Source organism: Chlorocebus sabaeus, chromosome 23 (genome assembly GCF_047675955.1).
Source record: "Chlorocebus sabaeus isolate Y175 chromosome 23, mChlSab1.0.hap1, whole genome shotgun sequence".
Lineage (NCBI taxonomy): Eukaryota > Metazoa > Chordata > Mammalia > Primates > Cercopithecidae > Chlorocebus > Chlorocebus sabaeus.
This window is the reverse complement of record NC_132926.1, coordinates 23,711,813-23,783,901: the sequence shown is the minus strand read 5'-3', so window position 1 is coordinate 23,783,901 and position 72,089 is coordinate 23,711,813. Positions and strand designations below refer to the sequence as shown.

General features: G+C 40.5%; 1 long non-coding RNA gene across 1 annotated transcript; it reads right to left on the bottom strand.

Moving 5' to 3' along the window:
- Positions 1 to 20,201: 20,201 nt before the first annotated feature.
- On the bottom strand, positions 20,202 to 62,267 carry LOC103244887 (uncharacterized). Its single transcript, XR_501776.3, has 3 exons — positions 62,137 to 62,267; positions 25,506 to 25,624; positions 20,202 to 22,502 (listed from the first exon to the last, which is right to left on the bottom strand). It is a non-coding gene; the product is annotated as an uncharacterized lncRNA (long non-coding RNA).
- Positions 62,268 to 72,089: the final 9,822 nt, after the last annotated feature.

Below are 72,089 nucleotides of genomic sequence, written 5' to 3'. Positions count from 1 at the left end.
ATTGTTGGAATAACAAAGATGAAAACAGTTACTCCCTTCCTGAAGAAATTTATGGTGGAGTGAGGGTATAATAGTTAGCTAGTCAAGGTGATAGTGTTTGTCAGACACCAGAGTCTCTAAGATAATTGATGAAATGAATCTTTTTCATGCAGATTAAATATCTTACAATCTTCTGCCTCAGAACTTTCTTTATGCTTCTAACATTCTCAGCAAACCTTTTCATGGTGGAAAGTAAAAGGGCAAGATCAGCCCAGCTCCAGTTCAAGGGATTGCAAATTCTGACTCAGTAAAGCAAGACTTGATGAGGTATTCCTTGCACACAGCAACCCCCCACTGAGCATATAACCTTTCCTGTACCAAATAATGAATCCACATATATGTGCTGGTCTGATGAAGGCAGCATATCTTATTGTCCTAACCTCCACAAAAGACACAAGGGTGTGTCTTCCATTGGCCCCATCTCTAAATCACCTCTAACCCAGAAGTCCCAGCCTGTCCCCGGGCAGAGGTCGGGGGGAAGGGGCTCCTGTTATCTGGCTTTGCTGATACGCCAAGCTAATGGCATGAAGCTCTCTTGGCCTTCCAGAATGGAAGAAACAGAACACCAATTTAAATCATGAAAAAAGTCAGTGAATCTATCATCATTAATCTTGCTGTCAGTTTTAATTTTGGGGACATTACCTCACTCAACACCAGTTGAAAAGAGCTGCCAAAACCGATGATGTCATCATCACTAGCCGCGTCTGACCCTGCCTGCTGATTCTCAGAGCTTGGAGCAAGTTAATAAATCCCCTGGCGGTTGGACACACAGTGGAGTTTTATTACAATGAAGGTATAACCCATGATGTTGTTTCAATTAAATGGCCTGAGAAAATACTTTCTTGTGTTTAACAAAACTGTAAAACATAATTATCCTCATGCAATTGGGTCTGTTCATTGTGCTGACGTGATGATTATATATCCTCTTCCCCACCTCTCTCTCATACAAACACAGACGCACACACACACACACACACACACATCTCAGAGAGGAGAGGAAGGAATTTCAAACGTGGATCTAAAGACAGCTGAAGATTCTGCATATATATCTTTTGTAGGTCACCACCTCATTGGTTGCTGCATATCTGCATAACAACACTGAAGCATCCAGGCACTTTCTGTGTAAAAGGCAGTTGAGGGAAGTTGGGGCTTGGCATCTGAGCAGAACCTTGACTCTCTTCAAAAGGGGGCTGACACACTGGAGGAACCCTGGAGACCAGCAGCTGGCTCACACAAAACTCGGACCGCATTGCTCTTCAAATATTTATGAATAATTTCCTTCAACGTGTTTGCTAACTGTTAGGGATATTAGTTTTTGCTGGTCTTCTTACTCATGGCCCATCTGAAGTCCCCTGGCCTGACCCTCCTGTGAAGTCATCCTGCTGAATGGGCGCCACCGGGTCGGGGCATTGCCATAGTGTCAGCCCACGGGGCCATAAACACAGGCTTTGCTGGATCCCTGCCCCTTCAACTGGGGGAGGCTGGGTGGTAAGGTGAGAAGGCACCTTCCTTCCAGCCCATTTTCTCTAAAGCAGCAAGTTTCGAGAACATCACACTTGGTATATGGCATAGAAGAGGAATGTCCCCAAACACAACTTTGGGGTGATTGTCTCCTATCCTAAGTGCCATGTGTATGGTATTACTGCATGAATGTATACATGGACACACACACACACACACACACACACACACACACACATATATTTTTAAGTTTTCAAGCAAAATGAGTATTAGTAAGTATCAGAAACCTGGCCTAAGTCCCCACGAGTCCCCTCCCTCTGACTTATTCCAAGTGATTCCTCCTAAACTCTTTCCCCCCCATCCCAGTGAGCTTTCCTAAATGGCCTTCATCTGTCATGCCAAATGGTACACTTGGCTTTGCACAGAGCACAAATAAGGATGCACGAAGCCCCTCAAGCTCGTTTTTCATGCCCATCTCAAAGAGGAACTGATCCTAGATCTCTAAGGGTAAGTGAACAGTACACAAATTCACTGTCCCTTTAGCCCTCCCAGGTGGAGGCCCTTTGAGGTTCTTCATGATTTCTTTAATGGTCTAATATAAAGTATATCCATGCACAAGATACATTACCTGAAGTAAAAATCTGTAACTGCATCCTGTTAACAGTTCCTGCTGTTTATGCAGTATTATCTTGACGTACTTGTTAAACCTCAATAAATATGCTTTTAATAACCATATAGTATTTAACATATAATAACTGTCTTATTAGCTCTAAATTAAATCCTTGCTCATGACACTTAATTTAAAGTGTGACCAGTGTTTCTCTGGCTAAGAAAGGATTTGAAACACCCATGGTGAGGACACTTCTTTTGGAGAGAAAAGAATGTATAAAAATCATGTGCTTTCAAAGAAAGGAACAATAGATACTGAGGCTTAGGAGGGTGGAGGGTGGGAGGAGGGTAAGGACTGAAAAACTGTCTACTGGGTATTTGCTTATTACCTAGTGACAAAATAACCTGGAACCAAGCTTGTCCAACCTGCAGCCTGCAGGCTGCATGTCGCCCAGGACAGATTTGAATGTGGCCCAACACAAATTCATCAGCTTTCTTAAAACATTGTGAGATTTTTTTTCAAGATTTTTTTTTTTTTTTTTGCTCATCAGTTTTCATTAGTGTTAGTGTATTTTATGTGTGACCCAAGACAATTCTTCCTCTTCCAATGTGGCCCAGGGAAGCCGAAAGAGTGGAATCTCCTGCCGCCAAATCCCTGTAACATACAACTTACCTATATAACAAACCTGGACATGCACCCCTGAAACAAAAATAAAAAAAATATATATATATATAAAATCAAAATCATGTGTTTTCATGATGTGATTAAATTGCATTGTTTTAAATTCATTACATGGGTGGTCTGAGTGAAAATAACTCACAGTGGAGTTGCAGCAATGTAGGAAATTGACTAAAGGGTCATATTCAGAGCCCAAGTATTGCAAGCATGATGCACATGGATCTTTAAGGTATGCCAAGACAAGGGTTAGGCTTATTTTATTTTATTTTATTTTATTTTTGTTCTTCATGCCCCTTTTCACTGCCCAGCATGAATGTGACAGACAGTGCTGATTCTGGATAAAATAGTAAAGAACAAAATTCAGGTTGCAAAGCACTCACTTTCTTTGTAGGTAACCCCTGCCCTTTTTATTGTTGTTTTTTTCACTTCATTCATTTTTGCCCCTTGGTTACTCAGTTTCCCACCTAGGTGCCTGAAGAAGGCTTGTAGTACATGCTGTTATGCTTCAGTACTTTTTTTTCTTAATACTTTGATAATCCTCAGTGTGTAGGGGAAATGGACTGAAAGAGGCTTGCAGAGACCTGGCTGGGAAGACAGGTGCTGCGGTTGGGTTCTAGATGATGAAAATTGCTCAGGCAGGGAAATTGCCCCAAAGAGCTTTGGAGCAGCAAGAGGCAGAGGGTGGGTGTAAGTCTCCGCCCGGGAAGCACTTACTCTATGGGGCTGGATGAAGTATGAGGAAGAGAAAATCCAAGTGAGAGGGAGAACAAGCAAGCAAGAGAGATGGAGAGGGTGAGGCCAACTGCTGGAGGAGTTAAGGGAGGCTGAGCTGATATCAGAAAGGACTCCAAGAAGCAGGTGGCACTTGACCTGACCTCATGAGTCTTAGGATGGGTAGCATTAAGCTCTGATAAATATTAAGTAGAGCTCAGTTTCTTCCAGGCAAAGACTCTGTAGTCGCCCAACAGCAGCTCTAGCCTCACTCAGAAACTTGTTAGAAAAACAAGTTCCTGGGCCCCACTCCAGATCTATGGAACCAGAGATCCTGGGATGCAATTCAGCATTCTGTGTTTTAGAAGTCCTTCAGGTGATTTAGATGCATGCATTGAAAAGGAGGGAGCAGAGAGATTGGGAGAGGAGTATTTCAGTGGACCCAGGCAAAAGATAATGGAAGCCTGATACTAGGGTGGAAATAGAACAGAGGAAATAGCTGGCAGGGACATTTCAGATATAGCACCTATAAGGAAGAAGGAGAAGTCAGGAAAAAAAAGGCATGGATTTTTTCATTTTTTGTAATGTTTTTGTGCCATCAACATAAATAGATGCCTAAATAATAAATAGTTTTGAAGAAGGTTATTTGGTTTTTCTTTCCTCACTAGTTTTTGGCAGGGGGAAGTGTTTCTACCTGTGGGTCTGCTGAGTTTGAGCTGCTTAGCAAGGTAGAAGTGTCCAGCAAACAGCACCAAAAGTGGGCTGTGGCACGGATGAGGGTCAGGCTTGGTGTTGTGGATTTATGAGTCATGCCCATCCAAGGCCTGGTGGATGAGGTCACCCGAGGAGGGAGAATGTGGTTTCTGAGACTAATAGCTTCCCTATGTATATTGATATCTATCTGAGTAATAATATTCATTTCTAGTGTAATAAAGACCCACTCAGCAGATGGTATCACATCATAAATAAGTCAAAGCAAACCCAAGACATGATCCTTGCCCTCTGAGAGGCTATAATTCATCTAGGCCCTCTTGGTTTGATCTGAGCCATATTTTCTTATTTATTGAGCACCATCTATTAGCTATGCACTATTCTAACTGCTGAGAATAAAGCAGTGAACAAAATAATCACCCCTGCCAGCATGGAGCTTATTCTCTAGCAGAGGGATGCGGACAATAAACAAAACAAACACAAACACAAAACAAATGAAATATTTATGGTGTCAGATGGTGGTAAGTGCTATAGAAAGAAATTAAGCAGGGAAGAAAAGAGGGATGCCAGATGGGAAAATTGCAACTTTAAATCAGGGGAGCTTTCTTGAGAAACTGGCAATTGAGGCTCCTGGTAATCCTTGGTTTATTGGGATGATTGATATGACTAGGGATGAAAATATAATGAGGGTAGTTCTGATCATCTCAAAGCAGAGCATGATGCAAGGCTGTGCAGGGCGTGGTGGGAGGCAGGGAGTGGAGGTCTTACCAGGAGCACTTGGGGAACATCCCACTCCCTGGGGTCTTCTATTTACGTCTGCTTTTGGAGGCATTTGATCTCTGTCGTCTTCATCTTACTACACTTCCATTTGTTAAATTTCTTCCTTTCCAAAGCTCTTTCTCATCTTATTTTTCATTTGAAAGTCACAGAACTTCTGGAAAAGTCTTAGGACTCAGGACAGGTGAGAGGCAATGGTTCCATCTTGTAGGTATCTGCTCTTAAGTGACTATGGGACACTGGTTCTGTGGCATGTTAGTTGTTACCTGAAGATAAAATTCTGTTTTCAAATATGTTTGAGAAGTACTAAGCTAAACACGTTGAATGGATTACTGACTGTAGGACTTTACAAAATGTTTAGTGTACTACTGGGCATTGCAAATGCCTAAAGAAGGAAACAGTATGCATGGTTTCCCAAACTTATTTAGCCATGGATATCCTTTGTTATGGAAAATCTCTCAAGGGATTATTGTTCCTAGGTACACACTTTGGGAAACAGCCTGCTGCATTATATGACGATGGGCAAATCATTTAGCCCTTCTGAATCTTTTTCTTCTCATCCATAAAATGAGAGAGTTGGCATGCTGCCCAAAGAATGTTAATACTGCCACAGGGCTCTGTCCCTGGCCTTGAACTTGCTCAGAATTTTATCAGTGACCTCGATGAAGAGAAAAGAGATAATTATCACATCTGGAGATGGCACAGGGTTGGCAGGGGTGGCTGATAGGTCAGATGACAGAATCAAGACTTAAACTTATCTTGACATGTTAGGATGATAGGCCAAACTATCTGCAGAAAATCTAATAAGGACGAATATATGGTTCTGCTTTTAGTTTCAGAAAATTGATTTTCAAAGTATAAGATGTGGGAGAGCAGCCTTGACAGCAGTTTATGTAAAAAAAATAAAAAAGACCTGAAGATTTTGATTTACCACAAGCCCAAGATGAGCCATCAGGCAATGTGGCTGCCCTAAAACTGAACCCAGTGAGGTTTTATTAACAGAAATGATTCTATTCTGAGGGAGCTGTGGGTTCCCCAGGGGCTGGGTCTTCTGATTACTTGCCACCTGCTGTGTTAATATCCAATATTTTTTGAGTGCACATTACATGCTTATCACTGTATCATGCATGTTATGTGTATCCTCTGATTTAGTCTCCATACTAGACATATAAGGAGTTATTACTATAATAATATCTATTGTACAGATGAGGACACCGAGGCTCAGAGATTGGTGTGGAGCCTGGATTTGAAAGCTGTAGATTGTGTCTAGAGCCTGGATTATTTTGACTTCCACCAGGATGACAAGAGATCTGGGAATCATAAGATTTGAAGAATTGAGGGAATGGCTGATGTGCTGTTTAAAAGGAAAAAAGGGCTGAAAATGAACATTATCTTCTAACATACAAAAGCTTTTCTGTTGAAGAGGAATCGACTCTTGCTGTGCCCCTTTATAGGGTGGAAGTAGAAATGGTTGTTAGAAGTCACAGGGAGACTTTTAATTTAATATAAAGAAAGACTTTCTAAAGACTAGACTGATCCAAAATGGATTGGAAAACCTCATTAAGTAGCCTTCTGTTTCTTTCTCTTTCTCTTTCGAAATATTTAGGTAGAGGTTAAACAATTATGGATGTTAGTTCTTGGTAAAATGTCAAACTACATTAATTGAGCTACTAATCAATTACTTTAGTAACTTTGTCGATCTGTTTGTCTATGATGCTCAAAAAACATTGGGATACACAAAATAATGTGACACACTCCTTGCTTTCAAACAACTTCTTATCAAGTCAGGAAGACAGATATGAAACAAATGACAAGTGATCCTGGACTTGACAATGAATTAATTTGTGAGTTCTGTCTTCATGCCTTCTTTTTACCCTAAGTATCATATACCTGTCAGGGTCAATCAAAGCTTGCGTTTTGGGTGGTCCAATGGCTACAGAAGACATACCCTTTTGACAGTCAGGGATCACCTGAAATTCAACAGTGGTCAGGGATCACCTGTAATTCAACAGACTCTGGTACAAATGGGAGAGCAAGAGAACACTGAAGATGAGGAGAAAGAGAAGGAAATGGAAGCAGAAGCATTAGCCAAAGAAGTCTAAGTGTGGGACCATGCCACCAAGAAGCTGTTTGTCCCTGATGCTTTCAAAGGCATTAATGCACACTGAAACTTAGGGAATTTCCAAGACTGATGACCCTAGTGGGAATACCATGCCAGTTATGACAGCAAAGAAGAGCACCTATACTTCCTCCAGAGAAATTCACTTGGAAAAGAAAGAATATTCAACCCAACCTCATTGGATTCTTGTTTTAAGAAGCCTCATTCAGTCTAATCCATGATGAAACAATTCCCAGAAAGAACTTTTAGAGTATAGCATTTGTGTTCAGTGTTTTACTTTTATGTTACAAATACTTGCACAATTATTTTTTTCAGGTCACTTATTTCATATTAGGCTTGGAATTTGTGTAGATTGGTGGACTTACTTAGAATAGGCTTTGCTTACTATGTCAAAGAGCCCATTGGATCCAAAGGTAGAGGTCCTTATATATAATGCAACGTTTATAATTGCAATGTGTTTAGGATACAATGGGGTGCACCAGCAAGGGGGAGACCTATGTCCTCTGAGATGGACAGGAGGTCAGAAATGGTTCATGATGAGGTGATTCTTGAAATACCAGTAGGACTTATTCACACAGACAAGAGAAGAAAGGACAACACTAGCAAAGGAAGTAATGGGTTCAACACCACAAAGCCTATGGTAGTACACCTTCCACCTCTCAAATTACTCCATGACCAGATCATCCTCTACCATCATTCTAGATAGCCATTACCTATCCAGGGTGATTTTAGGTGACTGTGCAAACTTGTGGCATCAAATAAGACTGAATCTGAAAATGAAAAAGCCATTCTTTTAAAAATTTTCTTTTAATCTTTCTGATTGCATCAAAGAAAAAAGTCTTAGATTCATGCTACTATGCACATGAATAGCCTTTTTAACAAAGAGAGGGAATATCTTCAAGTTTAGTTCCCTGTTCCTCAGTTCTCTCATCTGCAAAATGTGGACAACAATGGAAACTAGGTGATAGAGTGGTGTTAATTAAATGAAGTACTATCTATAAAGCCTTCAGAATAGTATCTGGCACATATTAAAGTCTCAGTAAGTATTTCCTATTATTATTTTTGTTTTTGTTGCTATTGTGTTCCTAGGCAAGCAACATTTATCTGTTTAGAATGTAGCAATATGGTTTTGTTTTGAATAAATTCATTTTACAGTTAATAGTTGCCCTCTACATTTTGTAACTGATACTGGTTTCTTTTAAAATTAAGAACGTGGACAAAGCCAGGCAGAATGGGAATGAACATGTTTTGGGAAATATAGCTCCAGATGATTTGTCAGGGTTTCTGTAGCTCTAAATGTCAAAGACTGTACTGATGGAGGAGGGAGGCCCAGAGAGGACAGAAACTTTACCCAAGGTCACGGGGCTCATTAGTGGCAGAGCTAGGAGCAGATCCAAGACCTCCAGATGCACAGGCTCACGTTCTTCCCTCTGGAACTTGTTCATGGTCCAAAGCCCTGGGACTCTTCTCAGCTGAGAGAGCCCTGTCTTGGCCTTGACCTGGCAAAAGGTGCACAGCCAGGGGTGCAGCCCTACAGAAAGCTCTGTTCACTCCTTCTGACTGCACTGAACCTTGAACCAAGTCCTAAAACCAACAGTTGCCTGCTATAATATTCCTACATTCTTCCTGAGCCCTAACACCACGTTCAACACTGGGAATTTGGGTGGGCCCAGAGTGCCTTTAGTATTACTGCTATAATTCAAAACATCCAAATTATTATTTTCTCCATGAGATGAAGCCAGGAGAGTGCTGTTAAGTGGAGAGAAAAGTGTTTGTTACACTAGGCGTTCCAACAAAATGTCCTCCTTTGCTATTAAATCATAGCTTTTCTAAATGAAATGATATTTTGCAAACTTTGGCAGTGACCAAAGTTTGGACATTGTGCAGGGTCCAAATTTTCTCTCTCTCCCTTTCCAATTTTGTGCTTTTTCTCCATGTGGTCCAGAGAACTACTATTTGCTGGCTTTACTTTTCTTGTATGTCTTTCCTTATGACCCAAGTTGTCTACTTTCCCCAAAGACCTCAGATAACTTGATTTTCTACCCACAACTTGTCATTTTAATAAAGAGTGAAACTGATAAATAGAGGCTAGCGACTATAACCCATTACCCAAATGGGTTGTTTCTCAGAATCCCCCTTTCTTTTGAGTTAAGCATGAATGGCTACATGGAAAGAGATGTGCTTGTTACCATGATGCCCCCAAACAGAAGATTCATGAAGGTCTATCGACATGGCAATTAAACCTGCAAAGGCTGAAGGTGATCAATAAAATCTATGAAAAATGGCTTCAACCATATGAAACCCTCTACCCGACTCTTTTGTTCAGTCCTGTTTCCTGTGTGAACTGTACTGATGGGTACCCACCCATTTCCTAATCACCTCCACTGCCACCAAGAAGCTCTTAGTGGAATTGGCATTCTCAGGTCCCATCTTCTCTTTGATTTCTTGGTCTTCACTGACGTGGCCTGAACAATTCAGGAGCGTGGCTTCCACATCCTTAGCTCCACTTTTGGAGCTCAAAGGAGAATTCAGAGCCGAGGAAACCCATTGACAGGCCTGGGGCATGCATGAGCCTACAGCTGGGCTGCTGTCCTTCTACAAGACCCGGGGGACATGGAGTAGTACTGAGACTGCAAATCAGAAAAACTCTCCCTGCAGCCTGGCTTACATTGAGGAAAATTCCTGCTGGTGCATCAAAAGGCAGGAGTCTGCTCCCCTGCTCACTGGCCACAGAGTACAGCCCATGCCTCTGCTCTCAGCGTCCTCGGGCAGTGTCTCTCAGTAGGCTTGCCTGTATCTCTCTTGGGCCCCCTTTCTTCCTTTCTTGCCAGCTCTCCTTCCTTATGCAGTTATCTAGGCCTGTAACATAACTTTGAAATGCTTGGACTGAGAGTTCAGGGCACAGAAATGGTAAATGAGAGCAACCCCATGTTTCCTGGCTTGGCCCGAGAATGGGAGCTTCTCGTTATTCAAGTATCTTGGTATTCATTCATTCATTCATTCATTCATTCATTCAACAAATATTTATTAAGAACAGTACAAAAGCACCATTCTAGGAACTAACTGCGAACAAGACAGGCAAGAATCTCAGCCCTTATGGAACTTATATTCCTGGGATCAGGTCTGGCTTCATAATTTGTGGGGCCAGTGCAAATGAAAGTGCAGAGCCTTTGTTAAAAAATAATTAAGATTTTTCATGACAGTAACAGCAGAGCATTAAGTGAGGCATGGGGGCCTTTTAAGTGTAGGGCTCAGTACAACTTGTTCAGGTTGCACACCCATGAAGCTGGCCCTGGTAGGGGTGACTGCAAAGTAAACACACGTGTCTCTGATGGATGAGCAGTCAGAAGGATGGGACCCAATACATTGACTTCCTACAGGACTGACAACAGTTGGATTGTTCTTTGATGATTCAGAAATCAAGACAGAATTTTTCTGGGTCTCGGGTCATCATTAAATATAGTTTATTGTTGTATAATTAAGGTATTGGCTTGTGAGCTCTGAGTAACAGGATGATGGGTTATGGAGAGTCAATGTGTTTGGAATAATAAATCCAAGAAAATGATACTTTTGAAGATTAAAACGAGTAGAGTTACTTCTCATGATTGCTTCCCACAACCTCCTGAAAATCCTCTAAATACTCAAACAAATAAAACTAAGCATGCTATATGAATACAAAAACTGTTACAGCTGCAGATATAAATTATTCTGGTAGTGTAGGATAACCTGTTTTAAGGGGACCCAGTGGACTACCAGTGCAGTAAATAGGGTTAGAGGTTAATTTCTCAGACAATTCGTGTAAATTCTGAATGTGATTTTGAATGCAGTGACGGCAGGTATCTGTGAACGGCTGGCTATTCCACAGGTTCCCAAATTTCAGCCCCTAAGCTTGGCCAGCCCCTTCCTTTACCCCTGTTCAAATGTCTCTTTTCCATCCAAAAGTAATGAAAAGAGGGCCAAGGATCTGACAATGAATTCTGTTAACTTCATTGTTGAAAAAAAAAATACCAAGAACATGATTCTGAGTTTCAAGCCCAACTAACAGGGAGGGAAACTCTAGTGGATGTGCTGGCATACATGTACTGGACTTTTATGAAAATTAAAAACAATCCCGTGGCCTTTGGAAATGAAAACCAATTGAGTAATAGCACTGTGTAGGAAAGATTTTGTTCTCAAGGTGAGTATTTCATAACTGGGGCTGTTCGGGGGCCCATGTGTTTCACAAGTGATGTGTGTCATCATCATAAACTAGTCTGGTGTGTAGAAAGATCACTGAATGGAAACACGGGTTTTTAGTGCTATCTCTGCTATGAAGTCAAGTTCCTAGCTCTCTCAGCTTCTCATCTGTAGAATGGGGGAGATAATAGCCCATCACTGAGAGTTATTGTGAGATTCAAATTAGCAACATAGATAAAAGTCTTTGTAAACTGCCTGTTGTTTTACAAATATTGGGTTTATTATTACTGTAATTGCCATTTTATTTATTTCTGTTTTCCAAGGTGAGCTCTTTGGGTGTTAAATGCAAAGATGGGATGAAGAGACATTGCAGGTGCAGCCCTCTGATTATTCACTTTGGGGGAAGTAGATCAAGGATATGATGTTGCCTGACAGTGATGGTTGAGGGCAGCTGAGTCCTGTCATGGAAAATGTAAAGGCCCTCCCCTTTTTCATTTCCCTCCATGAACTTCTGCCTGTAGTAATAAAGAATCCTGTGTTCATGCCTGTGTTGCTTCATTTTAGGAGCTTGACTTTTATATGAATCTTTGTCCACGTGCAGCTGCCGACTATTGTTTCTGCCTCAGCTTACCATGAAGAAAGGGAAGTGTGTGACATTAAATGATTTGCCCAGGTCACCCAGAAAGTCAGTGATGGAGTCTATGAAAGAAAGGATAAGTTGTTTTTCTTCATTCTTTACTTCAGCCACCAGAGGAAATCCCAGCAAAGTGTCCAGGATTGTTCAATAATCAGCCCTCCTTCCTTCCCATGACCAGAAGCCACAGTTATTTCCATGAGGATGTTGGTGTTTGGCTTCCTTCCTGCCCCATTTGACTGAGTTGTCTTTGCTGTAGAGCTTGCTTTTCTGTAAGGCCAACGCTGTATCAGAACCCATGAATTATAAGCAATGTTCACTGTGTGCCGAACCCTTAACACTAGGCACTGGGAGACACCATGAGGGGATCTAACACATCTACAATATAAAAATAAGCCTATGGAACAGGATTGGGGGAACCTAGAAAGACCTGCTCTGGGGAGCCATTTATACCTGGCTTTGAATCTCAGGGCAGTCACTTATCAACTCTGTAGCTTTGGGGAAGTTACGCAATCTCTCTGAGCCTTGCTTCCTTCACTTTCAAAATGGGACTTAGAGCATCTACCACAAGAGTATTCTGAGACTTCAAGGACCTATTTATACATGTATATCTAAATGTGGGCATACATGGAAAACGAGATGAGAAACAGAAGGAAAGAGAGAAAGGGAGGCTAGCACATGTTTATCACAGGTTAAGAGTGCAATAAACATCATCTTAATCTTTCTTTTCTCTAATTGGCCTACTATTAATCTCAAAAATCTTGACCTCAGGACACTTCTCAAGGGCTATCATAAAACATTGTTGTTTTTTCTGAATTCAGCACTAAGTCGTGTTCAGAGAGAACTGTTTGTTAGTTCTTAGAGGGAAGAGTTAGTTTATGACTTCTTAAAACAGGATTAATGCCTGAGACCTAGTTTGCTCCAGAAGCACTATGCTCCCATAGCACCTTGTACTCTCCCATCATAACCCAGAAGAGGGCTAGATGCTATCACTTGTTTCAATTTCTGTCTTCCCTGCCTGGCTATCAGTCCCCTGAAATCAGGGAGAGTGTCTGTCCTGTTCAATACCCACACCTAGCTTATGCCTGCCCATGCTAGCAAACCAATAAATGATTGTAGGAAAAGCTAGAAGGAGTCAAGTTGATGGGTGCAAAGTTTGAAATGGGTTATTAATACGCTGTATGCATTTCAGGTACATTTCCATCTTTTTGATATTGATGTGCATAGGACAACCTGGCTCTCAAGGTTCTTCCCATAAAAGGAACAATTTTGGTCTTGCAGAACCATTTGTTCTTTCATTTACTTAACAAAATACATTTAGCATCAACTACATGCCAAGGATTTTTCTAGGTGCTGGGATACATACAGAAGTCACCTAAAGAGACCTAAGGCGACTCTAAGAGATCACATTCTAGTGGGAGAAAGCAGGCAACACACACATATACAATATGCCCAGAGCTGTGAAGGAAGATTAAGGTAGATAACAGGGTGGGAAAATGAGAGGGGTGCTGTTTTAGATGGGATTCTCAGAGAGGCCTCAGATAAAGGGAAATTTCAGCGGAGGCCTGCAGAAGTGAGGAACTAAGCCTGTGGATATCAGAGGAAGTGGGTTTGAGATAGCAGGATTGGCCAAAGTTAACTGTCATCATTGGCTTCTACTCTGATGGTGGCTGGAAGTCATAGGGGTGAGGGAAACCTTTGGAGCCAGCATGGTGACTGTGAAGGGAGCCTCATGCTTCTCCGTGCTAACTCAAGGCAACCCTGGCTCCTCTTTCAGGCAAATGCAGGTGGATGTGCTAGTCTCTGGGCAAGAGAAACTGTTGTGGCTTTGTTTTATATCTTGGCCAATATTCATACGAGGTTTTTAATGATGGAAAATGCAAATCTGCAGGAACGATTCCCACACTACCTGAAGGCCAAACACCTCTTTACATTACCCAGGTTGCCAAAGGGCCTGGCCATGACTCCTTGGCTCTGAGTGAGTGCTGGCCAGGAAAACAGCTCTTGGGAGCCAACGAAGGCAGATGCCAGTCCCCGGCACCTCTAGTCCATCACTGATGAGGAACAGAAAAGGTATGAGGGGGCAGGGGAACATGACACTCGTCCACAGAACACACACAGCAGCAGAGAGACAGTTAATCTTCCATCTAAAAGATTTTTGAGGCTGCTTAGAGAGAGGACATATTTCCAATTTCTCCTGAGAGGAGAAACTGATGGGAAAGTTGCACCTTCAGTCAGTCCCCAGCTCACAGAGAAGAGCCTGAAAAATCACACATGAGGAGATGTGAAACAGAACAACGGAGCTGAGAGCTCCTCTGAGAAACTTGGAGGCACAGTGGCAGCTGGAAAGCCTTGTTTTCCTCAGGTTTCCAAACTTCCCTCAACGAACTTCACTATTGGTCTCCGTCTGGTGTGAAATGATTAATTCTTTCAAATGACACATGGAGCCGCCGAGACCAGGGATGACTTTTCTTCATTTTAGAACCAGCAAGAAATGAATTTCTGCCACTCCTTTCTGGTTGTTTTGTTTTGTTGCTGTTTTTAAATATGACCCTCCTCCCCATCAGTATTGATGCTGGCCGTTGAAAATGGGCAAGCGATGCTGTATTTATTTGGGGAAAGCTTGCCCTCATTTACTGTTTTTATTTTACACCCAATTGCTTTGGCCACGGGACACAGTCGTCTGCTGATCTGAAGAGCCAATAGCTGTATGTTCACTTATTCCCTAGTTCTGGAGGTGGTGCAGTGCTTGGGAAAAGTCTAGGATGGAAAGCAAGCATACTAGACTAGGGTGCTATGAGAAGGTCAACCAGGTTGAATGGCTGCTCTCTTTTGGAATTCTCTCACAGAGTCTTGGGAATTGTTCATTGATCCACGATTATGTTTACTAACTGCTGATATGTACTGGGTGTCAGGGTTATACAAATGGATAAAAATGTGATCCTCAAATTTTTTAATATAGATATATTTCTTTTATAGAGATAGGTTCTTGCTATGTTGCCCAGGCTGGTCTTGAACTCCTGGGCTCAAGTGATCTGCCCACCTTGGCCTCTCAAACCATTGTGATTATAGGCATGAGCCATGGTGTCTGGTCAATCTTCAATCTGGAGATCAGAGATTGGTAGGAGACTATAGTGAAAATAGAAAACTGAGGAAACAGTAGTGTTGTTGGTGGTTATCTGCCTGCACTTTATTTATTTTATTTTTTTTATTTGGAGACAGGGTCTTGCTCTGTCGCCCAAGCTGGAGTGCAGTGGTATGATCACAGATCACTGCAACTGCTGCCTCTCACGTTCAAGTAATCATCCTTCCTTAGCCTCCTGAGTAGATGGGGCTATAGGTATAAGCCACCACAACCAACTCATTTTTGTATTTTTTGTAAAGACAGGTTTCACCATGTTGTCCAGGCTGGTCTCAAACTCCTGAGCTCAAATGATCCACCCTCCTCAGCCTCCCAAAGTGCTAGGATTACAGGCATGAGCCATTGCAGTGGCCTGCCTGCACTTTTTTCCCTTGCTCCTTCCCTCTCTCCTTCCCTCACTTTCTTCCATCCTCTCTCCCTCCCTCATTTCCTTCCTCCCTTCCTGCCTACTTCCCCCTTCATCACACATTATTGAGCACTTAGCCTGCAGCAATTACCAATTTACAAACACATAAGACCAAATCATTACCCCCAATCCACTGGCTTTTTAGTATCAGTCAATATTGAGTGAGAAATGGTCAGCTTTAGAGGACCATTAGCTCTCAAATTGCTAGTCCTTCATTTTTCACTCCTTCAGCCACAGTCTCTAGAAACATCTCAGTGGACCGTGAATGCTTCCTTAGGGCGGGAACCCAGGTTTTCTGATTCTTCTGTACCTCCTGTCTACCTGGCACAGCATAACAGCTCACTAAGTATTGAATGAGTGAGTGAATGAATGAATAATATATTCACATCACCATCAAGTGGCTGAAAGATTTGACAATCCACTGGTAAACTGGATCTTCATAGGTGTCCAAACCAGATAATTCAAGCCACAGTTGGAAATTTACTTTGGGGTTTGAATTATGAATTATGCCGTACACATAATTCACTAAAAATATGTGGCTTTTCTGTCCAGGAGGTTCTGAGACCCATCTAGGAGTGATATTTACTCAAAGTATTTTGGCAGCTGTTTTGGAACTTCTTCCATTTCTTGAAAGCTAGGTTTCAGAAAGAGAATATTTTACTGACTCTCACAGGGAGGGTCCTGATTAGGCCCAGAGGGAGCTCAGGGATGTCCCAGGTGGAATCTACCATGCCTGCTGCCCAGGCTGACCCCATGCCCTGCTGTGACGAGTCTGGACCTTTGCATTCTGGCAGTTTGTCTGTGTCATGTGACCTGGTGTGGTGAAAATGATGGAAGCAAATTGAATGTGAAGTTAGGGGCTCTTAGGGCAAATTGTGAAACTAGCTATGTGATCATGAGCCCTGTATAGTTCCCTATTGCTGTTGTAACAAATTATAACATAGTAGCTTCAAACAGCACAAACGTATTATCTTACAATTCTGGATAGAAGGCCAAGACAAGTCTTAAGAGGCTAAAGTGAAGACATCAGCAGGGCCAGTTCCTTATGGAAGCTCCAGTAGAGAATTCATTCTTTGCCCCTTTCACTTCTAGAGGCTGCCGGCATTCCTTGGGTCTTGGCCACATCCTTCCAGTCTGCTTCTGTGCTCAGAGCACTTTCTTCTCTATCATAATCAAATCTTCCTCTGCCTCCATCCTATAGGGACCCTTGTCCTTAAGGAAGAGGATAATCTCTCCATCACAAGATCCTTAATTCAATCACATCTGCAATGTCTTTTTTTTTTGGTATAGGAGGTAACATTCATGGTTTCCAGGAAATAGGATGTAGAAGTTTTGAATGTGGGGTCATTATCTAGCCAATAACAAGCCCTTTAATCCTGATGAAACTGTCCTCATATACACATAAAATGATATGAAAATTAATAATTATTTATGCTGTGTTCTACATCACTCTTCTACTGTAAAGACTATTAAAACACACAGTTTTGGCTAGGCGTGGTGGCTCACACCTGTAACTCCAGCACTTTGGGAGGCCAAGGTGGGTGGATCACCTGAGGTCAGGAGTTCAGGACCAGCCTGGCCAACATGGTGAAATCTTGTCTCTACTAAAAATACAAAAATTAGCCAGGTGTGGTGGTGGGTACCTGTAATCACAGCTGCTCAGGAGGCTGAGGCACGAGAATCTCTTGAACCTGGGAGATGTAGGTTGCAGTGAACCGAGATCATGCCACTGCACTCCAGCCCAGGTGATAATGAGACTCTGTCTCAAAAACAACAACAACAACAACAAAAACAAAACAAAACAAAACCCCCACAGTTTATTATTGTCTCTACTACTACTACTCTACTAAAGGTAGTTGGACCCTGCTATATTTGCCAGTCAAAGCAAGTTTATGGTCCTTAAACAGGACTGTTTTAGTAAATTACCCCATTCTCATCCGGGCCTCAGTAAACTGACCTAGCAAGATTTGTCTGATTGTTATATTTTTTTAAAGGTGCAGCTGACATCCTGTAAAGTACACAAATCTTAGATACAGCTCAATGAATTTTTACATATGTTTTCTCTTGAGGAACCAGATCCGGTTATAGAAAATTACCAACACCTTAATAAGGTTTCCTCATGTCTCTTCTGGACCAGTTCCCCCCAGCTAATCACCCTCCAGTCTGGATGAAAGTACCAGAAGTTCATAATTTCTCCACTGCTGTGTAGTATTCATTGTGTGAATATGCCACAGTTTATTTGCCCACTCTATTGTTGGTGGACATTTGGGTTGTTTACAGTTTGGGGCTATCACAAATGAAGCTGTCATGAGTATTCTTGTGTATATCTTTCAGTGGACATAAGCAGTCATTTCCAACAATCAAAAAAGCCCATCATAAAGAAAGAAAATATGGAAATGTAAAGGCAATTTTACCTTTAAATATGATGTAAAAAAATGATAACACATTCCATCTGTCATAGAGTTTTATAAACACAAAAACATGAGAAGATGTTCCCAAAGATCAACTCAAATCTGGTGGAAGAATACCTGAGAAATCACAGCGAATTTCATGGCCATGATTTTATATTTGGGGCTATAGCCCTGATCAAGTGCTCTAGCTGACCCGCATCAGGTAGGACAGTGAGCACCGGCAGGAAGTGAAACAAACTCACCATGTGTCTGTCTACAAGGTGGGAGGGCACAATTCAAAGGCATCCAAGAAAGATGCTGGTTGAAGAGAAAGGGGGAGGAGTTACTGGCAGCCGAAGGCTATGGAAATGTTGAAACAATCCATGTCAGTTTATTTCTCAGAGTTTCCATCTCGCGTTGGGTTTTTCTGGGGCAGATTAAGAAGGGGAATCAATTAATGTGAATCTCATGTTACTGCAAACAGTTGGAGGTCTTAATTGGGCCAGGAGTGAGCAGGTGGTCCTTCCCCAGCCAGCCAGCCTTTCACCTGTTAGTCAAATGAGGAGAGGGCCTCTATCGCTCATTAGCAACCATTTGTCACTTCGCACAGAGCTTTGAAAGGATTTCTTTGAACTTTGTTTGGGATTGATTTTCTGCATATGCTGAGCTGTTACTGACAAACTCTGGGCAACTGTTCCTCTGTAACAAATGCATTAAAAGAAAGGGTGAGTGGATTTTAATAGCCTCCAAATTACATAGCCTAGAAGGGTGAGATTCTTTCCCAACCCCCAATTCACCTCGCAAACCCTTCACTTTCTGTCATTGCATTATAATGAATAACAAGAACTTTATTTTTCTTAAGGGAACTGTCTTAAACTTTTGATTTTTTTAACTGCCTCTGGCTCCAGACTAAAATTGATTCAAAATGATGTTTAACTACAAATGGACTTTGTACCTTGACCTTGTCTCTTACTTTACAAGGAACATTCAGGCCTTTGCATTTTCAAGGGCTGGATTGGAGCACTGCCCAGATGGTCCTAGAAACCTTCTAGCCTCTTCTGACTTCTCTTCAGGGCAAGGGGCTATGACTGGCTTGCTCAATGCGTTATATATCTCGAGTGTGCTCCACAGTGCCTAGTACAGAGAGGATGCTCAATAAATATCTCTTGAATTAGTCAATTCAAAAAATATGTATTATATTTGCCTTATGGTTTAAGGATAAAGGCATATGGTAACTTGCCATAGCCAAGGAGAATAGCTATTGTTCATTAGTTCTTCCAAAAAGTTATTGAGAGGAGCCAGTTTTATTTATGTGCTTATCTATGTGTTTGTTTAACTGAGTATAAGTGTAAAAGTTATTTGTTGTGAAAATTTTAGAAAACATACAGTTTTACAAAGTTATAATATACCCTCCCACAGAGCAGGGCCATATTTTAAAAAGCATGGGTGGTCCAACCAGAAGTAACCATCTTCACCCAGATTTCTGTCGAAGATAGACATTGAGGAACTTATAACATGAGAATTTTTATTTTATTTTATTTTTTTGAGACAGTGTCTCACTCTGTCATCCAGGCTGGAGTGCAGTGGTATAATCTTAGCTCACTGCAGGCTCTGCCTCCCAGGTTCAAGTGATTCTCCTGCCTCGGCCTCCCGAGTAGCTGGGACTACAGGTGCCCACCACCATGCCCAGCTAATTTTTGTGTTTTTAGTAGAGACGGGGTTTCACCATGTTGGCCAGGCTGGTCTCGAACTCCTAACCTCAAGTGATCCGCCCACCTTGGCCTCCCAAAGTGTTGGGATTACAGGCATGAGTTACTGCGCCAGGTTGAGAACTCCTATTTAAATCCTTTGTTTGACTCTGTCTTAAAGGAAATAACAACAATAATAATGTTGATGATGATGATGATGATGATGATGATGATAATAATAATAATAATAATAATAAATCCCTTGTTCTCTTTGTTCTTCTCTAGAACGAGAACATTTCCAGGGACTTTTTCTTTCTCTCCTCTTCTCTCTCTTCCTTCTGTCCCTCTCCCCATCCCCTCCTCTCCCCTGTCCTTCCTTTCCCTTCTCTTCCCTCTCCCTTCCCTCTCTCCCCAACAGAACCCTCATCCTCGCCCCCCCCGCCTCCCCACCCAATCCAATCTTCCTGCTGCTTCTGCTTTTCCCACCATGGGAGGATAATTCCCCTTCTGTGACTCCCAGTACATTTTCTGGAGCGAGCCTGCCTGAGCAGTTTAAGTCCTTTGTCAGGGAGCAAGGACAGATGAAGGGAGAGTTCCCCTGCCACACACACCCCACAAATTAGTAATTATCATCCCATCTCATGTAAAAAGTAAAAACCAAAAATTAAAATCACCTTTAATCTCACCATACAGACGTAACCATTTAACACTTTTTTGTGACTATGTTATAAAATACAATTTTGCATCCTACTTTCTAACTTAGCATTTTGAGTGTTTCCCCATTGAATTAAATGTTATCCAAAAACCTGACTTAAAAGGGTTGCCAATAGGTAATCTTATGCAAGCCATATTGTTTTAAACAATTCCTTCTATTGTTGGGTTGATGTGAGATTTTGATATTTTTCTTCAATTCCATGCTAGAGGGAGGGCATTAACTCTAAGCAGTAGACTTTGCCAGAAGACAGGAACCAGTGTGATGAAAGGGGGGCACTTTCATTATGGACGTAGGTCTCAACATTTACTATATGCATTTTCCTCTTGCTGGTTTGGCCTCCTGGGGGTCAGAAACTGAAGCTGTAATCAGTGGAAGCCAAGAATGTGGGCTGCCAACTCCATTCACATTAGGAAGTTCCCAAATCTCCTGGGCTGCATCTTTCTTTAGGACCTGACAGATCCAGGCATAGTGTAAATTAAATAGGATGCGCCCAGCCAGATCTTCCTATCGTTCGCATTTCTGCACACAGATCTGCAGCACCAAAGGGAATTTTACCACTGACCTCTAGTAAAAAAATAAAAACACATGTGTGTTAATGGACCTGGAATCCCCTCAACTGCTAGAATCAGAGTATGAGGAACTGGGGGCAGCGGTGGCATTTTGCAGTCCCAGTTTTATGAGTTTGGTTCACTCTACCAGATTTTTGTACTCTGTTCCTTCAGAACGGTGGAATGCGTGTAAACTCTAAAAATTGCACTGAACTTTGGGAATTGATTCAACCTCTGGACGCTAAAGAGATAAAAAATAAAATAAAAAGACGAACTAGTCAGAAGACAAGCTTCATCTCAGCATTTGATGTTCTTTCTATGCATAACTCCAGGACCATTTCTGCCTGAGCGTATCTGTAGGGGAGATAAACAATTGTCTTGGGAGCATCTGCCATGTGCTGTGCATGTCCCATTGCCGAGTAAGCACTTGCTGGTTGACACACTTGCTGGTTGACACCTTTCAGTAGGTGGAGTTTTGGGGAGCCAACACAGATCCATATGGAAGTCAAACTTGTCTGTGAGAGGCCTCCAGTGTTGGTCGTTGACCAAGATCATATTTCTAGATCACCAATGAGCACTGGTGGTTTTTGGTGCATTTTCTTTTACTCTGGCTAATGTTATGCAATTTGGTTAGGGAAAGGAGGTGTTCATTTCCTTGGTTGGCTTCCAAAGGTGGCCGTTCTGGCATGAAAATAAAAGATAAAGGTAAAAACTGACCAAAACTGGAATGGCAACAGTAATAAGTAGTCACATTGGTTTGTGTATGAGACAGGTGTGAATGCGACACTACTGTCTAACGACTGTCTCTTTGAGGATGTGTTATAATTTCTTGACACTAAACAAGGACAAACTCGAAGGTTGTGTTAATTGGGAGTGACAGCCTGTATCCAGCCTTTACTCATGTTTTGTTGAGGTTGACAAAAGTCGATTAAGCCAGGTACCTTGTACTGGGAATCAGACATTGCTTTTGACACTGACCTATCCTTTTCTACTAATATTAGCTCTTTAATGAGGTCATGCTGGTATCCATTTTTAATGTATAAAAAATTCATAAATACCTGACCTTTTAGCTGCTGAGGAGGACTTCATAATCTTGTCATCATCTGCATAGATCCCTGTTTTGCATGTTTTCTTCATATCTGCTTTTACTTCTGTGCCTTTTTCTTTAGATTGAAATATTTGAAATTACCAAGATCCATCCTCCTGTTAGAATTGCATGTCATTCTATTGTTTCAAAAGTTGCTCTATTGAAAAGCTGCAGGGGAAGGCGGCGACTTATAGCCTTTCTGTGTCTGTATCAGTAAACTTGTATTCTGTCTTTAGTGTGATGGCAACTTGGGAGCTCTGTGTAAACTACCAGGTCTTCTCTTTCCAGAATGCTCACCCAAGGAAGATCAACACAAAAAGGTTTTGCAAAGCCTATCTACAACACACTTCTAATGATTTTGTCGAATATGATGTTTTGGCAGATCTTTCCACCTTTTGCATTGAAGCAAATGCTAGAAACAACCACCTCTGTTATATTAGATGCAAAGTATCTGTATCTAGTTTGCTAGGTGTAATTCTAGTACATCTATGGTATTAGAAAACAGTAGTGCCATTTCAAAGTTCTTGTCATTATCTGGACATTTCTTCATTTCCTTCTTTGTATTCTTCTCTTTGGTCTTGTAATATGATGTCACTGTTGGAATTAAACCCTGAAAAGGTGGATTCAGTTAAATATCACCAAAGAGTTTAAAAACTTAGATTTTCCCATCTGTACTTTGGTAAGGATATTTGAACACATAGCACCAGGCACTGGCAAAACTATAAGTTAAAAATGATCAGAAAAAAATATGCTATCAGGAGATCAGATGAGAGAAGAAATTAAAGAGATGGAATAGGTAGCTTCACAAGACAACTTGGACAGAGAGGGAGGAAACTGGGGTAAAATTAATAATGGTTTAAAGTGTTGATTATTCTGAGACTATTTCTAGGTAATAGGAAAGCCTTAAAGAACCAATGGATTGGCTCTGTAACAATAGAAGAGCAGACCAAATGATGGGTGGTGAGGATAATGTGGGGGCAGGGGTTCTAGCACAGAACCCTAAATCATTGAATAAGCTGTCCATGTTAAGGAGTTTCTTTAAACTGAGAAGTTTTGATAGTCAATGCCCTTGGGCTCAAAGTCTTTGAAATAACTCAGAAAGAGTAATTAGAGCCTTGCCATAGCACGACCCTGGGGGCCTATGCTTTGGGACCACTTTGTAACTGAGGCTGCCCTGTCACAAAGTGCTTCAAGTAATGTCAGAAACAAATCCTCCTTAGGCATGCTTTTTCCTTGGCTGATGGTTTTCATCTGGTGAGATCTGGGAACCTAAAAGGGTGAGGAACAAGGGGAGCTTTGAGCTATGGAATGTGCTGCAGGGTCTGATTGGAAGTGGGCTAGATCAAAACATGCATAGTGAAGGCTCCAAAAGAGGCTCACAAGAAAGTGGAGGGAGACATTGAGAGTTCTTAGTACTAAGCTGTTGTTTCTGGACATGTCTGATTCCAGGTCCCATTGGTAGAAACTTTGGAAAGTAGATTACCATGGCACCTGGAGAGTCTGGCAGTGAGAAATGAGTGAACATTCCGGACAGAAAGGCAAACAGCATCCTTAGCACATTCTGGAAACCTCCCTGGTCTGTCTCCTGCGTGCCTTTTCATCCCACCTCTCACTACCCCCACTTCATTCCTTCTAGTGTAATCATGATGATTTTGGAACAGGCCAAGATGGTTTCTGCCTTGGAATGTTCAGACTTCCCACTTCCCGCCTCTGACTCTTTTTCCTCCTTCAGGTTTCATCTTCAATTGCATCTCCTAAAACGGTGCTCTCTTAATCAACCTACCTAAATTACCTTATTGTTAGTCATGCAAAGTATCTGAAATTATCTTATAAAGGTGCCTGTATATCTTTGTCTTGCTTCTGGAGCATAAATTCCTTGACAACAAGGAGTGCGCCTGTTCTGTTCAGCACAGCCTTTTTGCATAGAACGGTGCCTGGCGTATAGTAGCTGCTGAGTAAATATTTCTTGCATGGATAAATGAATAAGTAGACAAATGGGAGAACCAAGATGGGAACTGAGAGGTAGGTGAACAGATAGAAAGCTTTGGGGTATAAGGACTTGACCTTGTCAGAAAAGAATTGAGCAAGGAAACAGCTCGTGGGACCAAGTAAAACATCTAGCTGAGCTTAGCAGCAAATGCTGACTCGAAGAAATGCTACTGACCTAGGTGTCCTTAAATTCCTTCTAATTAGAGGTCAGTTTTGGACCTATAGGCTGGAGTATGGCTGAGCTTGCAGTGGGGTTGTCATTTTTAGAAACCAATTGGTTGACTTAGAAATCTAGGTGGATATTATAAACAAAATCTATAACCAGAATGGCAAACCTCTTGCAAGCATTACTGTTAGATAACAGAATCTTTATTGCTTATCCCAGTTTCAGTAATCACCAACCACTGGAATGCAGACTTTGTTAGGGCAGGACTTTTGTCTTCTTCACTGTTTTATCCCCTGCATCTAGAACAGTGCTTTTATTTGTAAGTATGTGATAAATATTTGTTGAATTAAATATTTGATGATGGGCTCAAACAGATTCGACATATGAGATGCATCTCATTTGCCATTCCTGACCTAAAGCAAAAAGATAAGGAATTAAAACTGGGAATTGTTATCACAAAAAAGAACAACAAATCTGATAGTCTTAAGAAGTGTTTCCATGCTGAAGACTGGCAGCTGCCTTGCCATCACCCTAAAGTGCAAAGCCCAAGGCTGTTCCTTCAATTTGCTGTATATTTGGAGCCACTCAGCTGAAGTCCAAGATGGATTACCCTTGCTCCTGATTATACTACTTAGTAAAAAACACTATAGCATTATATGGGGTAATTGTCATATGCTATGAGTACATCAATTCAATATGTATTTATTGCCTGCTACATACCCCTACTATCCTTCGTGATGAGGCTGTAAGCCTGAATTTCTGCTTCCAAATAGGAAGCTTTCTCCAGCAGTCATTTCTCAAAAAGTGACTGTTCAAAGAGTAGTTTCTCCAGCATCATTTTATTTATTAATACACTGTTTATCCATCTAAGGGACAAAACTGGGATTGCACTTGAGTTTCATATAAAAGGGCACAATCTCTCTTTACTCATTCTCTTATACTACCAGTGTTTTTTGAGAACCTACTGTGTGTTACCACTGTGAACAAAGCTGAGTTTTTTCCATTTGTTGGATTCCAACAAATCCCAACAAAGCTGAGATTACGTTTTAATAAGGAAGATAGACAATTAATAAATCAAAATGCAAATGTATAATCTCAGATAATGACAAATTTTTTCTTTCAGTAGAGTAGTGGAGGCTGAAACTTGTTTAGAGTGGGTTTGAGAAAGAATATTAGGAGCTACAGAGGGAATTACAGGCAATTTTTAAAAATAGGTTTTGTTTTAAAAGAAGCCAAGAAAATTGGTTGTAGGAGTATTGGGGTCAAACGTTTGATTAAGATGAGAGCTATTTTCAGAGACGATGAAAATGATCCACTAGATGGGAAAACGTTGCAAGAGAGAGGGGACAATTGCAGAAGCAGTGTGGTGGAGGAGGCATGAGGGGATGGGATAGAGTACACACATGTACCTCCCTCTGCAGGCACGTGGCTTTTCCTCTGAGGGAAGAGAAGACCTACCTGTTCAGGAAGTGGAGAGACGCGCTTACTCTAGTTCCCATCCATTTCCTCATATCAGTCTGTTTTTAGCCACAGTGAGGAAGACTAAGACAGTTCAGTAGCTGGCTCATGACTGAGTCCTGGAATGTCAAAAGAAATTAGGCAAAAGTTTTGCTCTCAAAGACATCTCAGTCTGGTAGACCCCTAAACAAATGTATCCCTTATTCTCACATTCACAAGAGGCTTCCCTTGGAGAACGACTTGATCATTAAATCAATTGGGTGGAATCATTTTGAATCCACATTTTAAACCTTTCTTTCTTTCACACCATTCTTGAATATGTTGCCTTGAATTCACAAACTCCAATTAAGTATACTTGGCTAATAACTTCACCATGAAAATATCTCAAACTATTAAAGTATTGAATAAAGTATTCTGCTTTTGACACTCTCCACAAACCTCAGAGGATTTGAAAAACTTGAAGTATGCAGAGGGAAATCAGACTAAATGCTCACATATATTTTATTAGGAACACTTTTTTAAAAACATGAAGACAAGGAAAAAAAAAAAAAAGACCAAATTCAATTTTTGAGCCTGGCACTTCAACTTCTCTACACTTTATTCTAAACAGGAAAAATAAAATCAGCTTTGTTCCTCAGCATATGCTTTTGACGTTTTTTTTCCTTGAAGTCTGTGAATTATTAATAAACTAATTTCTCTTTATAGTTCAATCTTTGGAGATTTAAAGTACTCACTCAAATGCATGGGGAAGAGATAGAGCTTCAGTTCCAATCAGTTCCAATCCTCTCTGGAGATACTGGCCTTGAGGTATCTCTGAGTCTTTGATATCAATCTTTGATTCGACTGGGAATTTCTGATCATTTCTAGAACTAGTTTGTTAATACCACTTAATGCCCTGTTTAAGTGGAGCCATTTCTGCTAGCTGATTTTATGCTCTCACTTCGCTTCTGCAATATTTTATGTGTGTGTTTATATAGCATATATAGGTACCTATATCTCTCTATATAGTTATACTTGATGGATTATTTCATGGTGAGTCGTACTAGAAGGCAGGGCTTTTGATAACAGAGGATGTCCAGTAAATTAACAGCCTTATAACAAACCATGTTGGATCTAAGTACCACCAAGAGTGCTTTCTCCCTGCTCAGTAGAGCTTAGAGGAAAGACTTGTCCGTATAGAGAAAGGAAGTTTGCAAAAAACCAGAACTGCCCAACAGAAAAACAGATGAGCTCTGGATTAAATTTCTTCCCTCCACTCTGCTCCAATGGCTGTGTTAAAAGGTGGATCCTGGTGACCAATGGTCAGAGGTGAGGGAGAGGGGATTTCTCTGTCAGCTGGGAGTTTGGATAATTGAGCTGAAGTCACTTCCAACATTATAATTCTATTGCCTCCTGTAGCCTCAATACATGAGAATTACCATTCCTTTTTTTATTTTCTTTTGTAGACAGAGAAACTGAGACACTGACTTTAATTGACTTGCCTGATATTCTGCAAGGGATTGAGCATGCTTTCTCACTCACTGGGTAGATCTTAGGGGGATTCAGATTCTGGGTGAGGTCTTCTGTCTCTGATCTCTGGTCTATTTATTGATCCAAAAGTGAAAAAAAATTCCAGCAAACATAGGCTAAGCAGTATGCACCAGTTCCCTGCTCCTCTCTTCCTTGACATTCTCTGGGGGAAGTGGTTTCAACACTGAACTGGTCCCTGCCTTTACTTTCCCCTCTACCTCCTCCCTTAATGACCTGCTGCATTTCCAGAATATAATGATTGAGCCAGAGTCACCAGGCGAGCACGTTGAAAGGGCTGCTTAGCGGGAGCACTGTAGAATGAGATTCTCCACCTGAACGGACTCTTTCCCAGCATTGCCAACCCACGTAGACAGTGAACTTGCCTCTCTCCAGAGGAGGTCTGGATCAGAACCACAGAGGGAAAGGGTAGGAGAGAGGGAAAGCAGAGATAAAAGGAAAGCTTTTCCTTAAAAAAAAAAAAGTTAAAGCCAGTTCTATTCTTAGACTTTATTTACTTTTTTGTTTGGCTTCAGGGGTTAAAGGGCTCACAGTAATGGAAACTGGAGGCCACCGATTTATTGCACTTCCTCTAGATTTTCTGGGTGGATTTGTTTGGTGGTAAGCATGAGCTTCTTCAGCCTTTCTCACCCAGGACCTTAACCTTGATCCAGCTGTAGGAACTCCGCACTTGAGAACCTGGGAAAACCAGACAATCTCAGACTCTAGGGGTTGTGCATATGAAAATGCACTGGCTTTTACCAACATCTTCCCCTTTCTTTAAGGACTCAGAAAGCATTAGAATGAAAAGACCTATTTGTCAAAGAAAAGTGTTTCACATTTTGTGAAATATTTGGTCATTTCCATTTTTATTTAAAAGAGTTGTATTTTTTCCTACTTCTCTCAATCATACTCCTGCTCTTCGTCTAAAGACATATCTCCCTGTTCCACCATTATTCATACTGAAAAAATGGATGGGTTGAGTCTGCAACATTTCTTTGTAGGGATGGATTTGATATCCTTTGGATCTTATTTATTTATCTGAAGGAACAATAATATCTTAAAGATGTCATGGCACATCTCTAATATGTACTGTATCCGTCAGGGTTCTGCAGATAAGTGGAACCAGAAATGGCTCTCACAGTCTTGGGGATCAGCACATACGGAGGCTGCATGGCAGCCTAGCAAGCTGGAAACTCAGGCAGCAGTTAATGCTGCTGCTTGAGGCATAATATTATCTTCTCTGGGAGACCTTAGTTCTTACTTCTTAAGGCCTCCAACTGATTGGATGTGGCCCACTTACCCCATCACTGGTGCTTTCCTTATTTAAAGCCAAATGGCTATAGATGTTAACTACATGTACAAAATATCTTCACAGAAACACCTAACTTAGTGCTTGATAGGAAGTGAGTACTGTAACCTAGCCAAGTTGACACAGAAAATTAATATCACAGGCACCTGCCTCTCCTCCCATTTGTATGTCCTGGCACTCCAATTTATTCACCTGTCTGTGTAACTCCAGTCACCCACCCTAGTCTGAGTTGACATCATCTCTCCTGGTCCAATGCAATTGTTTTCTAATGTTTCACCCTGCCTACGCTTTTGCTTCTGATTAAGCTGTTCCCCACTCTCCAGCCAGAATGATTTTTTTTCAAGATGTGGTCCTAGTCCTATACTTCCCTGGTTAAAATCACTCAGTTGAATTTTCCTGGATCTAAGGTCAGTCATGACAACTTAACACTGCCTACAAGATCCTGCTGGGTCTGTCCCTGCCCACTTCTGCAGCTCCTTCTTGCTTTCTGCATTCCAGCCACACTAACCCTGAAATTGTGTTCTTGCATTTTATCATGTTCTCTTATGCCACAGGGTCTTTGCAAGGGCTGTTTCTTCTGCCTGAAAGGTGGTTCCCTCCCACTGTGCCTGGGTAACTCCTACCCCACTTTCCTATAATAGGCAGATTTACTCCCTTAGGGGAGCCTTTCTCAACCACCCTGACCAGAACAAATCCTCCAAAGATGTATTTTCACAGTCCACACCTCTCCTTTGGAGGACACATTGCACTGGACACTTTGCATTTATTTGTGTAATTATTGGCATATGTCTATGTTCCACACATGAAGATAGCAGCGATAACTTTTTGGTTCATCACCACATATCTAATGTCTAGCATGGTGCTGATACATAGAGGGTACTCAATAGATAGTATCAACTGAATACATAAATGAATCACCCGAGTTAGGGTGCAAGTCATGGCTAACATCCTCCTACCGCTTCCCTGGGGCACCTACCTCATGCTGCTCCTCCCACCTCTTGAGCACAACCACGGTTGCCTCTGACTTACAACTTTGCATCACAGTCAGGCACTGAGATCAGGAGTTTTGAAAATGGCCAGGCGATCTTCTGTGTTGACTGCCTCTCCACTCATTTGGGCTGCTCTAATGAGCTTGTTTAGTACCCAGAAGAGCCATAACCCACTGCACATACCTACTGTCTTTAGTTCTTCATACACGGTCATAGTTTTGAGCACATCCCAAGGTTTTAAAATCAGAGTATTTCATCTAAAACTGTAAATGTATGACTTATCACAAAAAAAGACCTGTCATTCCATAGGGCAAAAAGTCATCTTGAGTTAAGTAGCAGCTGTCCACATAAGAAAGGATGGGTGACCCGTAGTTCAGCACATCCCTGTGGGTCTACTGCACTCGCTCAGATGGGCCACCTGAGTCTTGAGTACAGCAGAGTTGAGGCTCCTACTGTAACTGCCAGTAAGCTACCAACAGGCACATTTATTCCTCTCTTACTTCTCCTCTTCTTTCTAGTAAACTCTAAGGAACATCTTCTAGGGGGAGAAAAACATGCAATGGTTTAAAAACAGTGAAAGAGCACTCTGACAGCTCAAATCTCTGGTCGTGTCTATCAATGCCATCTTCTATAGGCTGTAGCTGACCAAAGCAATGTCAGCAGCCTGGGACCCACTTAACTGTCTTGATTTGGGTGGGCCAAGGATGAAGCCAAGCTATGAATGTACTGTCAATTTCTCTACAAAAGCCAAAACTATTGCTGTATTCATTCACCAGTTGCTTTTGTTTGTGGAATGGAAGTGAATGTACTTAGCAGACCCAACAACCAAAATGGCACCGTCTGAAGTCCGTGCATACGAACCTTTTACAGCCTGACTTCTCCCGGGAACTTAAGTAAATTCCCTGGGCTTGTGACCTTCCACTGGACACAATACAAAGGGTCATTATTTGCTTGATTCTCATGCTTGAAGGAAAAAAAAAAAAAAGAAGGAAGTCCAGATGAAAGTTAAAAATAGGGCATGTGAATTTAGTGCGAGTTTCTCTGGGATCATAAGTCTGGTAAAGAGAAAAAAAGAAGGAAGAAAAAATAGACACTATATTAAATGAGCTTCCAGGAAGAATGTTATTTGCTCACAAATATTTATCCAGAGAACTCCTCAGACTAATTCCTCATTAACAAAAGTGTCCTGGAATGCAGGTGGAATTCATCAGAGCAGCCTCAAAGGAAACTTGAGAGCTGAACTCAGAAAAATCCCCAGCATAGGGACATTGTTCCTGCTCTGTGCAACTTTCCCAATTGCTCTTCTCCTTGCTACTGAGTATCTTTTGAATAATACCTAGAATACACAGGCACACACACATATATAAATATCCCCCACACATCCCCCATACATATGCCTGGCTTTCTGGAAGTTAGAATTTTGTTTTGGGTCATATGGCTGAGACAGAAAAGAATAAACACGCAGTTCCCAAATTCCATGTGTCCATAGTAAGAGGGGCCCCTTCTTCTTTGCAGATATGATTCAGTTATAATAAACAAAGAGTGTTTTCTATAATTTTGTCTGCAGGGAGGGTTAAATCTAAACTTCCAACCCTGTCTCAGAAGCATTATTCCAATCAGGGAATTATGTCACAGGTGGAGACGTGTCCCTGGGAAAGAAAGCATCTGCTTCCATGCAAATGTCATCAGTAATAAAGAAAGATGGGGAAGCCATGTGATCCAGGAATTGGATCGTGTCCATATCAGGTCTGCTTTTCAGTTGTAAAAACAGTAAGTTACCCTCGATTACTCTTACGCACTGGGTGAAAACCTTTTTTTAAGCTTTACCAGGTTCCAGAAAGAGGCAAGAGCACTTGGCAAAGGCTTTAGAAAATGATTGTTTCTTAATTCTGCTACAAACTCCAAATGCCACTTCCTGGTTCAGAAGCAAGAGGCTTGGGGGAAAATAAGTTGGAGCTCATAAAAACACTCAAAGGGCATACTGGTCATCAAACAGCTCTGAGCAAACTGTATTTGCAAATGAATCTGAAAACATGTGGATTCAATTTTCCTTGAAATGCCCAGAGGTTAAAAAATTAAAGAGAAAATGTTTGGCAGAAAGAGCCTGGGGTTTGGCTATGTGCATAAGTTTCTGAAAAATAAATTGATTGTTTTGCCAGGGAACAAGTATTACCTGGTTCCCCTTCTCAATCACATCTCTAACTTCATTATCAATGGCCCCATTTCTCATTGTGCCTGCAACATGGACAGAAGAGTTGAGTTCATTTGGTAAGAAAGCACATTTTATTCATTCCCAGCATGTTCTTGTGTGTGGCCGACCCAGAATTTCAGAACTGTCATGGGTTTCAACTCTAGTAACATCGTGGCAAGAAAACCATCTGCTAGCAAAATTGTTTCTTCTTTGCCCATTGCATCCCATCTGCCTTCACCCATCAGGTTTTACCCCTCTTTTTCCTTTCTTCAGTCCACCAAAATAATACCTTTATTATGACCAAATAAACATAGGCCAATATGGAAGTGCTTTAGAGCAAATCCAAATTGTTTTAAAAGATTATGAAAATGGAGTGGGTGGGGGAAAAAATTACATCTGTGGAAAAGCAGTGATTAGCCTTAAAACAATGTGAGGCCAACGGCACAGAGTCCCATTTACGAGATGATGTGTGTTGCCCGTAAGTGGCTGTTCCTGGTCTCTGAGGTAGCAAAGTTGTCACATGGTTCTGTTGTTGCCATGGCAATAATCTGTAATTGTGCAGAAAATCCACAGAACTCGTGAGCAACTCCTTAGTGGATTGGGCTGAAAGAAAATCAAGCCCGTGAAAGCCCTGAATTGATGTGGTTATGAAAGTGCGTTGGCCAAGCTGGCTTTCCTTCCCCTGACCCCCATCTAACTATGGCGAACGCCCTCACGTATGTGTATTTTTGTCACTTCTGTGTTCATAACCGGTGAAAGGTATAAATCCTACTCAGCTCGGGAAAAGCCTCAGCTCACTCCTTAAAATTCTGAACACACAGTTTGTAATCTACAGGGGGGGAATTGTGGCTTTTTTGGCTGCTGGAACTTCTTGACCCCAGACTAGCATTGAGGACCAATGCCTGATTTGTACATCTAAGTGAAACAACATTTTAAACACATTAGGGTCTCCCCAAGCCCAGGTGGGTGTTTTCCCCCGAGCAGAGGCACCAAGAACATGCTGGGCAGGCGAGTGAAGCTCTGAGGATGTGTTACCCCTGGGTAGCTTGGCAACAGAGTATACACACATGTACAACACACCCATCGGAAAACATGCCAATACTCCCTGCCTTTAAGCTAGCTAATACAAACCATGCCCAAAATACAGCTGGGAAATGGAGGGTAGGTGGTATTTCCCCCTCCTGCGGGGAAATGCTACATGACATACATAGATGCTGCATGACATTTATGCATGTATCAGCAGTCAACCCCAAATGGTTGAGGGCATGAATGAGTGCGGGGGCCCCTGACAGAAAACTGAACAGGAAGAGAAGCCAGACAAATCACTGTCATGGTCCGAAGAACAGTGAGAATCCCATGGGAATGCAGCTTGCAAGCAGATCCCATGAGAACATCTGGGATGAAGACACTCACGCCAGGCCCTAAACCCAGACTCATTAGTAAGAGTGCTTCGTTTCTTCTCATTTTTAAATTTATCTTCTCATATACCACAAGTATGATTTTCTTTCCTTCTGCACATTTTCTTACTGGGAGTAGGAAAAGGATGTTGGAGAATGAACATTAAGCTGTACATTGGGGTGCTTTCTCCTGGATACCTTCTCATTTGGGGTTACTCAACTACAAGCAACAGAAACTCATTCTGCCTAATTTAAGCAGAGATGAAGGTGACATAGGAGAGTGAAGGACTTGCAGATATGGGCAAGTATTGAGAATTAGGATAAGAAATGGAGAGGAAACCAACAGCTTAGGGGTTTAGATAGCAAGAGGGAGAGAAAAAAAAATCTGATCACAGTTTCCTACTAGAAACTTTAGCTTCAACTATTTTTCTTTTCTGACATCTTTCTCGAGAGTCAAAGTTTTTGGGAAAAAAAATCCGGATGGCCTAATTTGGATCACGACTCCAATTCTTTCTTGTTGGGGGTGGGGATGTGTGGGAGGAGAAAACAGAGAGTCTAAACCTTAAATAAGAGTCTCATCAAGATTCCACGGAGTGGGAGGGAGAGAATTTTTCAAAAGAAAAATTAAGGTGCATTTATGGAAGGGGATTGTATACTGTGATGGATAGTCGTGGTGTTGGCATGAGAAGAGAGAATTTGACAATAAATCTTGGAGGGAAAGTTGCAAGATGGAAATGCCAGTCATTCATTTCATGTTAGTGTGCCTGTGCAGAGATTTGCTAAGCAAAATGGGAACAGAGATGTAGTAGATGGAGAGTGAGTGAGAGACCTAGTCTAGAAAACATTTTGTTTGGCATCTTCTTCCTGAAAGAATCGAGAGGAAAGACAACAACCTGATTTGACACCAGCTATGCTAATGGGGCAGACTTCCTGCTAGTCAAAGCTCCCCATTAATGTCCACTTCTCAGCATGTCTGATTATGGGTTGAAGTTGACCGATCAGCAAACTACTCAATTATAAGCCCATCTTCTCCCTGTGGTGCCACTAATTAAAACAGGAACCATGTTGCAGCTCACACACTCCATGGAGTTCTACCTTCCAAAAGCTGAATTAGTCACAACAATTAGCCATTGTAAGTGGAATTCAGCCTCCTTTTTCCTTTCCTCAACCCCACTCCAGTTTGGTGTGAATTCATCTCTGAAAAACCTTCCCTTGGGATTAGTGATCTCCCTGATACCCTTTGTGTGAGATAGAAGCACACGTGGTGGCAGATTTGAAACACAACCCCAAAATGCAGCTATGTGGAAAACTCAATGTTCTGGAATGCCCTGACCTTTTGTCCTGCTAATCATCATGTTTTTCCCCTGAAATCACATCTTGAAGGGTATTCCTACATGTACTTAATTTTTAAGAGGGAGAGAGGGGAAAAAAAAACAACATGGATCAGTACCCTTCTAATAGCAGGAGATCTGTTCTGCAGACAGCTGGGACAAACTGTAATCTTTTTTCTTTTTCTGTCTTGATAAACATAACGGGCCACTTTGGTAATTTCAGCTGTAAATGCACTTCTCTATAACAGGACGATGTTTTCCAGTGCAGAAGAGGAGAGAGAAAAGATGTTGAGAATCACTGTGATGACAGGACAGAGGTATAGGCGCTTGCTACATAGCCACAGAGCACATCCCAAACTCACTTGAACATCAAGCCCATGGCTTCCTGACCAGAGAGAGGAATTTTGTAAACTGTTCAAGGTCCAGTTCAAATCTCCATTAGTATTGAAATCAATATCGCTGGCTGGAAACAAGATGACATTTCTGGCTTCCTTCCAAGGGGACTGCCAATTAGCCTCCAGCAGAAAGATCCCTGCCCACACTTCTCTTAATGTTCCTTCTTCCTTGAAAAGAGGCAACTCTAGATGCTCTTGCCTTTTTATACAAACTTTTCCATTCAGCATTTGATAGCTCCATTGTTTTCTTCCCCAGATGAAACGAAGCAGAAGTTTCTCTATCAAAATATTTTCTTCTCAAAACAGTTGTGCATACTTAAAAGTTTCTAAGAACATCAGTTTGCACACAATTGTAGAAGAGCAGACCATCCTCAGAGTCATTGCATAAATTCAGTATTGTTAAGTGAGAATAGAGCATATCTAAATGTTTCATGGATCGCAGTGGTTAAGTGCCTCAACAATGGAGTCAAAAAGACTTCAGTTTCAATTCTGAAATCACTAGTTAATATTTTGCATTTTGGACAAAACTTCTGAGTATGTGGCCAGTCAACATGGGAAGAGGGAAGGGATTTCTGGAGCTCTGGTTCTCTTGTGTCATGCTTTCAGAGCACCTGCACTGGGCTCCTGACAATCTGTGTGCCTCCATCTTAGCCAGACCTCTCTGCCCCTTCGTTCCCACCACTTGTCTTCAATAGGGTCATGTCTTCAGTTCCACTTCCTTTACCTTGGGCAGGCTGTCCAAGATGGGGTATGGAGAAGAGCTGCAGATGACTCAGAAAATCCCACTTATTTATCAAGTTTCTTTATCCCACATGGTTTCAGCCAAAATGAGAAGGTACTTGTTGCATGACAAAATGGAGCAGCACACACACACACACGCATATACACACAAGCTATACTGTTACACACCGACACACAGACACATGCTGATAGGAAACACTCAACGACTACCTACTTATTAACTCTTGATGAGGCATCTTAGAAATGAAGATTATTTTGTTTATCTCACATGTTACAGATTGATCTAGGATAGGGTGACAAATTGATTTCAATCAAAGCTCTGGTCAGTTCAGAGAGGGAGAGATGGAGTCTGCTGGTGGGCAGTTTACTCTACTAGAGTGCTTTTCTGAGAGCCCACACTTCAAGCAGGGAACAAGAGCTAGGCTGGGCTGACGAGGATGCTAGAAGGCAGGGAAGAGTGATATTAGGACGGTGGGTGGGTAGAGAGCAGGAAATGGCATGGCCAGCTCTTACACAGGCTCATGTTGCTCGCTGTCATATACAATAAATCTGCTCCAAATGTTAAGAGCAATTAAATAAAAGAGAGAATACGAATGTGGAAAAAAAGCTATTGTAATTGGATATTCCAGAACTTGAGACTCGGGCATAATGTTTTTATAATAGTGTATATAAGAGTCTTCTCTTCAATAGCCTAACAAGGATTAAGTAATTGAACAACATTATTTCAAAATATTTTCTGGGTTGGATCTTATGTTCCAGCATCTCAAATACACACAGTTCCAGTTATGAGAATCTGTCATGTTAGGACAACAAGATCCAGCCTGCAGAACATCTGGCTTCAACCAATGTTCTCAATCTTTTGTTTTTATAAGCAGTAAATGTAGAGGGCCAGGTTTGTGTGCTTGGGTGATTTGATTCACTGAATGCACACATAATTTTGGCCACTCATTATGACTAGTGGTCAGAGGTACCTGACTTCAATCCTTAATTGTTAAAATGATTCTGTTCTTTTCATTTAGTTACTTAAGTTTTATTTTAGGGCCCTAGTGTCTACATAATATGCTGTCATAGGTTATGATTCAGTCATTTACAAAAATACTTACTGAGAACCAACAATGAGGCAAGCTCACTGCTCTCACAAGCTTACAGTCCAGCAAGGGAAACTGACATGAGACAAATCAATACCTAAATGGTTACTTGATTACAGTTGTGAAGAGTGCTTCAGAATAGAAGAATGAGGTGCCATTGGGGAGATGCTCAACTGACCTGAAAGTCAAGCAAGTCGTCTCTGAAAAAAGCAACATTTAAACCAATAGCTGACGTGGTCAAGTGAAAAAAGAAGAGATGGAAGGAGAGAAGGGTATTCCAGAGAGAGGGGCCAGTGTGTGCAAAGGCCTAGAGACAGAAGGGAATAGATGTATTAAGATTTGAAGAACTGGAGAAAGGCCAATATGGCGGGATTATGAGGCACTTTGGAGAGACTGGCAGAGGAGAGCGAGGAGGCAGGCAGAGCCTGTGCTGAGGATGAAGGTAGAGGGGGACCTAGACTTTGTTCTCAAAGGTGCAAGAGAAACCTGTTGATTAAGCTCTCAGAAAATACTTATAGAATGTATAATCACTCCTTGCAGTTTGTTCTCACTAGTGGCAAGAGAAAAAGAAAACACTCTTCAGGGTTTGTTCTACTCATGGTAGAACAAAGGACTATGTTGGCACAAAGGATAATGCATTGCTTTCATCAACATTTTTCAAATTTCCGTCATTTTTGACCTTAATGATTTTTGCCACACTTTCCTAACACCCATATCCTAGTTGATATAATACTGTTCTTTAAACAAAATCCTCTTCTTTCTTATGCATATTTACTTACAAAAGGAACTGTAAATCAGTACTATAAATGGAAAGTCAGTATTACCTGCCGTAAATGGAAGGAACCATAGAAATAAATAGAATAGTAAAAAAGACAACGTTATCACATACTTAGTAGCTGCTGTTAGTCTACCGGAGTTCTCAGCCTGTGGCCTCTTCTCTATTATATAAAAAGAGAGATTAACAAAAGATGAAATAGAGAAGATATACTAATCCCAGAAGACCTCTTTCTTCCCTGACTCCACTAACTGGTTTCAAAGAGAATTAAAAAGAAAGTAATGTTCTCACTGTGCAATGCAATGTAAGTGATGTCAAGTCAGTGTGTCACATTAAAACATTCACAAACCACTGATGGCATGTGGCCCATATTTTGGGAAACAGAATTATTTCCTAGATAGTAAATGTAAGCCCAAAGCATATAGTCTTAATTCATTGAACGAAGGAAGGCCAGCCTTTGCCATGGCAGTGAATGTGTACCTCACTTTTTGGAAATGAAGTAGACGTTTGATAAACTAGGTAACTTTTCTTGCAGATAAACATTATTATGGAAAAAATATCAGTGATGCTTTATCTGGATCAGGATTTGGCCCAGGTTAACCTTGAGAATAAGCTGACCATCCAGAGAGAGTAGCCTCAGAATGAATCCCATCATAGAGCCAGGCAGACGGAGGGCTGATGTCACAGCGTCTAGGGTGGATAGGATTGTGGGGACCACTCTTAGAGGTCAAGTGGAGTCTGACAGCAGCCACAGGAGACCTGTAACCAGTATGAGATAGACAAGCTCTTATGATTGTTGATGCCATGTTATCATTGTAAACATAGTTGCCAACTTGTCACTGGCATCAGCAGAGTAAAGTTGTTGGCAGCAGGAACTAGGATTCAAAGCCTCAATTCACATCTAGGGAGGGCTTGTGGAAGCCAAGGAAGACCCAGGTCCTAGAGGCAGCGGCTTATGAGGCTGCTACTCAGGCAGATACTGAAGCACTAGGGGAATTGAAAGAAAGAGTCAGTCATTGTATCTGTAGGCATTTGGCCACCAGGAATGAAGCAGGAGTTCTGTAGCCCTGGAAACAAAGACTCTCAATCTAGAGGAGAGTCTGGCTGGGCCTTAGTTTCTAGAAGCACAACGTAACTGGTTCAGACCCTGAATCTGCAATGAACCTGCAGCATTGGTATCACCGGGGAACTTATTAGAGAATCTAATTCTCTGGCCCCATCACACACCACTACACCAGAAATTCTGGGAGTGGGGTCCAGCAATCTGTGTTTTAATAAGCCCTCCAGGTAGTTCTGTGCATGCTAAAATTTGAGAGCTACTGATCTGAAGGAAGCGATGAGAGCAAGTCTGTAGACTTAGGGAAGAACAGGGCTGCTTCCTTGGTAGAAAAGGAACATGCAGGTGTGCCCTCTCTTCAGGATACCAGTTAATACATTGTCCAGCTCCTGTACTGATTTCTCTTTTCTGGGTAGTGACGTCTCACATTTTAGCAGTTACTTTCTCTGCCCTGCTACTGTCTGTATATACATAGATAAACATAGTTGCAACCTGTAGTTATAGGACTCTCTCAGTAATCACTGTTAGTTTTTATCTATTTTTTTTTAGGTAGGCACTTTTGAAAGAATTTAAATACATGTCCTAATTTATCTACTGTGGTGGGTAATTTATGAACATCTTTTAAGGTTTTTGGTTTGTTTTGTTTTAAATCAAGGACTTCTCTTTATTGCCCCAAGCCTACTGAGAAACTCAATGCTTGTCCAGTGTTCGAGAGGATAGCCTGCCTGCTGCTTTTCCCTCCCCATCCATAATGCAGATGTGGAGTAGGTTTGGTGAGAGGATGATGTTGCAGCCAAGACCTTGGTAGAGGGAGGGAGGCAACAGGAGGAGGGAGCATTATGACCACAAGATGATGGCTAGCAATCGCTGAAGTTACTTGCTTCCTGCTCACATCCAGCAAGGGAGGGAATGGGATGTTTCTCTGAACCAGTCTTACTGGACCAACATGGATCATAAACTCTCCCCTAGAATGACAGCATGCATTGATTGGCTATTTTATAGAAGTCTGGGTTTTTGAACCAGTCACTGGCATCTGATTACAATGATCAGTTTAACCAAATCAGGGACTTCCTCCTGAGCGTGGTGTCAGCTCCTCCGGAGTTTTATGGGCTGAGCTTGAGAGAAAGATGAAACAAAGAAAAGGTGGGCCAAATCTGTGTACTCCAGTTTTCTACTGTGCTAAGCATTTTTCATTCATTTTCGTATTTGATCTTTACAACCACCCTAGGAGGTTGCTCTTTTTACAGATAAGGAAGATGAAATTCAGAGAGGTTAAATAACTGGCTTGCTCTGTGTCACCAGCAAGGTTGACAGAACCATTGTGCAGATTCAGGTCCAAGAAACACTAGAGGCCTGCTTTTCACCTCTGTGTTGCCTGGTTAGCCACTGTATCTGGAGGGGAGCTTACATTTTAGCTTCACATGCAGGGTGTTCAGGGATCCTGGCACTAACCCAGCGAGGTGGACTCATTTTTACCCCATGCTGAGGAATAATGGGAAAACTCTGGAAAGAACTTGAGCTCAGCTCTCAGGTTTCCACAGTTATTTGTCTGTTGTTACCAAACACTAAAGACTTTAAAAATTCACTGTGGTCATATAGGAAAGAAAAATGACCTCATGCTTGCAACCACAAATCCAAAATGCTCTGGAATCTGTAAGATGAACTGCATTTTAATTAGAAAAGAGAAAGAGCGATGAAGACGTTTTTTGGATATTTTTGCAAACCCTCCCTTGCCTTGCCTTCAGGCCAAAATGTGACAAGTGCCCTAAATCTGATAACAAACACACACTTCTGAAGTCATTGTTAGCTTTCCTAAAAAGAAAAAAAGAATCACATTAGTTTTCTGTTACCAATAAGAGTTCAGGAATGCAGTCTTAAAATAAAGCACATGACAACAAAAGGAGTATCCTCCATTACATTTCAGAAAGTAAAAATGGAGCTCTCAACCCATTTTCCTCTCTGCTTAGAAAGGTTTTTTTGTTATGTCAGGTCCTCAGAACCTTGAGCCAGGCAATATTAAAAAGCCTTGTGGTTTATTCCTAAAATCTGGTCATTGATTATTGTCAATGCATTACTCTTAATCACTGGGTCCAACTTCCTAGCTGAAGATGAAGTTTTCCCAACAGACAATGGAGAGAAATAATAGAATATCAAAGAGCTACCATGTCCCGTGATTTGAAAATAGAAACTCTTGGCCTTTGACACAGTAGCTATTTAATTAAAGGGTGGTGACAGGCAAAGGAAAGCAGAGCTCTCTTACATGTTATATGCTTACTATAAGGCACATGCTTTATTGACAAACTTATATGCATTATCTCATTCAATACTCTCAACAAACCGGTGTAATTGTTATTCTAGTTTATAGATGAGCATACTAAGATCTGGAAAAGTTAATTACCTATATATAAATTATAATGACTTCAACTGCAAGTAGGAGAATATGTAGCTGAGAATTTTTTTTTTAAATTATACTTTAAGTTCTGAGGTACATGTGCAGAACATGCAGGTTTGTTACATAGGTATACAAGTACCATGGTGGTTTGCTGCACCCATCAACCCATCACCTACATTAGGTATTTCTCCTAATGCTATCCCTCCCTTAGTCACCCACCCCCCAACAGGCCCTGGTGTGTGATGTTCCCCTCCCTGTGTCCATGTGTTCTCATTGTTCAATTCCCACTTATGAGTGAGAACATGCGATGTTTGGTTTTCTGTACCTGTGTTAGTTTGCTGAGAATGATGGTTTCAAGCTTCATCCATGTCCTCCAAAGGACATGAACTCATCCTTTTTCACAGCTGCATAGTATTCCATGGTGTATATGTGCCACATTTTCTTTATCCAGTCTATCACTGATGGGCATTTGGGTTGGTTCCAAGTCTTTGCTATTGTGAATAGTGCCACAATAAACGTACATGTGCATGTGTCTTTACAGTAGAATGACTTATAATGCTTGGGGTATATACCTAGTAATGAGACTGCTGGGTCAAATGGTATTACTAGTTCTAGATCCTTGAGGAATCACCACACTGTCTTCCACAATGGTTGAACTAATTTACACTCCCACCAACAGTGTATAAGCGTTCCTATTTCTCCACATCCTCTCCAGCATCTGTTGTTTCCTGACTTTTTGTTAAAGCAAAGCTCTGCAAATTTTTTTTTGAAAAGGGCCAGATAGTACACATTTTAGACTCAGGATTGGGGGGGTAGTGGGTGTAAGGTCTCTGTAAAGCTAACCTAACTCTGGCATTGTAACATAAACATATCCATAGATAATATGTAAACAAAAGATTTGGCCATGTTCTCATAAAACTTTATAAGAGCAGATGTTATGCTGGTTGTAGTTTGCCAAACCTTGGCTTTAAGCAATGCTTCTTAAACTATCTGCAACAAATACCAGTTAGTTTTTTCTCTAATTTCCAATATATCATAGATTGATACTTTTATAAACTATAATAAAACGAATTCATAGAAAATGAAACAAAGAAGATATTTACATTCATTAAAAATTTTTTTTAGAATCAGTAGCCATAATGTTACTCCATCATATTGCTAGAAAAGTTCATAAACAGTTATGATTTCTGTGCTTAACTCAATGTGGACCAGTAATAAACAGTTCATGGAATCACACCATGCTATGATTGGTGCTCTGAGTAGCTATGCTTTAAGGATCGGAATATTTCTCACCGAACAATAAACCCACAAGGTGGGCAGTTCTGAATGTTTAGCCATGTTCTCAAGGACCCAATCTTCTTTCATCTCTCCATGTTGTGATGCTCCACATTCGTCTCTCTTCCAGGTTCAAGATGGGGGCCCCTGTTATTGCATCTTCACATGTGATGTCCCAAGCAGGAAGACAGGAAGAGAAGCAAAAAGGGATTTCTTATTGGGCTACTCTCTCTTTTATTGAGCAGGATAAATCTGCCTCAGGGAGCAGACTGCTCCTATATTTCACTCACTGTGAGTCACATGACCTACACCTACACAAGTCACTAGCAAAGAGCAGTAGGGATGCCATAGTTGGCTTAGCCTAGGTGGATTTGTTCCCTCGGGCTGGATCCAGAATCACCTGATAAAACTCAGGATTTCATAAACTAAGAAGGATGCCACCTTCAAGATTGTGCTTAAGGAAACCTATCTATTTGCTTAAGAGTTGAGCTTGCAGTCCTGATCCAGCCAATTCATAAACTGTGCTCCTTCCATTCCAGTAGTCTCTCCCAGGAAAATAATTTTTCTCCTACTATGGTTCTGGCTTTGTGATCCATGTACATTTAGTCATTCATGCAGAGCTTTAAAATTTATAGTGTGCTTCCATGTGTATTATAAAATTTGAATGTTAATGTTTACAACCTGTTTGTACCAATTTTATTTCAGAGGACAGAATTTAGGCCCAGGGATGATGTCTGAAATCACGCAACAAGATGTGGGAACATCAGAGCCCTGACTCAGGGCTTCTGACACTCTTCAGTGAGTTCTTCTTCAGGTGTTTGACCCTTTGCTCTGTACTGATCAGAGCATCAAAATCAGCAGCATCAAAACAACAGCCAGCCAATCTAGGCAAAAGATCAGTACAGACAATCACTGGTGTGAATTGACTGATTGTGCCAATAGAATTGACCCTCTTGATTGCGTTGATATGGACATTCTCATGTAGGTAGCCAACTGTCCTGGTGTTCTTGGGACTGAGGGGCTTCCCAGAATGTGGGACTTACAGGTTTCAAACCAGAACAGTCTCACTTTTCAATTTTAAAACAGGAGAAATCATAGAAAAACCAGGACAAGTTGGTCCCCTTAGTCTCAGCCTCTGTCTGCTGCCAAAATATGCTTTCCTGCCTTCTTTGCCCTATGAAGTTCACAAGCCCCCAGTTCTGTTAGCAAACCAATGTGTCTACTTTTGTTTTGTAAATGACTTTTTCACATTTAAAATATCTAAATAAAGAGAACCACAGGTGTATGTTAGATATTCTTTGCTTCTTTCACAGTTGAGAATTTCCATGGGAAATTAGTAGAAATCGTTTTCCTTGGTTGTGAGGAAATGCATGCAGGAAGACCTTGTAAACTTTCTTTCTTTTCTTTTTCTGCTACCAAGCCCAATGCAGACACATGGCAGCCAATGTCAGAACTTAACCAGTTGAGTGGAATATATTTAAAGATGTTCCATCCCCTCCACTGTTTCTCCATAGCTGGTCTTGGACAGTCTGTTAGAAATCACCTAGGACTGTTTAAAAATAAAAACTGCCTGGGCTCTCCCCTGGGCCTATATTGGGCAGGAGGTGGGTAGGTAAGGGATTATGGAATGGGTTTGGGGCCAAGGGACTTGTGCTTTTCACAGAGTTCCCCATGTAATTCCTGACATGCTGCCAGCTTCACAAGCAACTGGCTAGAATCTGTCATTCAACCTTTCTGAGTGACAACTGAAACTGTAATTACGCTGTTAAAAGAGAACCTTATAAAATTGCACAATCGCTTGTCTTTGTCTCTTTTCCCTTCTCTCCTTTTTTCTCCCTTTCTTTTCCGTTTCTTTAGTGGGATCATTCATAAGAACATTGGGGGCAATTTTGGGACATGTTCGTGAAAGTAAACTTACAGATATTTAAAGTGAATTTAAATATGCCTTCTAGAAACTCAGAAAGCTACTTGCTACTTAATGTCTGTAGAGTCATAAGGTTTGAACAAAATCTCAGAATAAAGAGATCTCTGGGTTGATCCCTAGCAAGGGGACATCTCTGGCTGTGTTATTTACCTGCTGTTATCTGTTGTTGTCCTCCAGTCTACCCCATCTCCATGGTCTACACCCACCTGAGAATCAGTGGACAGAAAGAGATTTGATTTACATTGCTCGTTAGGCTACCAGCCTCTTGTTGGAGCCAGACAACCGAAATGAAAATTAGTGACAAATCGCAGCCCTGCTTCCTATAATGTGACAAAAGCAAGCCCCATAGCAGTAAAGGTTCTCATTAGGGCTCCTTTAAATGCTCAGACTGATTCTACTTTTTAAGTCACCAGAATAGTTAATACAATGTGTGGGACAACACGATTTCCATTGGGGCACAATCAAAAAGAAAGCTACTTTCCACACTTTCTTTAATCTCTCTCCTCACATCAACCTGAAGCAGAGCGGAGGTCCCCCTGGGATTCTTGCTCATCAGCCCTGCCTCCTACAAAAGGGAGATTTTTGCCTAGACAGCTCCAAAGAGTCTCGATTCAAAGGTAAAACAATTAGTACACATTAATCATCACAAGGATGGTACTAAAAGCATAATCCTCTTAGAACTGGAACAAATTAAATCCAAAGTAGCAATATAAAATCAAGCGGAAACAAACTACCAAGTGAAGGAAGCTGAGAGGACCCTGATCTGATGCTCCAATTCTTAATGCCTAAGAGGGCGCTCAAGCATCCCGCATCTTTGGTCTTTTCGCAAAAACTACACCGCCTTCTTCAGCTGCCTGTACAACCCAAATGCTCTTTGTTCTGGGGCCATGTGACCACCTCCTCACAAATTGAGAAGCTCTGTGAACACCTACGAGTTGGAATTCCACAGTATGGGATCTGATCGATTTTCTAAAAGTGGACTGTTGCTCATAGAACCTGGAATAAACCCACCAAGGACTTGTCTGGGAGGAGAAGGAAAAAAAAAAAAACCCTTCTTTTTCTGCAAAGGAGAATCTGCTGAAACTTCTAAATGAGGCCTGGACTAAAGTTTGGTTTTAAACAAGGAATGGCTGCTCCCTTTGTACCCCACCTGATGACCCCTGCCTCCTTTTTTTAGTGTTTTCCTGAGCTTCAGTCTGTGAGGCTGGGAAGAAAAGCTACCTAACGAAATAACTAATGCTGCTGACACCCTCCGTAACAGCTGCCAGGCATGTGGGATGGGCCCATCAACAAGAAAGACACAATGTTATCTTGAGGCCAATGATGAATGTTTGAAATCCAGGAAGGACAAAGGTATCTTTCTCACTTTCTCTTGGGGTGTCTTTCAAGAGAACCAGGATGTTCTCTTGATTTCTTTCCCTCCTTCTTTTTTACATTTTTCCCAGGTTCCCAGCTATATGCTATAGTTTTCCTTGTTACAGAAACAGTCCCATTTCAAGTATGCACCTTTCTTCATGGAAATAACCAGGCTCTTTTTGTCTGAATCTTCAGGGTGTCAGAGGAGCAGTGGGGCACTAACAAAACTCAGGAACTTCTCTCTTGTTCTTACATAGCCTAACTCATGCATTGTTATGTGAGAAGACCTCCTTCCCACCAAAAGTGAGAGAGGGAGGGTCAGAGGAAATGAAGACAATACAGAGCCCATCCTGCCACCAAAGGAGCATGGAACTTGCTATGTTATTTGCACACTAAAAGAGAATTATAAAAGATAGGACCATGCTTAAAACCAGGAATTACTGGTAGACTTTCATGTCAGTGTGGGAAATACTGGAGATAGATTTATCTTCCAGAACCCATATATCCTGCTTATAACATTGGAACCTCTTCAGATATAATCAGATTTCTTACTATGAGAATAACCCAATTTACAAATCCAGTTCCTATAATTTATGTTGAAGCTATTAATATTTACTTGCCCAGAATTTTTAACTATCCATTTTTTTCTCATCTTTCTCCACTTTCCTCCTCTCAGTATACAACCATTGGAAAAGAATTACATAATGCTAGGAAAAAGCCAAGGAGTCATTGGCCTGAGTTGAGATTCATGCTTGCAAATACCCCAGAGTTCTCCTATCTCAGTGCTGTTTGTCTGTAGGATGGATTCGGGAGGTGTTTGTTTATCTACCCATGGCAGAGTGCAGGTTATGTGATTGTGAACCTTGTGACATTTCCAGGGTGGAACATATTCAGCTTTGGATGAGATTATTAGCTTTCCCCTTGTCCGAGCCTAACAAATGAAAACCAGATTTGCATGTATAAATAACAATCAAGCGCTGAAATGATTTACTTAGTAAAGTTACTGTTTTGGAAACTAAATCGATGTGTCATGTCAAGATCTGATCTGCCCTTCACTCACATGGCAAAGGAGACTTCTCCAGGGTCTACTAGAAAAAAAAAGTTGGAATCCTATTAATAGTTTACTCTTGTCACGTGAGAATCACAGTGGAGTTTAGCTATGAGAATAAAAGCTCAAAATAATGTTTCTGAAAACATCCTGATAGTAGCATGTGCTATTTCTTATTGTATTCAAGACCCACATGAATAACTCTCCCCCAGAAGGAAAGGAAACAAAGCAAAGGGCAACATATTTTCCCACTGTGTAAATTTCCTTCCTTAAGTAGAAATAGTTAGACTTGGAAGGCAAATCCTATGGTCATTACATTTCAGAATGCGGACATGATGACAGCTTCAAAGGTGTGTCGGGCTACACTTATGCGTGCTCTTTTTAAAAAAGACAATAGGCATTGAAAATTAAGCACTGCATCAAAGCCTTCCAATTCTATTGAGACAAGTCTATAAAAAACTAGGGGATGCAGGGATGTTTCTGTGTAAATTACGTGGAGGGTTCAGTGTATGGGAATCATGGTCTAGAATGCTCCAGAGACCACATACAATTCTGCATCTGAGTGGTATTGTCAGAGATGATGACTAGAGCTAGCATGGAATCATCTGCAGTTAATTCTAGTCACTCTCCTGGCATTAAATCAAGGCCTTTCATTTGAATTAACTCTATAAATGTTCAGAGACCTCACTGTAAAGCCACTAAATATAAAATGAACTGGAATAGTTGATGGTACAGAACTGGAGCCCGTTTAGAGTCCAAAGACCAGAGGGCAGTGTAAAAAGGGAAAGGATCAATCATTTGGACCAAATCCCAGCTCTTTTCTTTACCAGTTGAATGGCTTTGAGATGGTCTAATTTCTTTGAGCCCCAGTTTCTTCATTTGCAAAATGGAAATAGTAATATCTAACTTGCAGGGGTACTGAGAACTTCAGAGAAACTACAAGTGAAGTTCTGGGCACATTGTAGACATTCAATAACTAGGATTATTTTATTCACTTACTTAACTTATTTATTTATTATAGCACTCAATGTACCTCTCTATACTTAAAAGTCCTAACCTGGGGACCTAAAGATATATGGGATCTAAGTCCAACCCCCTCTACTGAAATTATGTGCAAAGTCCTGGGCATATGGACATTTTCTTGAAGATGAGTGTTCATCACTTTTGTAATATTCTACAAGGGTCCATGATCAAAGAAAGGTTAAAAGCCACTACTTTCTGATTTGGCTTCACCTATGTGTTGACCCCACAGCGTGGAATGAAAACAAAACAATTTGTACTTCCTGATTCTTTCTGTCAGTTGTATGTATGCTGCACCCAGTTGTTCTATCTCCAGTGTAAAGAAAAGTTCTGTGTGTGCATGGATACGTGGGTGTTCACATGCACATGCATGCTTGTGGGTTTAGGGGATGTTCATTTTACAACGAGCCACAAGTTTGCTGAGAAAGGGCAGAACAATTGTGGGACCGAAAAGTTGATGACAGATGTGACTGTGGGGAGGAGCCTGGGATACTGTGGGAAGAACACCACGGGACGAGGCGGAAGGGACTTGGAGGGGGACAGAGTGGGGCAAAGCTAAGAGCCCTTAAGGGTTCATTTTGCCTGTGGACTCCGTGAACACAGAACCCGAGTGGACTTGTGGGAGGGTTGGTACTAGGAGCGGGTGTCTGGGTGGCAGGAATGGAGAGGGAGTATGTGGCAAATCAGCAGGAAAGAATGTGTTCTTTCACTAAAGGAGTCACCATGACATGTTCTGGAAGAGAAAATAAATGCTGAAGATAGAGGCGAATCTTATACATTAGATAAAAGAAGTCTTCATCCAGTAGGCAAAAGACTCACAGAGATTTAGGCAGAAACAAGAAAAAAAATCTTGAATGTGTTGCTTCCTATTTCAGCTGGCTTTCCTTGGTCCTAATGCCAGTAGTTTCACTCTCTCTAGGGCCTTGCTTGGCTTAGGGCACAGTGGTGAGGGAGGCTTATGTGATTCTAGAGGATAAACATGTCACACTGGGTGGCAGATGAAGTCAACAACTGGAGTTTAAAATATATGTATGTGGCCGGGCGTGGTGGCTTACGCCTGTAATCCCAGCACTTTGAGAGGCCAAGGCAGGTGGATCATGAGGTCAGGAGATCAAGACCATCCTGGCTAACATGGTGAAACCCCATCTCTACTAAAAATACAAAAAAATTAGCTGGGCGTGGTGACGGGCGCCTGTAGTGCCAGCTACTTGGGAGGCTGAGGCAGGAGAATGGCGTGAACGTGGGAGATGCAGCTTGCAGTGAGCCGAGATCGCGCCACTGCATCCAGCCTGGGCAACAGAGCAAGACTCTGTCTCAAAAAAAAAAAAAAAAAAAAATATATATATATATATATAATGTATGCATGCATACGTGTGTGTATGTGTATTACTCAAGTTATTGATCAAACTTGATGAATCCCTCCCTCCCCAAGATATAGATATATATGTGCTTATATGTATATATAAAACTAATAGCAGACATGCTTTCGTGTTTACTGTTTTCTAGACACTGTGCTAAGAGAGTTTTTTTTTTTAATTCCACTTAACCGTTAAAGATACCTTATGAATAGGCATTATCATTGGTTCCCATTTGCAGATGAGAAAATTGAGGCTTACTCAGGGGAAGTAATTTTGCCATGACCACATGCATAGTAAAGTATTATGCTGGAACTTTAACTAAAAAAGTTTGATGTTGGAACCTGCAGTGTAAACTGATACCCTCTATATATTCCTGGGGAAGATGGAGCCAACTTACAAAATGCCAGGGCAAAAATTTAAGCAACAGCAGAAGGGAAAGGAACTCAGATTTGAGGCTTAAGACTGATCCTGAGTCTCATGGTACCATTTCATAATACAGTCCAAAGTGGATGTATGACATTTTAACCCTGGACTGTACTCTGCCATGTTTTATTATTTCTCTGTACACCAGGCAGAGGAACTCCAAACAGAGAGGAGAGGTCAGCTTCAGAAAGGAGCATAAAACTATTGAGAGCACTTTTATTTTTTTCTACACCAGTCCCACAGGTCTAAGAAAGTCAAGGACTTGATATTTACCATTCATTGGCTCTACACAAATGGAGATCTGCACTCAGAAGCCACAGAAAAAGAAGAAAATGCAGTTCACCACCTCCCAGCAGTCCTGGTGGTGTAGGAGGATGTGCCGAGGCCAATCTTTGATGGCTGCTGGTTACTTCCTCATGAGTAGTGTTAGGCTGGGGACAGCAGGCAGGAAAGGAGTGCTTGGAGAGTGTCTTGACCTTCACAGATGTCTTGCAAAAGGAAGTCAGTATATTGCGTATCTCTGAAGATGAGAATTTTGGTGAAGTTTCTGAAAAGTCACAGAGCTTCCAAATGCCCAACAGTTCATCCAGTATTACACACTCTTCCACCTCTCTTGCTTGTATCCCCTTTCTTCTCTCTAACCCCCGCAGTTTGCTCCTCCCCCTGTATTGCTTCTCTTTCTTTCTCTCCTTTTTAGCGATTGAATGGCACACATCTGGGAATAGACAGCCGCGTCTCTGCTGCCAGAATACAGCTGCTGAGGTGTTCGGGGCTTACTTGGAGACATTAGGACATTGATCTGGGAGGATGCTAGTAGCTGTAGACATAAAAAGTACTGTTCACTTCTTTGCTAAGGTATTGTGTACACTCTGAGGATATCAGAGAATTCGGAGAAAATCCATGGCACAGATTGGATGCGTAATAGACGCATGTACTTGGTTTGTGTGTTTATGTATACTTATTTTCTGGCCAGCATATATTCTCCATCATTCCTAAGTGCAGGAATTTCAGGAAATAGTCGTGCCGGTCATTTTTATCACTGTGTTCCCGGCTCCTAAAACAATACCTATCATATCGTTGCTAGGGCGGTGGACTTTGGCATGCCATAGGTCCTAAAGAAGTGTGGCCCAAAGCTAAGTTTTCCCTTGAGGATCTCACTAGGGCAATGGATGCTGGGAAAGGATGAGGCCAAATGTCATTCCTGCTCTTTAGTGTCTCAGATTTACACTGGATGACACTACTTTTCGTTAATTCATCAGGATCTGCTCGCTAGGACCTCCCAACTTCCGCTATACAATGAAATCTTATTCGTGTGCCCACCACACCTTCTATGCTAGGAAATATCTCTATATTAACAAAAACTTCACCAATGCAGTACTTTAGTCCATATGAGAAGCCTTAAGAGCAGGCACTGCGGAACACAGAGCAAACCAACAGGGGAGAGAGTTGGAGGTAGGGGATTATATTCTGTTCTTACACTAATTCCCTCATTTTGATATTGTCTTGCTTTATCCTCACTCAAAGGAAGTCATTTCCTTAGTCTCTGTGGTGATACTTCCTTCACTGGAGGAAGAAAATGATCCACAGGCAAGAATCAGATCAGCCTAATTGAAAGAAATAAGATTCTTAAATAAAACCCTTAAGATCCTTCCCTTCCTCTCCCCACCACCATTTGAAATCAGCATTCTTAGTACCTTCAGTTTTGAAGAGTTCTACCTCTCTTGTGATGTTTTATGAGGAAAAGCAATCCCACTTGAGGAAGAAAAAGGCACTGCAGCTAGTATATTTGAAGACCATATTTTATTTATGATTTTTTAAAAAACGTACATTTTAACACATTTTTTGCTGAAGTTATGTTTATGTGTATCAGCCCTTAGATAAATTATGACCACGTGTGCACAACATAAATTAGTGAAAATCCCGACATGCAGGGTGGCAATTAATGATGTATGAAATTCATTGCAAGTATTTTTCCTTTGCATAATGCCTGCATCTAGAGTATTACCAGTTTCTTTATGTATATATCATGCTGGATGTCCTCTTACGTGGCTCTGAAAGAAACATTGGCCCAAGAGCTCTGAAGTTTCATCCTGGCTCTGTCTCAAACTTTCCCTAGGGTCTTGGGCAAGTCAATTAAGTTTTCAGAACCTTGGTATCTGAAAATTATACTATTTATAATTAGTTTTTAAAGTTATACTAATATAATTTAGGGAATAAAAGCTCTGGAGCTTGACAGTCTTGGATTCCAGATAGACTCTTCGAAGCAACATGATTTTGTGAAACTCATTTAACCTCCCAATACCTGTGTAAAGTGGAGATAATTATAGCACCTATCTTATAAGTTTACATATTAAGAGACATAATCTGTAGACTTCAACTTCAAAGTTGGCTAATCAGACATGGCAGGCCAAAATTCTCATTGCACCAACCAAGCAAAAAGGATAAATTACAAAAATCAACTTTTAAAGCAAAGAAGGGCTACAGAAACAAACAAAGAACTAGACTAACTAAAACTCCAGGTTTCCTTTGTAGAAAATCTAATGGTCCCTGGCAGCTTTCTTAACTGGAGGCATTTGCAATTTCTGGGTGTACTAGTTTGGTTTGCACTGTTATAAAGGAATACCTGAGGCTGGGTAACTTATAATTAAAAGAGGCTTATTTGGCTCATAGTTTTACAGACTATAAAAGAAGAATGGCACCAGCATCTGCTTCTGGTTAGGGCAGCAGGAAGCTTTCAGCCATGGTGAAAGGGGCAGGGGAGATGGCATTATATGGTGAGAGAGAGAACAAGAGAGAGAGAGAAAGGAGGTACCATGCTCTTTTGAACAACTAGCTCTCATATTAACTAATAAAATGGGAATTCACTCATTACCATAGGGACCGTACTTAAGCCATTCATGAGGGATCCTCTCCCATGACCCAAACACTTCCCGTTAGTTTCCACCTCCAAAATTGGGGAAGACATTTTAACATGAAATTTGGAGGGGACAAATATCAAAGCTGTTATCACTGCGAGTGGCCTAAGAACTGAACTTAAACCAAATTGAGGGATTGTATAAAGGAAAAACAAGTCAGCAGTTTTTTGGCAGTCAAAATCTGGATGATAAACTGGTAGAGGAGTTCAAATACAAGGGAAACTTGCTGAGTTCTAGGAAGGTGTGAGAGACTGGGGCCTGGGAAAGAAAGGAAAAGTGAAAACTGCTGCTGTCTTGTGGTGATTATAGTGTGACCGATTGTATTAATTTACCTGGGGCTTAGGGAGTTCCCAGAATGTGGGTCTTTCAGTTTTAACATCAAGAGAGTTCCAGGAAAACCATCATGAATTGGTGGTCATCCTAGGGACTTAGGAGAAAAAGAGCTCACTAGAGGGAGCGGAATCTACAAAACCTACACAACCAATAATTTCTATAATATGTGAGGCTAAAGAACTCAGTTCAAAATCTGGAAATATTAACACTTCTAGAGTTGAAGAAATTGAGACTTCAAGGCTCCCAGTCAAAAGCCTAGGAGGGTCACATCTGAGGAACCAAAGATGTAATACATCTTACTAAAACTTCAACCCAATCCAAACCCAACTAATTCCTTACAGGATTATACAGATTTGCTTATCACTGTATCTGTCTACAAAATGAGAAGGGGAACCCCTATTGGTAGGAAATATCATATGAAGACCTTATAGTTCTTTTTCTAAATGTCCAGAATAGAATAAAAATTGCTAGACACAAAATAGGCAGAGAAACATGAGCAATAATTAAGAAAAAAAAATCAAGTAGTAACAGACCTGCAGATAATCCAGATATTGAAGTTTGCAAATGAGGAGTTTGAAATAACTATGGTTAATATGCTAAGGAAAATAGAGGTGAAAATTGACAAGGTAGTTTTAAAAGATGAACATTTTTAGAAGTTCAACCAAGAGTTGTAGTATATAAAAACAATCAAATGAACATTCTAGAACTTCAAATACAATTTTCAAACAGAACTGTGGATGTAAAATAAGGCATAATTATTAAACTCAAAGACTGGCCAATGAGTAATATCCATAAAGCACAAAGAGAAGAAAGAATGAAAGGAACAAAAGGGAGTTTAAGAGTATAAGAGCCATATGAAAAACACTAGAAAGGTTTAATACCTATAGTTGGTGTTACACTAGGAAAAAGGATGGTGAGGCAGACACAAACATATAAATACATAATGGTCAAGAATTTTCCAAAATTTATGAAAGCCATTACCCACAGATTCAAGAAGCTCAATGAATCTCAAGTAAGATTAAAAAACAAATTAAATAGGCACATCTCATTCAAACAGTTAGAAAACACAGAACAAGGGAAAAAAGCTCTTAAAAACAGCCTGAAGAAAAGGATACATTACCTTCAAAGAAGGAATGATTAGATTAACAACTAACTATTCATTAGCAATTCTTAAGGCCAAAAAACAATGTAATTACATCATTAAAGTGCTTATGGGAAAAAATTACTAATCTATAATGCCATACCCAGTAAAAATGTTTTTCAAGAATTGATGTGAAATAAGGACCTTTCAGACAAACAAAATATGGGGTAATTTATTACAAGCAAATAGATATTCTAAGACATAGTTTACAGGAAATACTTCAGGCTGAAGGAAAATGAACCCAGGTGTAAGCAGGAAAAGATGCAGAACACCAGAAAGGATAAATAGATAGGAAAATATAAACAAATATTGCTGTTTAAGGAACAGTAATAGTGCTGTCTTTAGAGTCTATCACATGAGAGTGAAAAGATACGTCAACAATAGCACAAAGGGTGGAGAGTAAAATAAAAGTGGTTAAACTCGTAAGTGTCTTAAATAGACTGTTAAATTCAGGATTGCATACTGACGTATCTAGGGAAATTATTAAAAATAAAATACAAGAATGTATAATTGAAACACTATTAAAGAACAAAATATGGAATAAAAGACATATGACGAATCCAAAAGGATGCAGGAAAGCAGGAATAGGGAACAAAAAAAGAAACAAAAAATAGAGAACTAGAAAAGAGAAAGCCGCAGTGAGTATCAGTAAATACAGTCAAGGTACATACCCTAATAAGATTGTCAAGCTAACTTTTTGAAAAAGACCTAACTATATGTCATTTATAAGAGATAAAATTTAAATATACGATTGTAGCTAAGTTGAAAGTAAAAGGATGAAATGAAGATGCATCACAAAATACCAACAAAGGAAAGTTGGAATGGCTATATGACTTAGTCCATTTGTGATGCTATAATAAAATACCTGAGACTGGGTAATTCATAAAGAACAGAAATTCTGGAAGCTGGGAAGTTCAAGATCAAGCACAGTATTTGGTACCTGGTAAGAGCCTCTTGCTGCATCCTCCAAAGAGGTCAAATGCCATGTTCTCACATGACAGAAGGGACAGAAGGGCATAAAAGAGAAAATTTTCTCTGAAGCCTCTTTTCAAGGGCATTAATTTATTCATGAGAGTAGAGTCCTCATGAATTAATCATTTTCCCAAAAGTCTCAGTTCTTAATACCATCACAATGGGGATTTAGTTTAAACATGAATTTTTGTTTTTTGTTTGTTTGTTTTTTATTTTACTTTTTTTTCGACTTCTAAAAAATTGAAATGGAGTCTCACTTTGTTGTCCAGGCTGGAGTGCAGTGGTGCAATCACCGCTCACTGGAGCCTTGACTTCCCACGCTCAATCAATCCTCCCAAGTAGCTGGGATTACAGGCTCATGCCACCATGTTCAGCTAATTTTTTTTTTTTTTTTTGGTACAGACAGGGGTTTGCCATGCTGCCCAAGCTAGTCTCGAACTCCTGGGCTCAAGTGATCCGCTGCCTCAGCCTCCCAAATTTTTCAACTTTTATTTTAGATTCAGGGGGTACATGTGCGGGTCTGTTACCTGAGTATATTGTATGACGCTGACATTTGGGATATGAATGATCCCATCACCCAGGCACTGAGCATAGTAACCAACAGTTTTTCAACACTTTCTGCTCTTCCTCCCTCAGTGTAGTAGTCCCTGGTTTCTATTGTTGCCATCTTTATCAACATGAATTTTGGAGGGGACCCCCACATGCAAACCACAGCACTATGTAGATAATGAACAAAATATCTTATTAGAATATAGTAATTATTCAATAAATAGTTAACTCAAATTGTTATTAAGAGAATGTTATAAAAAACCTTAAAATCTAGTGCTTTGGGATTCTATAATATTAACTTAGAGATGAATCTTAAATTTTTGTTACCATTTCTTTCAAGTTACCTTTCAGGATCTACCATAAAAACACCATGTCTTTTATTTGCTCAGGTAAATGTTTCAACAAATTATACATATATTATATATGTGTTTATATATAATATCTATTATATGTGTGTTTATATATAATATCTATTATATATGTGTTTATATATAATATCTGTTATATATGTATCTGAACATTTCAGATGGCATATATAATATACATGTTATATATCTCAATTGAAACAAGAATATATTTAGATATTAAATATTTTCAATTTAAACTCCTTAAAATGTGCCCAGTGCACTTTAAGGAGAGCGTTGTGATGGACCAGCACATTTGAAATTCAGGCAGTTGTGAAAATTTCGAATTTGGAGGTTTAATCCTTTAAATTTTTAAATCCTATGTCTGTGGGAATTGAAACTGTAAGAGAGTTTAGATCTCTGTAGGTATCCACTTATTTTGCAAGTGGCATATGTGCAGCCCACAAAGGGTAAGAAGGATAAAGCGTAGATCCTTGGCCTCCTGAATCATTGTCCAATATTCTTTTTACTTTGCTATCATGAAGATCTTTCTTAAACACATTTAACAAGTGTTTTAAGAGCATTTACTATGTGAAAGGCACTGAGCTGCTCATGGCATATACAATAAAGAAAGGCTCTGCCATCAATAGGTTTCAGTCTAACAAAAAACATAAACTTCAAATTAAAAATGTATTCTTTTATTAAACTTTTGATGAGTGCCACAGCGTGGGATGTGCTCTTAAAAGAGGGATTCTGCCTAGTAGAGGCTTCATAGAAGGCATTCCTTCTGAAGGGGAATCAGAGTTAACCAGGAAATGAAGAGAGGGAAGAATATTTCAGGTGGAGAAGAGAAAGTTGGTGACCTGAGATGGGAAGGAGCTTGATGCTACAGGAGCTGATAGAAAACTACTGTAGCCGGTGACCAGAAGATGTGCCTGTGTGTTGGGGGAGGGAGAGAGGGAGGGCATCACAGTGTGATCTGCAGCAAGACTAGATATTGAGAGGCCAGATTGTGAAAGATCTTATAGGGCTCACCTGCTAAGATTTTGGAATTTATTTGAGTATCACTAAAGAAAAGGAATAAAATGTTCAATTTATATATATAATATATATGTATGTATGTATATATACATATACATATATATTTATTTAAATATTTGTCAAGTTTATTTATCTATATTTATGTATATATTATATATTTATAAATAGTTATGTATAGTATTTAAATATTTAATATAAAAATATTGAAATATTTGTCAAGTTCATATATAAATATATAAAAATTGGAACATTTCAGATTAATTTATATATATAAATCAGAACATTTATATATGTAAAATATATTTATAAATATATAAATATATTTCATGGAAGAAATAGCTATTAAAGGCTGGCATAGTGATCTTCACACAGATTGGAGGATGAAAGCTAGGAATATAACTGCAAAACTCCAAAATGCAGCTTTTAATAAAGGACAATATTAGAAATGTTTAGCACGTAGACAACAATCTAACCCACATCGATAGTTTGCAAAGTTGTCTGTGTACTAGGGGAACATGAAGGAGGTATTTAGGATTATATGAGTACTTTCCATATCTTTTATTTGGTATAAAGTTTTAAGGCACCAATGTGTATAATTTATAATAATTACCATCAAAAATAAATCAAGTAGATTTGATAAAGTGTCAAGTTGATTTGTATAAATATATAATCTGAAATGTTCATATATATATATGAACATTTATATAGATATGTAACCTGATTTTTATACTTGTCTGTAAAATTTCATGAGGGCAAAGACAATATTTTTCTTGTTCAACATTGACTCCTCAAACTCTGGCACAGTGCCTACATATAAACATTCAATAATTATTTGACAAAGTAATGGATGATAAATGGGTGGACAGACATATGGATGGATGGACAGATGGATGATGGATGGATGGATGGATGGATGGATGAATGGATGGGCAGATGGATGGACAGATGGATGGATGGACATATGGATGGATGGACATATGGAGGGACGGATGGATGGATGGACGGACGAACAGATGGACGAATGGACGGACTGACGGATGAAAAGAATAGTATGGAAAATGGGTTGGAGTAGGGTAAAGTAGAAGTAGGAGACCAGTTTAGAGGCAATGAATGCCCAGGGAAACATACTGGTGGCATGAAATACATGGTGCAGTGAAGATATGGTGAATTATACAGATTTGAGAAATTCTAAGGAAGCAGACTTTATATAACTTGATAATAAATTGAGCATTATTTCTTGAAAAGAGTTATGAGTGATGATTTCTAGTTTCTGTTATGGACACCTGGGTGGATGGAAGTGCCATTTATTTAACAGAGGAGGAACAGGTATGGAGGGAGATCATAAAAGTCTCTCACTGACTTTTCTGCTTCTCTGCAGAGAGTGAAGTGAACTCTCTAATCCCTCTTTGTAGCCTGAGGAGCTTACAGGGGCAAAGTGTCATCATTGTGCTCATTGTGGAACATTGCCCGGGCTGTAGATGAGATGCAAAGCAGAGCCATTTACAAATAAAATTGCAGTACTATTTATTTATTTATTTATAGGGTGACAGTCTTTGATATCAACCTGTTTACTTAACAAATTTGTCTTTTATTCTCATAAATTACCATATTTCATGATTCTTAGATGAAAATATTTAGCATCTCTGAAATTGGGGTATGTTTTACAATTCACAATACCTGCCTAAGACAAAGGTTTGCATGCAGGTAGCTTATTTGAGAATGGATTTCTAGGGCCAGGAGAGAGCAAGTGAACAAGAAGGGGGGAAAATCAATGCAAGGTGATGTTATTGAATGACCTAGCCTGTATGTGACTAGTAATTCACCCAGGACCTTCTGTGGAGAGATTTATGAAATTTGGCTTAGAATCATCTGTTGTGAGGACGTTGTCTACAGTTGGTTGTGGGTTGCTCCATGGAGCATGACCTCCCCACATCCTTAAGTTGCAGGTGTGTAAATGTCAAGGCTCCTGTCATTCTGCAGTGCAGTGTCAGAGAAATTCTGGGGCAGGAAGCAATCAGAAGCAGGCCAAACACTGCACAGAACTGTCATATGTGAAGTGGTGCACAAAAGATATGCGCAGTGTATGGTTTAACTGGCCATGCTTTTTCTTTCTTAGTTCTACATACAATAATGGTATATCTTACATAACACCTTATATCTTTTATGTTGATAACACCTTAGATTTAATGGAACAGAATAAACTGTTGACCTTGCAAAGATGCATTTTGTTGAGGTGAGATTTGAATAACCAACATCAGTAAAACTAAATTAAGCCATTGTCCACTAGGTAGAGACTGCAATTCTTATTTCTTATTTCTCTTCACTGGAACTGTGTAGATAAGTTTCCAAAACCAAGACTTTACCTCTGCTATGGAAAATACTCTACCTGAAAATAACTAGTACAGTATTCCATCATATATACTGGTATAGGGGAGCATTTCTTTTTTCCTTTAAAGAATTGAATCTTTATTTCAAATGAAATCTTTTTCTGAACTCTGTTATATAAAACAGATAAAAATGGAAATGCACTGATTGAAGCAGAATTGGGAAGGGGGTATTCCCAGGATCCCACAGCTCTATTGTCTTTTTATCTCCTGTGTTGACTTCTCAGGCCTCAACATGGAGCCTTAGAGTTCCAACAATAGGGTTAAGAATATGTAATAGACAGGGGCTGGGCGCGGTGGCTCATGCCTGTAATCCCAGCACTTTGGTAGGCCAAGGCGGGTGGATCATGAGGTCAGGAGATCGAGAACATCCTGGCTTACACGGTGAAAACCCATCTCTACTAATAATACAAAAAAAAAAAAAAAAAAATTAGCTGGGCGTGGTGGCGGGTGCCTGTAGTCCCAGCTACTCAGGAGGCTGAGGCAGGAGAATGGCATGAACCCGGGAGGTGGAGCTTGCAGTGAGCCAAGATCACGCCACTGTACTCTAGCCTGGGTGACAGAGCGAGACTTTGTCTCAAAATAATAATAATAATAATAATAATAATAATATGTAATAGACAGGAGACTTGCTGCATGCCACCTGCCCCCAAGGCATTTACGTAGTGTCCATTCACTCTTGTTTTAAAAACAATTCTAACAAACTCAGTAATATGGTTTCCCAGCTTGTAAGAGATTTAGAAGCAGTAATTTATATGGAAGAAATAGCTATTAAAGGCTGGCATCATGATCTTCACACAGAGTGGAAGCTGGAAGCTTAGAATATAACTGCAAAACTCCAAAATGCAGCTTTAAAGCTTAGAATATAACTGCAAAACTCCAAAATGCAGCTTTTAAAAAAGGACAGTATTCAGAAATATTATCATGTAGACAACAATCTGATCCACGTCGGTCGTTTGCAAAGGCATCAGTGTACTATGGAACGTGGAGGAGGTATTTAGGATTATATGAGTACTTCTCACATCTTTTATTTGGCATAATTTTTGAGGCACCAATGTGTATAATATAATTTAGAATAATGATTATAAAAAATAAATCAAGTATATTTGATAAAGTGTCATTTCAGTTACATGGAACATTTTTGTGAGTACATTATTGTATTTCTCAAATTGTTGAATAAGTCATATATCCCTGTGTGTATCAGTATTCATTCACCTCTAAGGGGTAGGAAATGCAAGTAAAACCTGTATCTAGATGAAGGAGTTGAACATCAAGAAGCTTTAGATAGGGTTTGATCCAGCAGCTTACTATGTTACCAAGGACCTGATTTCTTTCTGCTTTCCATTTTCACTTTAGGCCCTTCATAGCCACAGTATGCCTTGTTACTTTCTCATTCACATTCAGCAGGAATGGGGAGGAAGATAATGAGGAGAGAAAGAGGGTGGGAGGTGGGCGGGGGGAGAGAGAGAGAGAGAGAGAGAGAGAGAAGTTGGTTCTCCTTTCTTGATCATTAAGCGAAGATACTATCTCTGATTGAACCAACACAGTTCATGTGTCCATCTCTGACACAATAATTGTACTATACTGTGCTATAGGGATAAGATTATATTAATCAATTTAGATCAGTTAGGGCTTGACTCTTAGCTGAAGATGGTGTTAATTCTTCCAGACCCCATGGTGACACACGTGGAGAAACAAATGTTCCTCCTGTTACCTGGAAGAGTAATCATGTCCACAGCACTGTTTCTCAAGGTAAGTATTGATCAGCTGGACTCTGAGCTCAGTGATATGAGGAATCATCTCTTTTTCTGTCTGTTGGTGTAGCCCCAGCATGGGCACAAGACCTATCATCAGAGGAGTCCAATCAATATTTATTTATTTATGAATGAACAAATGGATTTTTTTTTCTGTGTGGAGAAATACACAGATTTTTATTTCATTTTTGCACTTCTTGCTACTCCCTGGTTGCAGTTGTTGAGGAGCTATTTCTGGCTTGACAAGAAGCAGGAAGTATCAAGATCAGTCACTGAACAAAAAACATTTCCTCCTGAGGTTTTTAGCACTATTTCCAAAACAAAAGAGAACGAAATCGGTTGGAATAAGACAAGAAGAAGTCAATCATTTATTTCCCGTGCTATGAATGTTAAAAAGAAGAACGAGGAGGAGAAAGAGAAGGGGACGGAGCAGAGAGAGGGACAGGGAAAAGAATAAAAATAGAAAGGAAGAAAGAAAAGAAGAAAGGAAGGGAGAAAGGAAAGAACATCAGGAGAGAGGGAGGAAGAGAAGGAAGGAGGGAGGGAGAGAGGGAGGGACGGAGGGAGGGAAGGAGGGAGGAAGAACATATAATTAAAATGTAGCTCCAGTGCAAAGGTACTTGGAAATAGTGGTTAGCTTATGACATCATTTGCTGAATGATAGTTCAGAGACTGTGTGTGTGTGTGTGTGTGTGTGTGTGTGTGTGTGTGTATTTTCTAATAAACTTCAAGCCTAATTTGAGGCCTTTGTGTTGACCAAACAGCTATGAGAATGTGGATAGCAAGTTATAAATCACCCAGCCATTTGGGTGTGGATAAAAGTTCCAAGCCAAATACCTGAGTGTCCACTTCATAACGGGTATAATAAGGCTATTTGAAAGCATGACCTAGATCCCAAGCTATACTTTTCTTTTAGAGAACTTTCTGACATGTTTATATGCACATATTGGAATTGTATCCAAGGGGAAAAAAACAATTGACTTTCTGACTTTATAGTCTTTCACCGACTTTTAGCGTATTTCATGAAATGAAGTAATAACTTCAAGATCAAGGGCATTTTCCTTTGGGTCTTCATCAATTATTTCACTTTCTCTTGGCAATGGCCTCCACCCACTTCTTCCGAAATATCAACCACTGGGCTGACGCTGCACTGGAAAAAATTTCTCTCTCTCTCTCTCTCTCTCTCTCTCTCTCTCTTTCTGTCTCTTCCTTTCTGGATACATGTTCATGCCATTAAATTGTTTTAATCACTTCAATTTTTACTATAGTTTGGCAATTTGTATGTCACTGAATTGTATGTTCCAAGTTTAATGCTTTTAGAATGCATTCAAGTAGGTTCCAATGCACTTACTCATTGCTATTCAAATGAGATAACCATATTTCAAAAAACAGAGCTCAGGGAGAGGAATGAGGTGACTAATGGGTTATAGGGGAAAACCATCTATCAAGACACATTGGAGACTGAGACAGATGGTGAAGAAATACCCCCACGTCCATTCCCCCAGCCCTGGAAGGCCCACTGATTTTATTTCCAGCAAACACACACCTTGGCTAGCTTCCCCTCACAAGCTTCTGGCTAATTTTTCCTATATTAAGATCTTAGAGAAGTAGGAAACTTACCTGTTTCTCACACCGAAGCTCATGAAAAAGCCAACCCCATAAGGAGCCAATCTTAGGAGCCTTAAGCAAGCGCTGCCAGTTACAGAGAGAGCAGTGGCACAGCTCTCATACATAGTGCTGGTTTTTAATGAGTGTTAGTAGGACTAGGACAAAGTGGAGTTTGGGGCAAACATTCAAAGTAAATAAAGCTTGTTCTCTTCACCCTACTTCCATCACTCATCTTCTAAGTCTCCAGGGCATCTTGTAACTCCATGAACGCCCAAGTTTCAGTGTTGAACTTCTCTCTTTCTTTGAGAAATTAAGAAATTGACCCAGCTTCAGGCTGGACACAGTGGCTCAGGCCTGTAATCCCAGCACTTTAGGGGGCCGAGGCAAGCAGATCACCTGAGGTCAGGAGTTTGAGACCAGCCTGGCCAAAATGGTGACCTTGTCTCTACTAAAAATACAAAAAAAAAAAAAAGGTCACCTGGGCATGGTGGCCCATGCCTGTAGTCCCAGCTACTTGGGAGGTTAAGGCAGGAGAATCGCTTGAACCGGGGAGGCAGAGGTTGCAGTGAGCCGAGATTGTGCCACTATACTCCAGCCTGGGCAACAGAGCAAGACTCTGTCTCAAAAAAAAAAAAAAAAAGAAAAAAAGAAAAGAAAAAAAAAAGAAAAAAAAGAAAAGAAAAAGAAAAGAAAACAACTTGACCCAGCTTCTGAGCTTCCCAGCCCTTCTTTTATATCAAGTGACCAGGATGATACCAATTTCCTGAGAATGACGTTTGACTTACACTAGATGATGTGCATAAAAAGCCTGCAGAACCAGGCACGTGTTAGGTGTGTTTCTCGCTCCACATTCTTTCTACCTTGACCTTTCTTGCAAGTTCCAGGGAGCTAAGAGTGAGCTTCAAGGCAGAAAAGACTACCCCACAACCAGATGTCTGGGACCTGAAACTTTAAAAGTAGCCTATCAGGCAATTTGGCCATTTTTGTCAAATCCTAAGTGTGAGTCATCCAAAACAATCCCATTTCTAGAAATTTACCCTAAAGAGGCATTCACCTAAGTATACAAGATGTGCACAGAAGGATGAACATCACGTCATTGCTAATAAATGATGAAGAACTGCAAACTACTAAAATGACTATCAAAAGGGTACTGGCTAAACATGGTATATCCATACAGTGAAATAGGATTCAAGTTTTTTTTAATGATGTGACAATTCTATTTTTATTGACATTAAAATTTGTTGATGTGATATTCTAAAATAAAAAAGAGGTTTACAAATCAGCACGTGTAGAGTGGTTTCACATATGAATCTCTGTATCTACAGCTATTCCCATTCATACAGCTCTGCAAAATCAGATGACTACAGAGAGATATCTCAAGAATGTTAAATAGGATTTTAACATTGTTTTATCTCTGAATAGTGGGGTCTGAAGTTACAATCTACTTTTTTTCTTTTACTTTTCTATGTGATTTTTTTTTAAACAATAGGCTTATGCCATATTTATCCCCAAACATTAAAACTATCTTTCAACCTGTCCCATGAAACGCTGAGCATGGACATTTCTACCCCAACTTGTATTTAACTGTACCTCATTTGCTCTCCACTGCTTATGATTACCTAGGGAGCTGTTTATTTTTCCACAAGACTGAAACCTCCTCTAAAATAAGGGTTGTACCTTTACCCCAGTCTCCAGTGCCACACACCATTGCACTAACAGAAAGTCAGTGAATGATTTCCACTTTGAAGTCTAGACCTCTGGTGATGTGGAAGCTGTTCCAAATTCTGACATTGCCTGGCAGTGAAGCCATGGCGAACACTTTCTGAGATGGCTCACGCTAAAACAAAAGTAGGATGATCTTGGAGGCTCCTATTTTTCCTAACCTCATCATTCTGCAGCCTAACTTGTTCAATCCCCACAAAGCAAATGAAATCAGAGGATAATACATAGATCAGATTTATAGACTCTAAAATGCTACATGAATGTAATAGGAGATTAAAAATTGGAAACTCAGTGCCAACAAAAATAATAGCAACCCAAATCATATATTGATCCTAATATAAAGAAAGACAATTCTAGTGGTATCTAAATAACTTCCTATTGCCCTTTGTCTTTCCCTGCCCTCACCTCTGAGTCTTAATTCCTTGTGGACTTAACACTGATACTCAGTTTGGGGATTAAAGCAGGACCTGACCTGGATTTGTTCCACATTGCCAATGCCCTAGATTGAAATGTTAAAGGACTTGGAATAAAAAAAGTTGCATTTTCAGTAACGGCTTCACAGTGGCTGGGGAATTAATGTCAGCCAGGCAGTGATTTCCCAGTGGTTGGGTTTGTAGCAAAAGTCTTCAACTTTTATGTGTGGCCTGTTTGAAGTTGAAAATTGTTGTTAGACTCTCCAAAGTTGTTTGAGGTGTCACTCATCCTTCCCTTTTGTGTTGGGGCGAGGATGAGAAGCACAGCGGCTGGGAATAGTTCTGTGACTGCCACCCCCCGAGGCAGGTCCCTGCCAGGGCCCAATTGAGCCCATCTCCCAGGGAATTCAAAGCTTTCAGTGCAATGCAGCTCTGCATCTGTCTGTAGTCTTATCACCCACTACTCTTTTGCAGGAACTCTCCACTCCAGCAAGAGTGAGGAGCTCATGGTCCCATGAATGTGCTGTGCAAATGAGCATCTCTAGCATTTTTATTCAACATACAATTTGCCCTCTTAGGATATTGTGTTTTGGAGAGGCAGCAGCACAGGGAAATAATAATGATGATGATGATGGCATAGCAGCAATAATAGCACAGTGAACATCTTATTTAGCACTGATTATAGGCCAAACGCTGGACATAAGATTATTTCATTTGGTTGTCTCAATAACCCCATCAGATAGATGCAAATACCTCCATTTTACATATGAGGCAATTGGGGCCCAGGAAGCTTAAAGGAGTTAACTAAGGTTATGCAGCCCATAAATTGAGGTTGGAATTCTTGTACTCTGACTCTATAACCTATACCTTTTGTTATTTTCTTCACCTAGGAATGTCTAGTCTTGGGAGCAGAAAGACCTGCCTTCTGACTCTGTCTCCATCACGTACTGACTGTGTGACTTTGATCAGGTGTCTTTACTGTAAAATCAAGACTCCCTCATCTAAAGAAAGTGGTAACACTGTTTTCCTTGAAGGATTGCTAGGAGAATCAGAGTTAATACATGCCAGGTGCCTAACCAATGAATGGTAGCCACGATATTTGACCTTTATTCAATATCATCCTAACTTTTTTCCTAGATCCTGTCCTATTGCCTCCTTAAAGCACCTCCTACCCCTACCTTTATTTTTTGTGTGTGTGTGTGAGACAGAGTCTCACTCTGTCTCCCAGGCTGGAGTGCAGTGGCATGATCTTCACTCACTGCAAGCACCACCTCCTGGGTTCATGCCATTCTCCTGCCTCAGCCTCCCAAGTAGCTGGAACTACAGGCGCCCGCCACCACGCCTGGCTAATTTTTTGTATTTTTAGTAGAGACAGAGTTTCACCGTGTTAGCCAGGATGGTCTTGAGCTCCTGACCTCATGATCTGCCTGCCTTGGCCTCTCAAAGTGCTGGGATTACAGGCGTGAGCCACCGCGCCCAGCCACCTCCTTCCTCTAGACAGTGTCACTCATTAGAGGTTCTATGTTCATCCTCAAGGGAGACAAAAGAAGGCTATGAGGAGTCCAAAAATCTAAAGCTTAGGTGTTCCTCTGCTAGTAAACCTGGAAGAACCACACATCTCAAGAATTGTGGGCCTGAGGAGGCTAGAAAATACTGAATCCACCCAGTAACTTCCAGTATAGGGTAGAGAAAAATTCAATTCATGGGCTTGGAATTTAGAATTTAAATCCTGGCTCTTCTATGCTCTGGGTGAAGCAAATAGCTGCCCCTGTAAGACAGCACACTCAGTGCCATTCCCATGCCCTCCTGGTGTAACATCCACATCATAGAGGCTGTGAAACTAAAAACTGCATTGCCCAGGCTTCTTTGTAGTTAGGACATCTCTACAAGACTTGGAGACAGCCATGAGCATTGTGAGGTGACGGCCATGCATAAGGAGATTGTAAAGGGGGCTCCCGTCCTCACATAGCTGTGGTTTCATTCCTAGTGTGCAGTCCCTAGTGTCAGAGGTGCTGCTGATGGGCAATGGAGGCAATAGGTGGTGGGCCTTTCTCCTTAATGTGTCCATATGTGGCCGTGCAGTACCCAAACCCAGTCCTCTGGCCCTCTGAGAGCTTAAGAAAAAAAAAAAATTCCCTCCAAAATCATTGTGAGATCTAAAGTACGACTCTCAGAAAATCATATGCAAGGGAGATGGGGAGGGGAAATGGTAGGTAACTGAGCCTGTTTCAGGAGAAGGAACCGGGTTTGTGAAGGTTCATAGAGAGCAAAGAACATGCTTTACTTGAGGAACTGAGTGTGATGTCGTGGAGACTGTAAGGAAGGGATGGGGAGAGGACATAGGTAAACCAGATGGCAAATGACCTAGAAAATAGCCTAGAGGTGTTTGGAATTTATTGGGCTTCCCTCAACCTGTCACTTAAAAACCACCAGTCTGGACATACCTGATTTTCCTCACTCAAACCACCCTTTTGCCAGTATACATAAGATGAATCCAAGAAGACTGCAAGCTTCAGGGAGAAGGGGGAATGTATTCCCTACCTCTCGAGGGTACTGTCTTGCCTGTGTAGCTTCTCCACAAATACTTGTCGGTTGCACTTTGTGTTAAGTAAAGTTGAACGGAGCATGTACTTGTGCCTGGATTTTGTGGTGAAATAGCAAATCGCTTCTATTTGGATAAAGACCTCTGAGTCCCACCCAACACTCATACAGAGAGTTTGTTCTTTTGAACTAGCATGTGCTCTGAGCAATGAATGCTGTTTACAGTGTGAAGGACTTATGGACAGCGTGGCTCTCTCTTTTGACCTTGTTTGTTCTTTTTCTTTCCTATTATGACATTAATTATTTCCTAACCACATGGCCTCTTTTTGTTTTTTTTTAACTTAGAAATTATGCCATAAGGTTAAAAAAGTCATGGGCAGATCTTTTTTTGTTTACTTTTGTTTTGTATTTGAGTCCTAAGACTTTTGTTTCACAAGATGGTATTTCAGCATCCAGAGAACACTCTTTAGCCCATTTGGACATTTCTGACTGCAGGGTGTGGAGCTAGTATGGAATCACATTGGCTATAGCCCTGCGGACTTTTGGGGACATCCTGGAAGGACTTGGTAGATTCCTGAGGAAGGATTGAGACTAGAATCAAGAGACATTTAATGGCCACTCATCAGCAATCTATGTTGCCATTTCTTGGACTAAACAGTAAACTAAAACACTTGGATCTTCAATCGTGTGCTAGGGTTGGCTCAAACCAAATTACGAAAACCAGTAATTAAGTATTCAGGATTTCTTCAAGTCGGTGTCAAACAATTGGTAGCTTGAAATCATCCACAGTGGGAGTATTTACACCATGTAACTCAACAAATATTACAAATCAGGGCTTCTTCCTCCCTCCCTGCTTCCAGAGAGCTGGTTTATCAGCACATCACTGCATCTATCCTGTCTAGAAGAGTAGTGTTTGGTATATACAGATTTTTTTTTTCAAAAGGCCTGCACTCAGAAGCACTGGGAGAAAATGTATGATGGCTTAAACTTCATGTGGATGAAACCCACGTGTATATGTTTTCCTGGAGAATACACCCCATGATGGAGCGTAGCACAGGGTCTGGCACCTAGTAGGTGTTCAATAGACATCTGTTGAATGGATGAAGTTCTGGTGGGTTGACAAGCATCCCTGCAGCAGCATCAGGGAAGCTCAAGCCAGTCTCCTACAGGAATCCTTCCTGAACCACGAACGTTTGAAAGTAGCCACAAGACTCCTGTATGAACTATGAAAAGGATACAGAATTAAGCATAATGTCTAGAGTTGCTCTAGAAGCTGGGTTGTCACACATATAATACTTACGTCACTTTACTTAAAAAACTTACAACTCTATCCATGTGTTCAGCAACCATATTACACTTTAAGCTCTGAGAACAGAATTTGTCTGATTTGTTGCTTTAACATAGCAGGTACTCATAAAATTTATTTTTTTAATGAGTGAAAAATTAAAAATATGCATAATAATCCTGCATGAAAGTGCAACACTTTGTGTTTTCCAAAGTGTTTGGTGGGTATCGCCTTATTGATGCTCACAATATCCCTGTGAGTGGGCAGAATGCAACAATTATCCTTCCAGGCAGGTAATATAGTGCCTGACATGTCGGGGATACTAAACATTCATTGAATTAATTATGAATTAATCATCCCCTTTCATAGATGAAGAAACAAGCTTTCAGAAGTTACCTGACACAGCTCAGTTTTCGTTAGTATCACTTCTGTTTACACTGTGCTGCCTCTCTTCATAGTCCCTTAACTTTAAAAAATGCTTCATTGTGCACTCTCTCATCTATCACCATCACAGTTCTATCAGATAGGCAGGTATTTTTATTCATGCTTTAGGAGGTTGTAACACAGTGGCACAGAAAGTTTTAGTAACATGCTTGAGATTGCATAGGGATTTGAAGGTAAAACTTGTATTACAATCTATGTTGCCTAAGGATTCTGAAGCTAGACTGTACATTGCATAAGATTGTATCGTATTTTACTGACTCATCCCTTCAGGGAAAGATAGATTGGTGAAAACAGGCTAACAAAAAGCAGTGAATCACAGCACATTCAGAAAGAATTTCTAAATATCGTTATGAGCCCTCCAAACTTATTTCTTTCACTTGAAATATCTTAAAAAGTGCTGATTATTAGATTTTCTGCTTTGCCACTTAAGTGTACTGAAGATTCCAATCGAAGTTTCAAATATAAAATTACAGGAAATTACCAACTTTCTCTTTTGTGAAGGGAATTTTGATTTTTTAAAATAATCTGAGGAGGTGCTGATTTTCTACGAATATGGAAATTCCATGATTGTTCTTTGCCTAGGACTCTAACATTTCCAAATGGCCACAAGACCCCTGTATGAATTATGAAAACGACATAGAATTAAGCATGATGACTTTTGCATTTAGGTTGTAAAACAATACTATTCCCAGCACAGTGCCTCATTTCCGACGAGAAGTTTGCTGCCAGTTTCCCACTTTTTCTGTGGATCGCATCACCACTCGTTTTATTAAATCCACCAGAAACTCCTGGAAACATGCATGATGTCGGTTTTTTTGCTTTTTTTTTTTTCAATGTGAGGGAAAAGAATTTTGGATGTGGGAGCTGGTTCACATTTCTAAAACATGTTTTTTCACTCTTGCTGTTCCCTTTTGACCTTCCTGAGGATGCATGTGGGTGTTAAATTGTTACCAAAGGGAGGGGCCCTTGTAACTACAACGAGATCCACACACACAAAGACACACTTTCCCACACACAAGACTTGGCTCCGTTGCACTTTCATGGAATGCTGAATGGAAAAGATGCAGGGTGTTTTTCATCTGCAAAAAAAATTCAGCCAGTATAGTGGCCATCATTTTCTGTTTTAAAAGAGCCAGCTTAATATTTGGGTTGGAAGGCAATATGTGTGAGGGGAGAGGGTGTGGCTGGCCAATGTTTCCTCTCTCTTAAAAAAGTATAAACATGATATATTCTGTTTATAAACATTTAAATATTACAAAGAAATATAAAGTGAAAAGTAAAAGTTTCCCCTTTCTCCCATCTCATCTTACTCTTAAGAGTAACTGTTATAAGGCTTATTGTTTTGAATTTTTTCTGTTTAATCAAGAATTGAGATTATGTAATTTGTGTTATTTCTTTTGAAGAAAGTTTATCACAAAAATGTATCTTACATACACATCCTACAACCTCCGTTTGTTTTCATTTAAAAATGGATTCTGGGTAATTATTAGGATAGACTTCCAGGACTTCACTTATTCTTTTTTTAAGGGCTGTATAGTGTTTCATTGCATTGGCTGTGCCTTTTTTAAAAACTGATCCTCTATTGGCAAGCGTTCGGATGGCTTCCAAATGTTCACTATTACTCATAGTGTCACCTTAAACCTCCATCTTTACACAGTGGGGTTGTATTGCTCTAAGCTTGATTGATGGCAGTGGAATTTTTAGAGGGAGCGTATTATTAACACTTGTAATTCCAGGGAGGAATATCTGTATTAAAGAAAGAATTTCCGTTGGTCAACACAAGCCAAGGCTCAGTTGTATAGAAGACAAGACCAGAGCCAAGATTTACTCCTATTGTAGTATGCTCAATACTGGTTACTCATTAAAATCACTTTGAGGAGGGGAACTTTCTGAAACAAAGCAATGTCTACACACTACTCTGACAAATTACATCACAATCTCTGGTATGGGGCCCAAGTGTCTGTATATTTTTCTAAAGCTCCTTAAGCCAGATTGGGAGCCACTGTTCTAGTGAAAGTGCCTCCAACATAGCAATGAATGTACCATTGTTCTATGTCTCTCTAAGCTCATATGTTTCATGGCCAAACATAGAGAAGCATGTGTGTTTTATATAGTTAGAATAATATGTTTTTGGGGTTTTTTCTTTTTCTTTTTTTCTTTTTACTTGGCTGTTTGGTACATTTGGCCTCAATTGCTATTAGATAGCCCAGAAACATAGTATATGTTATGTACAGCTCTGCATACAAATAAGATCAGGAGAATGATCAGAGAGACAAATGGGAACTTTAATGGGGGAATGGTGAGAAGTCCTGGATGTGATTAAATGGAAGATAAAAGGGCCATTAAGCAACTGTGCAGAGTAATTTTTAGACTGAAAAATTGTAGACGGTCCTGTATAAATAGAATCCATATAGGGCATTAACCACCAAGGTAAATGACCCTTTGTATTCTTCTCCTATATTTCTTCAACTCACAAAGTTTGGTTGGCAGATGATGCAAGGTATCTGAATATGTGCGTATAGACAGAGGGTTGTCTTGTGCTGGCCAGGAGCTACCACCTTATAATACTATAGATTTTCAGTATACTCTACAATGTGCAAATTGCATTCATGTGCATTATTTTATGTGACCCTCACATCATACTTGCAATGTTGGCAGAGAATACGATAGTACCTTTATTATACAGAAGAAACTGAGACTTGGAGAGAAGGAACAAGACCAAGATAATAGTGTTAGTACATGAGAAAGCTGGAAAACCATTTACTTCTAATCAATGCCCCTGTGGAATTAGCCGCTAAAGTTTCTGGCTCCTAGGCTGTGCTCTTTATGTTAATGTACACATGTCAGCAGGGGCAAACCAGATAGAGTGGTGTGGACTGTGGCAATTAGCAAAGAACCCTGTGTAGGCCTGGCACGGTGGCTCACGCCTGTAATCCCAGCAATTTGTGGGGCCAAGGTGGATCACTTGAGGTAAGAAGTTCAAGACCAGCCTGGCCAACATAATGAAACCCCATCTCTACTAAAAAAAAAATACAAAAAATTAGACAGACATGATAGTGGGCACCTGTAATCCCAGCTGCTCGGGAGGCTGAGGCAGCAGAATTGCTTGGACCCAGGAGGCAAAGGTTGCAGTGAGCCAAGATCACGCCACTGCACTCTAGCCTGGTCAACAAGAGCAAGATTCAGTCTCAAAAAAAAAAAAAAACAAAGCAAAGCAAAGAAAAGAACCCTGTGTCAAGACACTGAAATTTAAAAAATTGTAAGTACAGTGTAAGAAAAAAACTTCTGTATATGTGATATAATATTATATATATAATATTATATATATACACACATATATATGTCGGGCCAGATTCAGCAGAGAGGTTTTCAGTGTGACCCCAATTTCAGAAAATCTAGATTTTAAATTGTAGAAAACTAATCTGCCTTAGAAGTTGATAGAAATATTTCATAAAGTATTAAGAAGATATTGGAAGTATTTTAAGCATAGATGAAAGTGTTCTGGAAGTAGAGACCATCTAGAATCTTTTCTTTTTGCATTTCAAAAGTATATATTAAGA